The sequence below is a fragment of the Lemur catta genome, chromosome 1 (assembly GCF_020740605.2).
Source record: "Lemur catta isolate mLemCat1 chromosome 1, mLemCat1.pri, whole genome shotgun sequence".
Classification (NCBI taxonomy): Eukaryota; Metazoa; Chordata; class Mammalia; order Primates; family Lemuridae; genus Lemur; species Lemur catta.
In genome coordinates this window covers 272,667,472-272,739,560 of record NC_059128.1, presented here as the reverse complement: position 1 = coordinate 272,739,560, position 72,089 = coordinate 272,667,472, and the positions used below count along the sequence as shown (strand labels likewise).

The following is a 72,089-nucleotide window of genomic DNA, read 5'->3' as shown; positions in this document are numbered from 1 at the left end:
AGCCTTTTCACTCAGAGTAAGAAGCTTCAACGATGTATCAGATAAGACCCATACGCCTGTGTTTATCTAGCAGGGATCAAGTCCTGGCCTGGTGGAAAGTAGTGAGATACGGGGAAAAGATAACACGCTAGAAGATGTGTGTGAGCACATTTCCTTCCCTGCCACTTTAAGAAAGTCAGGCCTCAGCCTGATCCTGGGGTGTTCCCATTCCCTGCCTCATTTCCTTGTTTTCAAAGTCTTTGCTGGGGACTGAAGAAATGACCAATAGCATACAGAGTGCAACTCCATATTTACTCTGCAATTTATTCATCTAACCTCTGGAAAGTGACATAGGATTGGGGGAACTTTCTGTTCATGAGCTCCCCTCATTCCCAAGGGAAGGAAAAAAAACATCATGGGCAAGGAAGGCTTGGATGGAAGAGTAGGGGAAAAAGAGTAACGAGGAGCAGTGCATTGCAAGGTGCTTCTGTATTTTCAGGATGTTAGAAGTAGAGGATAGTTGAGGTTTCTTTGTTTCTTAGGCTTGCACACCCTTATAAGAAGGCAAAACAGCAAAACAAGATTAGGTCAAGAGTCCTAGATAGGAGTAGAGCCTGATTTTCTCTGGAGTGGATCTTATTTAGTGTCGCCCCAGTTGGCTGAGCCCTGTGGTGTGTGGATGATCGTAGGCACAGACATGGCAGAGGTAATGGTGTTCTCGTGTCTGTCGGGGGCAAGTGGTGGGAGATCCAACACCCAGAAAACCTCTAGTGTAAAGTTCTGTTTTGGTTTTCTTCATTATTTAGCGTGGTAAACTGCTTACCCTAGTTTGTTCATTTTCCCAGTGCTCAAATCCTATGATGCTGAGCTTTGCTTGTGGCATCATCCATCTCTGGTGCCCAGACAGTAATTCCTTTGTAAATTCTGTCCCATTCAAAGTAGATTAAGGTTTTCATCACTGGAGTTAAAGGGCTTTAAGAACATAGTTGAGCCTGTTTATTCCTGGGGACATGTTATAAACAGAGTTTCTTCTTCCTTTCTCATTATCTTTCTTCGTATTGGCTTTTCACTCACCCTACTTCCAGGTTTAGATTTATTTTTAAAGACTTGAAATTTAGAACAATGAACAAATAAGGTAATTGCAGGGCATTGTGGAGTATCTTCAATTACTCATGATCTTATCCCTTGGGAATTTAAGAAATGTTGTTTAAAATGTAGATGTCAGAATCCCACCCACACAGTGACAAGTAGGGGAAGAGATCTGCCATTGCGATTGTGGGGCAACATAACATAGAACCTAAGAGTGTGCTTTGCTCTCAGAACTCCAGGGAGCAAACCCTGATGCCCTTTCCAGCACTGGGATCTTGTGCCATTGGCTTTAAATGTTCATGCCTCACTTTTCTCGTCTGTGATATAGGATAATAATGCCTACTTCATTGGGTTATTGTGAGAATTAACTGGGGGTACTATAAATACATAAACGTAATAACCAGAGTACAAATAACCAGAGTACTACCAGGAAATTAGTTAGGAATATTTGCAAACCTTTGCTCAAACAAAAAAAGTAAACACTTCCCAGGTGATTCTGAGGTATCAAATTTGAAGAACCACTGCTGTAAATATTTTAAAGTAAATTTTTGTGTTCCAAGCCATTCTTTGGCACAAGAGCAAAACATTCAGAATTAAATGAGAAATTTAAGATTTCAAACAATATACTTGTTTAAAAATAAGACCATAGCATATGCAATCCTATATAGAAAGCATTGTTTAAAACCTTTATGGAACTAGTCAGCATTTCAAAAATCAATAATCAATGACCTCCCATAATGACTTAATGTATGTTTATATGCTGTGTGTCATCTTCTTTTATTCTTCTCTAATTTCACTTTATTTTTCATTTCCATCCAAGTTTTATTCCATCCCTTTCCATTCCCTATTTCTTTCCTTTCCTTATGCTCATTTTAAGAACTTTTCTTCTTGGTTTAGCTTTCTAGATTGGGAATAATTTCAAATGGAGGAAATATTTCTATTTGCTCCATTGATTGAATAACATTGCTTTTCTGTTTATTTCACTGGTTGAATAAAGTTGACTCTCTTGTACATTTATTTGCCAAAGTAGTTGAGCATTTTTATTCATTTCTCTTAAAATGCTCTAAATTTAATTGGTTTTATTGGTTCTTTATTTAATTTTAGATTAAAAATCATTGAAAGGCTTCCAGATTCTATTTTAAAATTTAAAATCTCAGCATTATAATGACTTTTTAATAGAATATTTTTAAAAGGCAAACGATTCCAAGATGATTTTCAGCCACAGTGCCAATGAGACTTTGTTCACAGCTGTACATATCTGGCTTCCAGGGCTCTTTTTTTTTTTTTTTTTCTTTTTTATTTCAGCTCTTCATGGGGGTACAAAAGCTCTGGTTATACGCATTGTCCATGTCCCGCCCATCCCCCTGAGTCAGAGCCTCAAGCGTGTCCATTCTCCAGACAGTGCGCCTGGCACTCACCATGTAGTCATACCTCCATCCCCTCCCCCCACCCCCACCTCCCCAAGTCAGCACCTTCAAGCAGGACCATTCCCCAGACGGTGCGCAACGCACTTATCATGTAGGCATACACCGCCCCCCTCAGTCTGATATCCAATTGGTATCCTTCCCCGATGTGCATTTAGGTGATGATCAGAGAAACCAATTTTCTGGTGAGTACATGTGATGCTTGTTTTTCCATTCTTTGGATACTTCACTTAATATAATGGGTTCCAACACTCTCCAGGAGAACCAAAGAGATGTCGTATCACTGTTATTTCTTATAGCTGAGTAATACTCCATGGTATACATATACCACAGGGCTCTTAATCAGTTGTTCCTACTGTGCTTTAGGAAACTCTAGATTTGGACAACAGCTCATCTTAATTTACCAGACTGAAAGGACCTAGAAGACGAGGATGATGTCTATTCCTCCGTTACTGACTTGCAATGGACTTTCAGTAATGTTTCTTTAAAAAGATGCATATGGGCTATTTTTTTGTATTGACTTTATTATTTTTACTTGTTGACAACTGAAAGTCTGTGATTATCACTTCATGAACTTTGAGATTTTGCTGCCTGATTCCTTAGGAAGCAGACAAAAAAGTCATGGCATCTTGTCATCAGGAAATGGGAGGTGGCAGGGGGCCTGTTATGTTGCTTGGTGATTACTGGATTATTGGCCATGAAGATAGCCACTTCATCCTTCAAATGAGAAAGGAATGATCTGTGTCTCTTAAGTAAATGAATAAAACATATTCAGCTGTGTCTGCAGGGGAAAATCAATTTCATTTTAATTAGATAACTGATTAGTGACACCCCAAAGGACTCTGAATGCTAGGATGCTTTCTTCATATATCAATGGTAACTATATATAAAGTTCTTTAGAAGAAAATTCATTACAGTTTCTCATTAAATCCAAGGAAAACTGAAATTGGGAAATAATATCTAATTAAAATCATAAAGTAACTCTTTTTTTACTTTTAGTGACTGTTTGTCTCCTGCTATATATGTTGAATTTTGTTCCCCCCAAAATTCATATGTTGAAGCCCTAACCCTCAGTACCTCAGAAGATAACCTTATTTGGAGATAGAGTCTTTACAGAGGTAATCAAGTTGAAGTTTGGTCATTAGGGTGCACCTTAATTCAGCGTGACTAGCGTCCTTATAAAAAGGGAACATATGAATATAGAGACAGGCACACACAGAGGGAGGGTGATGTGAAGAGACACAGGGAGAAGATGGCCATCTACACGCCAAGGAAAGAGGCCTAGACCAGATCCTTCCTTCACAGCCTTCAGAAGGACCAACCCTGCCAACACCTTGATCTCAGATTTCCAGCCTCCAGAACTGTGAGACAATAGATTTCTGTTGTTTAAGTCCTCCAGTGTGTGGTACTTTGTTATGGTAGCCCAAGCAGACTAATATATCTTCCATTGTCAAAGAGAACTGCTCCCATGCTAGAAATTGAGTGGCTGAGTGACTCCCTTTGTATGGTGTCTACCAAGTTTCTCCTGGCCACCAAAGAACTGCCAGCCACCCTGCACCCACTTATGGATACCCTTCTTCATGGCCCTGTCCTTTGAGCATGAGGCTGTGGATTATGTGGTTTGCAGTCTCTGAGATGTAGATCTGTGATGGATTGGGCTTCAGTTATACTCTTATTCCTCCTCTAGAAGAAGTCAGTCCTTCATTCCCAAACAATCTGTGATCACAAGTCTAAGGATCAGCATGTTGCATTTCTAGGATCTCAAGACTTTTTTTCGTAACTTTATTACTAAGGAGATTCTAGGTCTTCTAATTCAGGAGCTGCCTATCAATTTCCAAGAAATGAGGCTTTCAAAAGCCATCTTCAAGCACCTAAATGAAACTTTAATTTGCCAGCAACCTATATTACGACTAGAAATCTGCAAGTTGTTACTTCTGAAATTCTTTCTTTCTTTCTCATTCTCTCTCTCTCACCTCCCTCACTCTTTTTCTCCCTTCTCTCTCCTCTCTCTCCTCTTCTTAGAACACATTTTATGTTCCATATTTTCCAGATCATCTCTTTCCAGTGTGTCCCCCCAAAATAAAAAGATGCCAGCTTATTTAAAATAATTTGCCAATCATAGAAATCAGGTTCTTGTTTCTACTTCTTTACTTCAATGTGTTTTGTGTGTCTTTAGTCAGTTGCTTTTGGCATGAAAATGCATTGGTCCTGCTAAGGAGCATCATCGTGAGGTATAGAGTTTCTGGAGATGATTCAAGCCAGGTGCCTCAGATAGTAAAATCACTACTCTAGTTAGATTCTTAATTAGCTTTCCTATTTATCTTTTCTTCTTCTCTTGGTCTCTATCCAAACTTGGAGTCCCAAGGAAGATATCTTTTAAAAACCCTGAACACTGATTAGCTTATACACATCCCTTGTGAGATAAAGCTAAGAGTACAATGCAAGAAATGTGTTGAGAAAAGATTTTTCTTCATTGCCAGCCATTCCACTTGAGACCTAAGTGTTATCTCAAATAAGCAGAATCCAAATTCAACCTAAGGTAAGAATATACTTCTTATCATCTGGAGATATATTTCAGGCTCCTAAAATAATTAGAAAATTTGGGAGGATTTGAGAATAGATTTGATTCCAATAAATCAGACCGCAGTGAGCCCATAGACTTCATTAATTTGCTCATTCATTTATGCATCTAGCTATGTATCAACACACCTGTTCAGAATGAATAATACCTATTCTGTGTACAATATTCAGGAGAGCAAATGAAATGGATAGAATAAATGAGTGAATGAATGGAATCAGTGAAATTTTCAGTAAAACAAACCTAAACATGAATCATAATTCTTTCGCTTTTGAGAGGTGACCTTTGATAAGTTATTAAATTTTGTTTGCTTCTGTTTTAACAACTGGAAAATGTGAATGATAATTTATGTTATATATTTGTTAGGAGAATTAAATAAGATTGTGTGTGTAAAATTCCTGGTAGGGTTTTTATTTTTTTTTTTTTATTTCAAAAATTTAGAGGGTGTAAGTGTTTTTTGTTACATGGATGATTTATATAATGCTGAAGTCAGGGCTTTCAGTGTAACTGTCACTAGAATAGCATACATTATACCTGATAGGTAGATTTTTATCCCTAACTCCTTCCCGCCTTCCCCTCTTCTTATTAATAGTTTCCAATGTCCATTACACCTCTTTACGACCATATATATCCCACATTTATCTCCCACTTACAAGTGAAAACATGTGGTATCTGGTTTTCCATTCCTAAGATACCTCACTTAGGATAATGGGCTCTAGTTCCATCCAAGTTGCTGCAAAAGCCATTATTTCATTCCTTTTTATGATTGAGTAGTACCCCATGGTGTATACATACCACATTTCATTTATCCACTCCTCAGTTGATGGGCACTTACATTGGGTCCATATCTTTGCAATTGTGAATTGTACTATAAGAAACATTCAGGTGCAGGTGTCTTTTTGATATGATGACTTCTTTTGCTTTGTAGATACCCAATAGTAGGATTGCTGGATCAAATTGCAGGTCAACTTTTAATTCTTTGATGAATCCCTATACTGCTTGCCATAGCAGTTGTACTAGTTACATGTTTACTTTCCCGCCATCAGTATTTAAGTGTTCTCTTTCCACCACATCCTCATCAACATGTGTTTTTATACTTTTTAATCATGGCCATCCTGACAGGGGTAAGGCAGTATCTCACTGTGGTTTCTGGTAGGGTTTTTAAATATTTGCTGATTCTGTTACTTTCTCACCCTCCTATCTAGCTGCTATGTCGCTCCAAATCTCTTTGTTTGGATCTCTTTTTATTCAAGAAATCTCTCTTTACCCAGGAAGCCTTCTTGGACTACACTTGCTCAACTTCTTAGTGTTGCGTCAATGCTTTTTCCTCTATGAGCTTGTTTTTGATTGTCAGTAGTCCTGAACTTGAACTTGTCTTTTTATGCTTTTGTGTGATCATATCTACCTCCCTTTGGCATGCAAACTAGAAAGTAAAATGAAGTAATTTTCAGGGTTGACTTTCAGGGAAGTGTAATGAAATTGATGAACATATTTGAACTAATGGAATTTTGTCAGAGAAAAAACTAGGAAAAGCTTCCTAAAGGAAGCATTTTTTGAGGTGGATTTCCAAGTTTAGATCTTTGGAGTTCAGTTGAATTGAAAGATTCTCAGGGAAGATTTAAGAATTTGTAAAAAGTTAAGGAATTAGGATGAAAGAGTGTTTTTTTTTTCTTTTAGGGAACATAGAACATTTTTGGTATAGTCAAAGTCTAAAGTGGTGGCATGAAGCTGTAGTAGCTCTTACATACTGATTTTTCTGGTTTGGGTTAATCATGCCTAGACAACAATCTAATGAAAATTTATTTTAAACAGAATTGAATAACTGGAACCAAAACAGGTTCTGAGAAGGCTTTAACCCGTATTTAAGCCAATATATCCCACTTTGTTCTCTGAATATTTCTTCATTCTTTACCCTGCCTCCGATCATTCGCTCTCTACCCTCCCAGCCATCCTCATCTATCTTTCATGTTACTAAGACAGTACATGCAAAGGACAGTACATAGTCTCTGATGTTACAGCTCACCTGTGGGAAGGGCATAATAATTATTGCAAAACTACTGTGAGTTAAACAGGATAACTTATGTGCCATGTATAATGTTTAGCTCAATGCTTGGCTAAATGCTTTAAATGCATGTTAAATACTTGTTAAATATTACATACTATTACTATTTAGTAAGATAGAAAAATTAAAATTCCTCATTGTGTTCCAAATTTAAATATTATAACCTCTAATCTATTGCACCTGAAGTTTTTGTTAAAAAACTAGGAATGCTTTTAGGTGCTTTCCTAGTTCCGAAGAACTCTCCAGGGCTTTTGCACTACTAGAATGAGTTAATTATCGTCAGTTCAGTGACAACATAGTTAAGATGTTAATACTTACAAGTAGAGTGAATTAAAACTCACAAGCTATGGCAAACATAGCTGACAACTTTAAGCTAACAAATACATCTTAACAGATGTGGTTTTCTATAACAAAGATTTATAGTCTCATGTTTCAATGTCAAGAGTTCTTGAAACTATTATAATAAACATTTCAAAATTATAGGAAATCAATTTGAACTTTTTGGTAAATAAATTTAGACAGAACCTCACCATTATGATGAGGTATAGAGGACTCAATTCCTTCCCAAGGCAACACCCCTGGACACCATCTAAGGAACCAGCTCCATTGCTTTAAAAAACTCTGTCTGTCTTTAACTGGCTAGCATAGGGCTACTTGTCCTTGTCATATGCCATCCAGAATGAGGCTCAAGTCCAGGATTCTAGAAGCAGGCTGTGCCCTCATGACAAGAGCTCTCTATAAAGTTTGGAAGAGGCTTTCCTCTGCCTGGTAATAGGCAACTACAAAAACCTACAGCTGGCAACATACTTAATAATGAAAGACTAAATCCTCCTCCTCCCCTCCTAAGATCAGGGACACAGAAAGGATGTGTGTTTGACCACCTCCATTCAACATTGTACTGGAGGTTCTACCTGGTATAATAACACCAAAAGAAAAAAGTCATACATAAGGAAGAAAGAATACTGTCTTTATTTGCAGATGATATAATGGCATATATAAAATATATGAAATAATTTACAGGTATCTGGTAGGACTAATAAATGAATTAGAAAAATTGCAGGATGTGACATATAAAAATAGAATTCTATATAAAAGTAATAAATAGAAATTTCAATTTAAAAATTATGTTTAAAATAGCACCCAAAACATAAAACACTTAGCTATAAATCTAAGAAAATATATGTAGGATTGCAGAATTTGTATAGTGAGAACTACAACATATTGCTGACAGGCATTAAAGAATGTTTAAGTAAACAAAAAGATATATCATGCTCATAGAACAGAAGACTCAATACTATTAAGATGCCAATTCTCCCCATAGTGCCCACAGATTTGACATAATCCCAATCAAAATCTTATTGGGGAGTTTTTTTCTTGTAGAAATTGGCAAATTCATTCTAAAATGTATTAACACATGAAAATGCACAAGGAACTAGAATTGGCAAACAATTTTGAAAGTAAAGTACAAATTTTGAGGATTAACAATCTGATTTCAAGGCTTCCTAAAAAGCTATAACAATTAAGATATCATGCATTTTGGCCTAAAGATAGACATATAAATCGATAGAACAGAAGCGTGACTCCAGAAATCTATATAAGTACAATCAATAGACTTTTGACAAATGTGTCATAATTCAATGAGAAAGGGCAGTCTTTTCAACAAATGGTCTTGGTATTCTTGAACACATCCACATACAAAAAAAAAAGGAAAATTAAAAAAATATTAAACTATATGGACTGTCTGCTAACAGATTTTTGGCTAAAATAGTCCTCATCAAAATTAAAAACATCTGTTCTTCAAAGACTTTGATAAGAAAATGAAATTATAAGCCACAAGCTAGAAGAATATGTTTGAAAAACACATATTTTGATAAAGGACTTGAATCATGGGTGTATAGTGGACTCTTCAAGCTCAATTACATGAACGCAACTCAAATAGAAAACTGTCAAAAGATTTGAGCTGACATCACTAAAGGAGAGATAAAAATTCAGTTTAAAAATAAATTTAAAATAACAAATGACTCTATGGAATAATGTATAAAAGATAACAAAAAAGAAGAAATTCATATAGGTCTGCATTATACAGCTATTAAGTGATGGAGTCAGGGTTCAAACAGAGCCATCCTAAATCCAAGAGCCATGATCCTAACTGCCATGCTAAAATTGAAATCACATATACCCAGCATCTATATATATACCTGCCAGAAGCCCTAGACATATTCCTTCCCACATGGTTTGTGATAGTAAAAACTAAAAATAGTAGTGAGATAAATAAAATAGAGTATTTTGATATGGTAGAATTCTATAAAGTAGTAACAAGGAAGAAACTAGATCTTTATATCATAGCAAAGTGAGTATTTGCACAAAGTCTGTCATGTCAGTGTCTGGGTTCAAATCCTATCTTTGCTACTAATTGCATGGGTTACTTTGGGCAGTACCTCAACCTATTTGTGTCTCAGCTTCTTCATCTGTAACATAAGAATAAAAGCAGTGTGTACCATGGAGGGTTATTATGAGGATTAAATGAGCTAATATTTGTAATAAAGTGCTAGGAACAGTGCCTGGCACTTAAAAGCAATATTTAGTAGTGATAAATACAAAAATATGTAAATATTATATAAATATAGATATATTTTAAATATTTTTATTTGAATAATTTGAATGTCAAAAGAAAGCTACAAATGTACGTCCATTAAGATAGCATTATTGTAACTTAAAACAATAATAACAAAACAACAAACGGTATATATCTATAAATATATGTAAAGAAAATTTCCTGGAAGGCTACTCAAAAATGAATGCATTATTGTGGTATTACTGGGAAGATGGGAGGGAGAATCAGACTGAGAGGTTGGCGCACAGGGGCTTGTCTCTATCATGCAGTGAACGGAATGGTGGTTATTAGAGGCTGGGAAGGGTAGTGGAGGAGTGGGGACAGAGATTGGTTGGTTAATGGGTACAGCAATACAGTTAGATAGAAGAAATAAGATCCAGTGCTTGGTAGCATAATAGGGTGACTATGATTAACAATAATTTATCCCATATTTCAAAATAACTAGAAGAGTAGATTTGGAGTGTTCCCAACACAAAGAAATGATATAAATCTTTGAGGTGATGTATATCCCAGCTACCCAGATTTGATCATTACACATTGTGTGCTTGTATTCAAATCCACATGTACCCCATAAATATGTACAACTACTATGTATGCATAGAAACTAAAAATAAAAAAGACAGAGATGAACACAAATCTGACAAAATGGTAAGAATTGCAAATTTAGGCATTCCAGTAAACTACTGTAAAGTTTCCTTTATTACTGTATATAATTTTCTTTATGTTTTCCAGTTTTTCACATTGACTTAGGGAAATACAAGTGTAAGATCTTACAAGGGGTAAAAAGAGCAGAGATCTGTAAGCAGCTGTTTAGAAATCAGCTACACTGGTCTTTTTTATATTACAAGTTATGGATGATGCAGATCTGAAGACGCAAAAAGGTCAATTTGAAGCAGGAAATGCTACAGTCAGGTAAGACGAGTCAGTGTCTGGAGGAATCTCAAAGATCTGGTGGGACAACCTCCAAGACAGCAGCAGCCCAGGGCAGGCTTGCACGGGTGTGTGAGGAAGAAGGCATGAGCAGGGTCCCCATCGAGTCCTATATCCAACAGTGGATCCTTCAGTCCATATTTTGCATTAAAATTTAACAGATAAATCCCTTCTGGGCAAGAGAATTTTGAAAGTAAAATCTAGTGAAGAATGACTGTTATGAGGAAGAACCTTTATAGGCCAGGAAATAAAAGGCTCTAATAGGTCTAGAGAAGGCAGTTTTAAAGATAAAATAGAAAAGTGAACAGGAAGGAAAAAAGATATAGAGTGAAACATATGGATTTCTACTATTTATACCCCTGCCTAATATTTGCCTAATTTGAAAGATGTTCAACAATATCTAGAAATATGGCAATAGAAGATTGTCACCTTGAAGTCTGAGCTGCATTACTATGGTGACCTGGAAAAACAATCCCTTTTCAAGTAATTCAGATCATAAGGTGTTTGTGTACTCTCATGTCAGTTTCATTCTCTGTAGTGTTAGTATTTCTCAACTTCTCAAAAAAAAGAAAAAAGAAAACAAATTGTTTCAGTATTGCATTTTTCTTCTGACATACCCAGATAGTGAAATTTTTTTCTTAAACACTTTGCCTGTGTATATGGAGCCTATAGAGTATTTTATTAGCTCCAGCAATCCACTTCTGAACTATTAAGGCTACTCTAGTTTTGTTTTGCTTTTTCTTCCTTTCAGAGGGACACATTTATTAGCCTTTATGAGTTGTTCATTAGCATTTGTACAAAGTACACATAACTCTAATGAAAAGTGTTAACCTAATTAGGAATGGGCAGAGGGAATGTTAATTGGAATTGACTTATTCCCAAGTTACTTTAATGTTTATTCCCAGACATAGGTAGCTAGCCTAGGAAAGAAGGAACTTCTGGATGTTAGAAAGTCATTTTGTTTTTTTTCTCTTTGAGCAGAATCAACATTTAGCAGGAAGAGATAAATATTTACCATTCTAAAGGAATTAAAAGCTGGCATTATAAGGAATCCCATGTATGAAGGGGTGGCACATCTTTTTTTCCAGTAAATTTAATAGGTGTCCATTCATAAAGCATAGCTTATTTTACTTCAGTGAATCAGAGTGATGGTTTAAGTATTGCACAAGGGCACTTCATGTGATGCATGCGGCACTTTGGATTCTGCATGGGAGAGATAATCATAAAACAAAGTAACTAAGTGCTCTGAAGCAGCGTGCTTTGGAATAAAGCAAGCTAATTTTCAGGTAGTTAAGGGGGTCTCTTTTCAATGACAATTGTGAATGCCATTTCCCTTAGTTAAACCAAATAAAATGTCAGATTCAAAATAAGAAGAATGGGCACAAACCAGATAGGAAGGCTTTTTTTTGTCCTGTTAATCTAAGCATAGATTATCCAGATTGTTTTCTCTTTCTTGAGCTAGAAACTATTTAATAAAATATACTTTATTTTATTTTATTTATTTATTTATTTATTTATTTATTTATTTATTTTTTGAGACAGAATCTCACTTTGTTGCCCAGGCTAGAGTGAGTGCCATGGCATCAGCCTAGCTCACAACAACCTCAAACTCCTGGGCTTAAGCAATCCTCCTGCCTCAGCCTCCTGAGTAGCCGGGACTACAGGCATGCGCCACCATGCCCAGCTAATTTTTTTCTATATGTATTTTTAGGTGTCCATATAATTTCTTTCTATGTTTAGTAGAGACAGGATCTCGCTCTTGCTCATGCTGGTCTCAAACTCCTGAGCTCAAACGATCCGCCCACCTCATCCTCCCAGAGTGCTAGGATTATAGGCGTGAGCCACCGCGACTGGCCTGAAATATACTTTAAATGTATAAAGATCAGTAATGCATGGAATTCCCCTGTTAAATACTATTCAATGCAAATATCGTTAGGAGAGATAAACAAAGCTTTATTAGGCTTTTATATTTTAGTATAAATAAGCTTAATAGATTCTTTTCTGAGACAAGTTAAAGCCAAAATTGCTTTTCTATTTGCAAAGTACTTGAAACTTGACTTTGCATAAAGAAACTGTGGTATACGCCTCAATTTCACTTTTATATTACTGAGAAATTAGAGAGAAGTTATTGAACCTCTCTAAGACATAATTTCTCCATTTGTGGATTGACAAGGGGATATTTAAAGACCCATGCAGCTCTAATATTTCAAGTTAGTAGGTTCAGAAAATGTTAATAATTTCTGACATGTTATTTTAGGTATATATTAATAATTGCAGCTAACAATCTGTTCTTTCATCAAGAAACAATTTTTAAAAAACTAAAACAAAATTTTAAAAGCCCTGTGAGTTGATTTAGAGCATAAGGATAGAATAATGGGTGCTACAACACAGAATCATCACCATCAGAAAATAAATGCAAAACACCTTCTATTTGGAGTCTCACTAAAAGGGTGTGTTTATTATTTCCTAAATGATAATGGTCTAAGAAAGCCTCCATTGTTACGAACACTAATGACAATGTTTCACTCCTTAATTCTGATCCTGAGCTCAAGATAGGAGTCAAAGGCTTAACTGACAGATTGTTGAAGCCACTGAAGATTGTTTGTGTTTGAAGAAATCCATCATAATGTGCTTATTAAAAAAATGACAAGCTATTTTGAATAGTAACCACAGATGCTCCTGCTAACTTAATGGAAGTGCAGAAAGAGTTTATGTAATTCCATTTGGTAGGACAAGAACACACTGTATACATAGATAATAATAGGGAGGATGTTGAGAAATGTGATAGCCTATAACACTGAAGGTCAAAACACAGCTAATTCCAGGGAAAGAAACTGAGTGGCTTCCTCCTAAATGTACCAGAGTTGACTAGAGTACAATTAAGTATATGAAGATATGATAAATTAAACTTCAGCAATAATGTAGACAGGCATTCTTATATAAAAGATGTGCAAAGTGGAGGGAGCATCTGGACGAGGGACACACCCAGGTCTAACAGCATATTTAATGTAGAGTCCAGACCATAACATTAAAATTCAGAGAATCTGCTCAGCATAACTCAGCTGAACTCACATCTCTCGTTAGAATGTCCTACAACTGCTGCTCTGCAAACTTCTCCTCCCACTCCTTTGTGGGCTACCTGCACTACCCAAGCTCCCCCTGTGGCTCTTCCTTCCCCAGCAACCTGGTCTACAGCCCTGACCTCTGCTCTCCCAGCACCTGCCAGCTGGGCTCCTCTCTCTACAGTGACTTTCAGGAGAACTGCCATGAGCCCACCAGCATCCGGACATCCTATGTGGTGTCCAGTCCCTGCCAGACGTCCTGCTACTGCCCCAGGACCTCCTTGCTCTGCAGTCCCTGCCAGACGACTTACTCTGGATCTCTGGGCTTTGGGTCCAGCAGCTGCCGCTCCCTGGGCTATGGATCCAGTGGCTTCAGACCCCTCAGTTATCGAGGCTGTGGCTTTGGGTATGGATTCAGCCGCCCAACCTACTTGGCTTCTAGGAGCTGCCAGTCTTCTTGTTACAGACCAATTTATAGATCAACCTTCTGTAGGTCAACTTGCTGAATTTCGAGACCTTTGAAGCAAAATGTCTTAGTCTCTACTTAGAGCTGCTATCATAGGCTTTTGCAGCAGTGTTAGCTAACTCCTCTCACCTTCAACTCTTCATCTTTTCTCTGGCATCTAGCACTGGCTTGGAAACTAGCTCTTTCAGACTGTGAAATTAATGAATGGTCAAAAAATAGAGTCAAATGTCTGTAATTTCGAAATAAGTAATTCATTATTACATACATTCTTCTTACAAAATGTACAGAAGTTCAGTTTTGTTTGACCTAATAAATTCGTTTTCTCTTGCATCCAATATGTGCTCATTGTTTTTTATTATTTTTCAAAGTTTGATTTTTGATGTCTTTGGGTTTCTAAGACCTCAGAGTACCTTTCCTAGGAAATCCATTTCCCTAGGAAATGTCATTAGACCTGGTGTATGGAGAGATTCTCTGGACACGCCACTGACTAAGAGCCAACAGTGAATATCTTCTACCATGAAAACTGGTTGGATTTTTAAGTGTTATTGAGACTGTACATGAATTGGAGTCAACATTCTCATAGTGTTTTTGGGAAGACCCCTTACATCAACAACCATATCTGGTTTTTTAGTATACATTTTCAAAATGATATTGAGTTAGAGTTTGTTCAGAAGATATTGACAAGGTGATTAAATATTTTAAAAATATGTAAAATATTTTAATATATAAAATATTTGAATAAATCTGATATGTTGGCATGACAAAGAAAATATGAAGTCTCAGGTATTGGAAGGCCTTATGATTGTCTTTAAATATATAAAAAAATGGATTATTCAGTGTGTATATGTATGTGTGCTTAAAAGAAACAGAGAGAGAAAAGAGAGATACAAAGAGGGACTTAAAGATTAAAACTGTGAGATATGGAAAGTGTTATAGGGAGGCAAATTTTGGCTTGTTATAAAGAAATATGTATTACTAAATTATAAATTTATAAAATCATTATGACCTGTGTGCTTTTCCTTGAGGTTACCGAGTTCCTCAATAAATAGAAGATGAATAATCTCTTTTTTAGTGATTTCTGCATCCAATGGGAGTAAAACTTAGATTACTTTCAATGGTCTGGATCTTATAACCTGTCTAGGTATCTTAGGAATCCAATGTTCAGCTGTGATAGTGAGAATAAAAATAAATCCTTGTGGGATGCTGTTCAGACATGAGAAAGAACACCTCTTGTGTTTATTTTAATTTGAGCAAGTGATTGTTTTAGAGGCTAAAGGCAGTGTGAAAATATAGGTAGAACTTTTTCCATAATGTATTTAGTCATAATTCTCCACGAGTGGGAGAATAACTATCAAAGATTATCATCCCCTCCAATCACGTGCCATGAGTATTGACTGTTTTGTCTTCCCTGACTGACACTTTTGTTTTTAAGCTTTTCCTGATTGGATCTGAGTAAAAAGAGTAATTTTTCTCTCATACTTGAGAAAATGGGCTAAGTGTGGAGGTGTGGGCACTATATCCTCTGAGCACAGAAGACCTGCCCAAGAGACAGAAATAGAGAGATAGACACAAGGGACAGAGAAGCTCTTGGTGACACAGGAGCCTCTGACTCCCATTGACCCTAAAACCAGCTTTACTTGTCCTTCATGTGCTTTGATTATATGGGCCAATAAAACCTTCTTTTCATTTAAACTAATTAAAATAAAATACAATTTCTGTCACTCACATCCAAAGATTTACAATTAAAAATGCGTCATCAAGTGCAGAGTTACTCATTGACTTTGGTACAAACAGGCATTAAAATTTTTATTAGTAAGACAAAAAGATCTATGAGTGTAAATATGGCCATTAGCATCGAAGGCCAACTACTAATTCTTTGAATAATGTGGAATGAGTAAAACGTGGGCTAAAGAACCACTTGGGAAAACAAACTCAAAGGGGTCATAGTAGCATGGTCAGTGAGAAAGCCCTGGGCACTAGACGATTCTAGCTTCCAGCAAACAAGGCAACAGGCCCTACAAGGAGTTATGAGCACAGAGAAATGTTTAAAACTGAGAACAATCCCAAGATAGAAGGAAAGGCTGTCCAGTGTTATAGAGGATCTAGCTCTGAAAAGATTTGGAGAATTTGCCCCATTTATTGGAATCTTCAAAGTGGGAAGCCAAAAATTGAAACAGGTAGGCAAAGAGTAGGAATGGAAATTGATACATTAGAATGTTTCCAATATTTAAACTTCTCAAAATATAATGTGAGGATTCAGATTTCAGGGATCAGACAAAATGAATATCCTTTGTATCCTCCATTATCTGCATAGTGATCTTTCCTTAGTATCTCCCTCAGTATCTCATCTCTGTAATCTCCAACTACTTTTGTTTTTCTTCTCTCACTTCCTCTCTTCCCCTTCCTTCTCTCTCTCTTACTCTCTCTCTCTCTCTCTCTGTGATTTTTCATTTTGTTTGTGCACTCTGCATTTCTCTCCTCTCTCTAGGTGCTATTATTGAGTTTGGGCAACAGGTAACTGTGAATCGATGCCTTGGCTGGATGATGGTGACAGAGAATGTAATGAAGGGCTGGCTTCCATAACTGGCTAAGAAAAAGTGAAGAGTGAAAAGGTGCATTTGCCCTCAATCGCATTCTGCTCATTCATAAATATTCCAGTCCTAATGCTTTTATTAGTAATTCACCAAGTGACATCAGCTCTTTGCTCTGAATTCAGCTCACCAGATATGTTTTGACCTTTAACTTTGTACTAGAATTCTTCTGTGAAAAATGCTGGGAGCTTAGAAATGACCAAGACCTTTGTCTTTAAAGAGTTAGCTCATGTCTAGTGAGAGAGATGGATTTTCTCCTATGCGGTGTGAAGGATGGACGTGAAGGATGGGTGTGAAGGACAGGTGTGAAGGATGGGTATGAAGGGGACACCAGGGGAGGTAAGTGATGGCACAGTTGCTTGGAAGAATGCAGTGTGGGTTTGGGAGAGGAAACTACAATTTCTTTTTTATTCCCAGTTTACTGGGAAATATGGACAGTGAGAGGTAAGATATTACATAATAATCAAAAATGTGATTGCCCAACCCTAGCGATCCAGAAATAGAGAAAGAAACAGCACTGATGTCTGAGAAAGCCTGAGCCTTGTATCTGTGGTGAAAAATGTCAACGATAAAACTTTAAAAAAACTTTTCATATCCCATATATGGAAATGGTTCTTTGGGCTTCTGTTATTCTTGGATAGCAAAGTTTACGTGACCAGGGACTTAGTTGCAATTAGCAGTCTAATACAGTGTCAGCACACATAGGGCAGAATTCAGGGGTGCGTTGTATGACTTGAGAGGCACTACAATCTGAATTAAGGAAATGTCAGTTATCTGTTTTGCAAGTTCAAAATACTTTATCTGGCTACACAACAGGAAATCACAGCCCTCACCATGCCTTATATACTGCTGCCCTAGAAATTCCCCTATGGTCCCCTTAGAGATCTGATTTCCTAGTGTCCTTCTATCCCTGTTGTTTTTTTCTCTTCATTCATTTATCCTTCTGTCATTTATTCAGTTAATAAACATAAAGGGGGCATGGACTCTGTGCCAGGAACTGGGATTGGGTTTATCTTTTAGGGTGATCCACCTTGGGGAGGTGTGCTCCAGTACTTCCCTTGATCATTTCCTCCCAGATATTGGTACCTCTCTTTTGGTTTGCATATAAACCATGTAGAAAGGAACTGTGTCTCTGGTTCCCTCTATGTCTGTTTTTATCCCATCAATTTGTTTACTGCATCTCATTCTTAAGGGGACACTCACTCCCAGGGATGTACAAGTGATTGCCTCCTTAAATGTTGTATTCTAGGCTCCCAAACCTAGTTCTGGTGCTGTACTGCATACATATTTACTCTCTATTTCCCCTCTACTTTGACTGTCAAATCCACACCACCTAGGAACTGCTGCCTTCTGCAGTCCTCACCAAACCTCTGATAGGGAGTCTTTGAGCTAGAGACACAATAGTTGCACTTCTGGGTTATGGACCCTGTTTCTCCCACCCAAACTACTGTCATCTGAAAATTGTTTGCATACCTTACCAACCAGGCTGTGTGTGTATATGGATTACTCATTAAGCTAGCTACTACATGATCAAATTTTTAGTGCAAATACTTCATGAGCCTCTAGTGATCTTAAGCTCTCCCTGCACAATCAGTTGTTATCAAATATGAACATTCCCTTTTTGTACAGTTGTCTTTGTCCAGAATGATCATTTGTACTTGCAAGGTAGCTCTTATGGTAGGACAAGCAACCACCTACTTACAAAGAGAAAAGCAGCCTTCATCCATTAACCCTTTCATTTGATTAATCCATTAAAAATTGTGTTAAATCTTAGTAATGCCTCATTTCAAGGTGTATTCTTTGCAATGAAGTAAATCCTTACAAGTAAGTAGAAAACAACAGAGAAAAATTAGATTGTAAGATTAAAGTCACTAGACCAAAATTGTGTACTCTATTATTTTTCATTAGTGTTTGTATTCTCGTGTATGTTTTAGATGCTCTGGATATTAAAGAAATATTTCTTTTCCTGTGAAATACACATAAAATTGTCAACCTAGAGATATGTTACTATAGATAGGATTACTATAGCTAGACTGGAGTTTAGTAATCTCTTATTTTTTTTCCTTTATGGAACCATATAAAGGGAAATAGAGCAAGTCAAAACCATACATGTTTGGAGATAGGTTATATTCTTGGTTATTTGTTAACTGGATTTTGGTCTTACATGTATCAATTAATTTTCTTTGTGTGTTACCTTCCTGCTATGTAAAATGAGATGGAACATCATAATCTGTGGTCTCTAAGGTTCCTCCCAGCATTACAAATGAGTGTATATTAGAATGTACATTAGTATGGGGGGTGGACTATCAATATTCCCATCACAGTTTAAATTCTTCTATGTAGCCTAGGGAAAGAGGAATAGAAAATGTTTTAAATGTGAGAAAATGTTAATATAAAACATAATAGTGTTGAGATAAATTTTTAAAGGTAAAATCACAATTCTTAAATAAATAAAAATAAACACAAATAAAATACTTTAATCAATAAATGTGGGGACCATTAGGTCAAAGGCTAATCCACAGAACACACTTGTATAGGTTGTTAGGAATGCTGAAATGAATTCACAGAGATAGATGCAATGTGATCACTGTTCTCAGAGTACAAATCAATCACATTCCACTGCACAGAAATTATGTCATGTCTATGGGCAAGAATCATTTGCATTATCAACAATTTTCTACAAATTACAAAATTATGCAATAGTTCAAAAGTAATGAGAGGTGGAGATACCCTGAAAAGTGCACTAGACAGGCCACATAGTAATTCATTTCACCCCCATTGCAAAGTCTTCAACATTCTTTCCTGACAATGGTATGTGAAATCACAAATGTTAATTAGAAAACACGGTTATACATGTGTTGCAACAGTGTGAATATAATTTTTTCCTTTCATATTGAAACTATTGAAAGGAGAAAGAGAAATTATGCACATGATTTCATGAAAAGAGCCACTTTACCTTATCAATTTATAGGTTTTTTTCCAGCTTTACTGAAATATAATTGAAAAATAAAAGCTCTACATATTAAGGAGTATAACCTGATGTTTTGATGTGTGAATATATATGTATACACACATTGTAAAATGATCACAGTGGTCAAGCTAATTAACATATTCATCATCCCACATAGTTTCCATCCCATTTATTTATTCATTTATTTATTTTTGTGGTGAAAACATTTAATATCCACCCTTTCAGCAAATTTTAAGTACACACTACAGTATTCAAATTGCTATATATTAGGTCTCCAAAACTTATTCATACTGGATAAATGTAACTTTGTACCCTTTGACCAATATCTCCCCATTTTCGCCTCCTTTCAGCTCAACCAACTCTCTTTATGCTTCTGTGAGTTTGGCTATTTTAGATTCCACATAAGTTTTATCATGCAGTATTTGTCTTTCTGTGTCTGGCTTATTTCACTTAGCTTATCCTCCGGGTACATCCAAAATGTTTGCTTTTCCAATGGCACTGCCTCTACTTGTGACTTGGGGAAAAAAGGACATTATTACATACAGGTGTCATATTTTGACCCAATCTTTCTTCTGGCCCCATCCTACCATTCATCTCAAATGCTACGCTACTGTCTAGTGTTGTCATCTAGACAAAAACAGACGTCACTTTTTTAAATCCACATTTTACTAAATTAAACAACATTTTATAAATAGGAAAGGGCAAAATATGTGGCCCATATTTTTATTCATTACTACTATGTACTGAATGTTTATTCCCATCCAGAATTCATATGTTGGTGAATATAGGGGTTACCCAATGTTATGGTATTTGGAGGAAGAACATTAGGCAGGTAATTAGGTTTACATGAAGTCTTTAGAGTGGTGCCTCCCATGACGGGATTAGGGCCCTTATACGAAGAGGAAGAGACCAGAGCTCTCTTTCTGCCCTGGGAGGATATAGCAAGAAGATAGCCATCTGCTAACCAGGAAGAGGGCCCTCATCAGGAACCATATCAGCCAGCACTTTGATCTAGGACTTCCCAGCCTCCAGAACTGTGAGAAATAAATATCTGGTGTTTAAGCCACCCACTTTGTGGTATTTCGTTATAGCAGCTCAAGCTGACTGAGACAACTACCCTTTTGAAATTATTCTAGCATTAAAAAGTTAATCATTAATGGAAGAATTCTTTTTCTGGACTGCGGTAGTAGTTACACAAATCTATAGGTGGGATAAATGACATGGAACCATACACATGCAAGTATACACAAATGAGTGCAAATATAAACCAGCAAAACTGAATAAGGTCTTTAGCCTAACAATATGGCACCAGTGCCAATTTTCTGGTTTTAATATTATATTTCAGTTAGATAAAATGTCAATATTGGGGGAGGTTGGGTAAAGGGCCCAAGGACTCTACATACTATAATATTTTTGCAACCTCTTGTGAGTCTAATAGTTATTTTTTTTAAAGTTTAATGAAAGGTAATCATGAGTTGAAAACATAATTAGGCAATTGATTGGTAGAATGTGTTATAAGGTTTTTAGTGGGCATTTCTAGAAGATTAGTACAAGAACACAAAAGTCTGTTAATTAAAGAGAGAGTGAGAAGATGTAGTTATTGATGTATGGAAGCTCTTAATCTGCTAAAGGTAGAAAAAGAAGTAGTAAACAAAGTCAAAGGATTAGAAATTGGCCTACATTTTTCTTTTCTTCCATATTTACCACCTGTCTATTTCAATATTTGTGGATTTCCCTGAAATCTCCATTTTGTTTCCTGACGAGACCAGTAATATCACAGTACTCCCATCTCAAATGACTAAAACTCCTCACTTTAATCACTTTAACCACTTTAACCACTTCTCAACTTTAATCACTTGGAACACTTGTCTTAAAGGATATTAATAGATTAGATACAAAGTTTATATTTATATAATTGATATTGGACAGGCCAAATTAATCAGGTTTGTTTTCTTCCTCTTTAAAAGTTTGTTAATATGCTCAAGTAATTATGAATTTCCAAGGGGGGAGGGGAAGATAATAGTTCTCCACCCCGCTCTTCCTGATGGTGGAGTTTAATGAGACACAACACCCGTTTTCCCAAGTTTCTTTGGGCCAGACAGTATTGTAATTTTCAGTCAAAATCAATCACAGTCAAAATCTATATTCAAAGTAATGAGTTATTGCCCTCATTTCAGGGAATTTCTGCAGTGGGACAATATCTAAATTTGTCTCTGTTACACACTATCTTTTTGGCACTTTACCTGCAAAATAGCCCTAGTCATGCAATTGAAGGGGAAGTTGTTATCTCATTCATAATCATAAAATGAAGTGAATAGTGGCTGATTTTGTGTTTTTAACAGCTTACTCATTCTACTGGGCAAATGACCACAGAGGTTAATGTCTTGACTATAAAATTGATTCCAGAGACTTCACTCTCTGTTCTACAGATATTGCAAGGTGAAGAAGTGCTATTGACTGTTCATATTCTCCAGCTTATAAACCAAATTTGCAAAATGCTTTAGCTTTGACAATTTTAGGGTGATTTACCACGGTCTATTATTACCCCAAAAACTGTCTTAGTACATCCACGGGTGCTGCAAACTTCATTCTGGGAGAATGATGTGAAAATGTTCTCTTAATCAATTGTCAATACATGGAGAGGAATGACTTGTACGGCAAGCCTACATTCACTGAAGTTGTGAGATGGAATTTTCTACTCAGTAAGTTTTTCATTTTCAAATTCTAGAGAAGGTAAGAATATGTGTATGAATTCTAAAATGACCTGCGTTTTGCTTTCCCACACCCTACTTTTTGTCACGTGGTCTGGTATTCTGCCTGGGATAGTCTCTTCTATCCCTCCGATTTTGCCCTTCTTCTGAGTAGTTTTAAGTGATAAAGAGCTTAATTATAAAACTTCACCTCATCTGTATCATGCATTTGTTAGCTTTATATTGTGGCTTAACAGGCATAGAAGGTAGGATTGAGTAATAAAATATTTACAGACAGAAAGACTTAGTCTCACTTTCTGGCTTTATAAGTCTTTGTTAAAACAATTTTTAACAAGTTCCTTAGCATGACTCTTTATTATTATCTTAAAAAATTAGGTAATTCATAGGGCTATTATGAGGAAAATATATATGAGAATTACGTTATATAGAGTAGGAACTTTTAGAGTTTGAATTTTTTAAAAGTACTGTACCTCACACATCTTTGTCACATCTTTGTTCTTCAGAGAACATTCCCATTGATATATAATGTGATTGTCATATGTTTGTCAATTAGTGTTCATGTATTAGTTTCCTTTTAGCAAGCAGGAGGAACATAGACTAGACTTTGGTTGGCATTACTAAGATTCCCAGAGGGCATCGTTATCTCAAGCATAAACAAACCCACTGTTGCTTTCTCAACTATGGATAAAAATAAATTTGTGTTCCAAAGTATACTTGTAACGAAATTTATTTTCCTTCTTAAATCTTCACTAATTGTTAGGTTAGGCCTGAGTGAAACATGTAAAAATGCATAAGCCATTCTTAAAAGAATCTTTCAGCTGCTGGAATACTACTATGGACAAATCCCTACTAACGACTGCAGCATATGATAAGAGCCACTGACAAGCTAGAAAAACACTAACATTGAAACAGAGTGCCACCCGACACCCATCAGGCTGTCAGCATAACCAACAGATCCTATTCTTGATGGTAACAGATCAATCATTACTCTACCTTGATTCTGTCGGGAATGCCAAATAGGGCATTGCTTATTAATGGCTTTGAAACTCAAGATGAATGAGCACCAGGAGTTATCATCTTTGCCTGCTGAACTTTAAAGTCTTTCCAGTAGTGCTAGAGAATGAAAGCACATTGCGCTCACACTGATGAAATCAGGCAAAATGGATACCGTCCAAAGGAGTCCTGCCTGTTAATAGGCATATGATTCCTGAATTGCTAGGAGTCTTTGGTAAGCCCTAAATTGATTATTAACAGTAACCCCCTCTTCCTAAAATGCAAGTAGAACTTAGAATAGCTTAGTGGTAGGCACACAGTTTGTAAGGATCAAGCCCTTTAAAAAAGTCAGAGGAGTCCGAGCCGCTGGGCCTATTGACCAAGTGACATCCCAAGCTGTGCCTGGGTTCCTGAGCTGTCCTCCAGGTGACAGGACTGCTTGATCATTAGAATGTCACACTCAGAGTCCCCACTTTGATTTCTCCACCTAGAGGATGTTCTGAGTTTTTGTGCTTTAGAAACATTCCTTAGAAGATTTAAGCATTTAGATAATAACGTATTCTTTTTTACCTATACATTAGTCTGCGTGCTGTGAGCCAATTTAAACTGCCTAAGCATGTGAGAGTCCTGAAGAGCTATGTATACACTATGTATATCTGAGTCCCTGTCTCTATTTCCTTAAGTGTAAAAGGGAGATAATGACAGTATTTATATCACAGGGTTATGATGAGGAGCAAATGATAAGACATGGGAAGCAATATGAACAGTTCCTTGAATACATAAAGCAATATATAAATGTTAACTATTATTATGCTATAAATGTATGCAACTTATTGCCAAAAAATAAATGTACATGGGTGCTTTGACTTAACTCTCTGATTGGATGAGCCATAAAGAAACATCATATTCTTTTATGCATCCTAAAATAAAATATTTATCCTCTCAATTCCTAAACATTTTAAATATCCATTAACGTGCAAAATAGTGTGCTCCATTCCTTCCCAAATATCATAAATATGTCACTAAATATGTTTCAATTTACTTCCTTTATATATATATATATATATTTATGCTGGGTATAACCTAATTCACCATTTCCTTAATACTTTTTCTATCCATTTTTTAAAAGTATTTATTTTATCCTATAATCCCTCTGGGTAGGTCCACTTCTTTGCCATTAAGTCCTGGCCTTTGTCAGTGTCTTCTTTTCACTAGGCCACCACATTGCTCTAGCTACGTTCATCTTTAGATACAATGAATGCCCGCTCTCACATAATATGGAAACATGACTATCTGTAACAAGGCTTTGAAACTTTTTATTTGTTCAGCAATTTTCAATGTGCTTGAAGAAAATAATTTGGCATTTGCTTATAAACACAGTCCCCAGGGGCCATTAAAAATTCACACACTATAAATTTGATAGTAGATTAGTTTTTTAGAGCATTTGGGCTAAAATTGCCATCTTCTTTGCTACTATAATTTAAGTCCACTTCTATAAGGCATTCCGTCCTCAGCCAGCCGGTAAAAAGAGCCAAGCGGAATTATTTTTCCATAAAATTCATTTGATTTTTATGGAGTATCGTGATCACACAATGGTATCTTTGTCTTTTATGCACCATTTATATCAAATATATTAATTGTTAGTGAACATAAGCATATGCTTTATTATACTATGGCAAGACACATTAGGAATGACCTAGAAAAGAATCACAATAAAATATAGTACCATAATTAGGGAGAAAGAACAGAACTATCTCAGCATCCAACGAATGATTCTCTCTATCACAGATCAAGCTGGAAAAGATGGTCAACTGCTTTGAGTATGCAATAATCATCTGAAATCCAAGACAGCAGAGTAAACTGGCTTTGGCTATAAAATACAAGCATGCATATTTATGATAGTATTAATCTATTTAGTTAAAATTAAACAACACACTAAGGAGATATTCTTACGCAAATTGTAGTGCAGAAAGGTATTGAAGTTGGCTATCAAAAAACCTCACACCCACAGGTCAGAGCACATAAGCCTCTAGGCCAAGAAGTGACATTCAGACACCCTCTGACTGAAAAAAGCCATAAATTAGGCTTATTTCCAGAGGATGGTCTCTGGGCTATGAGTTCAACGAATTCCAATCTCTAAGTTATAGATTCAGTGGTTCCCAAAGCTTGAATTACAGTCCCAGCTTCTTGCTACTCAAACTACTTCTCTACTCATTGACTATATTAAGTTGACTCCACTGTCAATATAGACCAGTCTACAGGCCCGACTTCTATAAGTCAGCTTAATGCCTCCTCATTCTCCTCTCAGAAATGCTGCTTTCTCTCATAGTCGTCTAATACAAACCCTGTTTCAGGAATGAGCTAGCCACAAGCTACTTAGTTTCTCTGAGAGAGACACGTTCCTGTTATTACACAATCAAAAAAAATGATCAAAGTTGAGAAATTAACTTAAAATTTTATATTTCAGGTAATAAAAGAAGCTACATATAAGAAAAATTATGGGGTTATTTCTTGTTCTCTTATTCTACAATTTGACAGAAATGTTGCTATTTAATAAACTAACCTTTTAGGGAATACAAATGTAAATATTTTTCCTTGATTTGTTAGAGTTGTTAGCTTACTGGGGTTGCATTCTTTTTAATATGACAAATTACTATTTGGATAGCTTTGGCTGTTGATTTTGCAAGAGGCAATCTGTAAAATCAGAGCAAGGACAGCACAAAAAATTCTACAGTCTAAAATAACTTCCAATCAAAGAATTATTATTTCCTACATAAAATACTAACAAGATTCAACATAACTCAGAGTATGTAAATTTCAAGGACCTGTGACTTTATTCAGCTTTGCACAGGAGCTTAAAGGTCCTACAGAATAGAAAAAGTGATTGAATTTAATGGACTATGACACACTTTCTCTAAAGTCACTTATCTTCTCTTAGGATACTTTCATTCATTTTCCAGAAGACGTTGATAGATATAAATACAGAGATAATGGAATCAAATTTTCTTCCAAGAAATCGACTCTGTTTGCAGTGTGAACAATGGATTGGAGGGTCACGTAGAAGAGTGGGCCCTGGGGTTCAAACCTGGGCAGTATGATGCAGTGGCCTATATTCTTAACTGCAAGGCTCAACTTCCTCCCATAAAATGGCTATTAAAGCCAAGGAAAATATGTAGAATGACATGAGAAGGGGACTTAGAATGACACTCTGAGGCAGATTAAGGTTTGTCTCCTTTAGGGATAGGACCTCTCTTGGGCTCACCTCCATATCCTCGCTTCTCACCACAGAGCCTATACTTCAATCCATGCTTGCTGAAGTCTCTTGAAATGGATCTCTCTAGCTTTCAAATTCCACATGAATATATTGAAAAATTTGGACAGGAAGTTTCAGTTTAACAAGTGTTTATTTAGCATTCACTATGTTCTAGGCACTGTTGAAACTGGGGCCATTTCCATGTTTAAATACACACACACACACACACACACACACACGCCCACCAACAACCCCCCTGTAACGCCCCTCCACACACACACACATACAGTCTCTGGTAGTAGTTGAACAACGAGTTACTTAAAAGCCAAGGAAAACATTTAACTTGACTTCCCTCTAACAATGAATAGCTTTGACCATTTTCCTTTGTTCATAACACATATTTAACTTGACTTCGGTACTTCATTGGCTATTCCTCCCCAGTCTTTTGTGGGCTCCTCTTCCTTTTCCAATTCCTTAAATGTAAAGTTTTTTTAAGGGTGTCATCCTAGGCCCCCTTCTTATGTCATTCTACATATTTTCCTTGGCTTTAATAACCACTTTTATGGGAGGAAGTTGAGCATTGAAGTTAAGAATACAGAACCCCGAGGCCCACTCTTACTTCTTTGTGACCCTACAATCCATTGTTCACACTGCAACCAGAGTCAATGTCTTGGAGGAAAATTTAATATCATTATCTCTATATTTATGCCTATCAATGCCTTCTCATTGCTACATATTCACATTCTCTTATCTAAACTCATCTTCAGATGAGTTTTAGAATCCAGAGATTTTGGGCTCTTAGAGAGATATTAGAGTAGATAAACTGTGCATTGTATTATATACCCCAAGTAGTATCTGGGACAACACCCTGCAATCAAAAATACTAATTTATTTCTGAGGCACAATGCAAAGATATCCACACTAAGCAGAAACAAAAAAAGAATATGCATAATGTCCATTATTCTGAGCTACCTGATTCCATCTAAAGAGACTAGCTCATGTCATCTTTAACCACCACGCCTGGCTAATTTTTCTATTTTTTGTAGAAATAGAGTTTTGCTCTTGCTCAGGCTAATTTTGACTATTTGCTTGAGGATTCAGAATTGAATAAGAAAGAACACAGCTACTTCTTCTCCCCCACCTCCATTTTAAAGATTACAATGCAGAAGGGTGCCACTCAAAGAGGGAATCATAGACCAGGCTAAATCAATGACGTTACCAAACATACAATTTTGTTAAGCTGAAATTTTTAATCATGCAAGACTTCTTAATGAAGGCAGTCATGCATTCATTTACATGTTGATATACACTACTTATCTCCTGGCTAATTGGTGAACTTTCAAAGCCTGGCTTTGTTTGAGTAACACTGCTCTAGTCTAGAGGACAGTCTAAAAAATAAATATTTAAAATGTTAGAGTTAAGTACAGAGAAGACAAGAATCATAACAGGGAACCTAATTTGTCCTGAAATATGGTGGTCAGAAAGTGAGAAAAGGCTTAATTATTTTAATCCAGCTGAAGAAAGAACATTCAAGACAAAGAGAATAGTATGTCCTTGTAGCAGGAACAAATTTGAGATATTTCTGTGAGGAACAAAGGCCAGTGTATTTGTGGGAAAGGAAAAGATCGCTGCATGAAGATGAAGTTAGGGACATTGGCAGGGATGTGATTATGCACCCTTGCAGATCATGTAGAGATTTGTGTTTTATCCTCGTGTACGAGAAGGCAATCAGGAAGCTGTAATCAGGAGCGTGACATGACCAGCATTTTGTTTTAAGAAGGCCAATCAGGCAGCAATATAGAGAAATGATCGGAGGACACATTTTTTTTAAAGAGGCAGGTGATTTGGCACCTTTTCAGTGGTTCCACCAAGGAAGGAGAAACTTTGGATAAGAGCAATTGTTTTCCTCCAGAGCTGACTCCCTCCCCCCAGGCAATTTTTGGAGACATTTTTAATTCCTGTAATTAAAAGGAGGAGGTATGCTACTGGCATCTAGTGGGTAGAGTCCAGGGATATTGCCAAATATCTTACAATGCACACGATAGTGTTGTAACAAAGAAGTATCCAGGCCCAAATGCCTATGGTCCAAGGCTGGAATATTTTGGACTAGAGGGAAGGCAATAAGAGGACTGGATAGAAGTAAGATGGATCTGGAAAACAGAATTGGTGATGTTTAGGATAGACTGCATATGCTAGGAGGATTCCAAGGTTTCCATGTTAAACAGGTAGGTGGAAATGCTGCTTATTAAAGATGAAAAAATATTTTTTATTTTCCTATGGAAGAGCTAAAGTTTAATATACATAAAAGTTTGTTAACCTTACGAAATCTCCAAATGGAAATGGCAAGAAGTAATTGGATGTCTAGCTTTAAAATTAAAAAAGAAGTGTAGACTGAAAATATAAACTTGAGTATTTGAATGTCACAGAAAATGGATATTTTAAGCCATGGAAGGGAGGTGCCTCCTCTAAAGAGAGAATATGTGCAGAGACCGGCATCAAATCTTAAGGAACATTATGAACAGGAGCCTAACTAAGGGTAATAAGGAATTAGGTGAAAGTTAAATAGAAGGCCAGGACTGTGATGTCATGGAAGTGCCTGAATGAACATGTTTCAAGATTACAGACACAGACAGCCTGTGTTGCATGAGGTTAAACATTTTCACGGGATCATCCTAAAAATGTACACTGTATCTGGCAAAATCAAGGCCACTGCCGAACCAGGTTAGAGCAATTTCAGAAGAGCGTTAAATCAGATAGAAGCAAGATGGTTGTTGAAAAGAAGTGAGACAGTTGACAAGCTGCACAACTCCAAAGAATTCTTACTCACAAAATAAGAAGAGCTATATATTCATAACAATGGAGGAAATGGTTCTATTTAAAATTTTTGGATTGAGGAGGAGATTGAGCATATTGATAAGGCTGAGAAAAAAGAACCATTAGAGTGGACAAGAATGAAGCAATTGAAAAGAAAAAGAGACAATAATTGAGGAAGGCCCCAAAAATAAGTTTGCTTGGGGTGGGGATGAGGGACAGAGATTAAGGATCACCCCAAACACTAAAATTTTTTGTGAGAGATTTTATTTTTTAAAATGAACATATTGATATAGTCTGAGTGAGGAAGTGATAGCATTTCAAATGAGACATTCAAAATAGGAAATCAGGGAAATCTACTTGCAAGAATATGTACGGTAAGATTCATGAGACAGGGCTGTGTTTATGGAAATACGAAGTGAAGAGAGTATAAGCCGTTCTCTGAAGGTTTACGTAAAAGAGAGCCTTAGACGAGAGAGCCAGAGACCTGCATTCCAATCCCAAGGTCACAGCTTTTTGGTTGCATAACATAGTTTCCTCAAAGGACAAATTATTGTACTATGCTTATAACTCCTTCAACCAGGTCATAAACATGTGGTGAAGCATTAGTGTGGAATCCAAGAAAGCACTTCCAGACCAATACAGCTTAACAAAAAGGTGACATGATGTGATGCAAAGTATTTTGGCAAAATTTCCTAATTTCTTAGGTATGTAAACATAGCATTTGAACTATCTTAAAGTTTGTGGACATATGTATGTATATGTTCACACCCATAATAAACATATTTCAATGTGTTCAAATTCTCAGATGGATGTTTTCTAATTTATTTAATAAAGAAATGGCTCTTCATATGTAAACATACTGTATTGCCTTAAATAAATTATAGGGCAAATTTTAATTTTTTAAGTTGTAGTAATATCTATTTTTAGAATAGCATTCAATGTTTCAGAAGGAATATATGGAAATTTTTAATTTTAAAAAGTTGTAGTTATTTTTATTTTTTTAAAGTATGTAGAGTTATAGAAATTGTAAACTAACTGAGATTAATAGTGGCTACAGTACACAGTTTGACATCTCCTAAATAAAATAACACTGATTTGCCTACAGGAATGGAAGAAAACTAATTAAAACACTCTGATGCCACAGTAATTCAGGAAATTGGTATATGGCTGATCATGATGGAGACTTAGAGCTAAGAGAAATGTCTGGTTAGTGTATGTGGATTTAGTATCCACAATATAACAGGGAAAAGCCATAATTAAGATACTACTGCAATGTCAAGTTGTACCCAGACTTCCGGCTAAGCTAATTGACCACCTCTTTCTAGTTACGATTTCTTTGATCCCATTGCTTTGTGTAACGGGAAGACAACAAGCACACATTCACATACAAGGACTATAAAATTGTTTAGGAAATGCCCATACTAAAACCGTAATTTCTAACCTCCTCTCCACGTTGTAGGTGGCTCACTAGTTTAACACAAACCGGCTTCCTGGTTATGATTAACTTGGGGACTAGATTTAATTATGAAAAAGATATTTATACTCATTTAACATTTCATTAAAGTTAACTTAAAAAAATTATGCCCACATGCATAAATTTAAGATGTAAGTAAAAATAAAGAAGTTAATGATTTGTTATATTTATTCATTTTATAAATAATTGATGAGCACCCACTATGATGTACCAAACACTGGGTCAAAGAAGACTAAACACTGTCTCTTACCCTGCAGAACTTCTGGGTACTGCACTCTTCTCACACCTGTGACTGTCCGGGAGGCTGATTTCCTACTCACCCTGCATGACCCACTTCAAAAGACATCACTTGCAATTCTTCCACTCTGTGTGTGCATGCATGTATGGGTGGGAGGGTGGGAGGGTGGGTGTGTACTCACTCAAATGGACCAGCTTATAAAATACTGAGATCCTTGTCTCTGAATAAACCCTAGTTGAAGTGAACACCTGTCAGAAATGAGGAGTTTGATTTTGGCCTTGAGGGATGAGAAGTGTCAACCTAAAAAGAAACTCAGAGAGGCAGGCATTCCAGAACAAATGACTTTATTTGGCAATAGCAGAAAGTCACAGTCCAGCATATTGTGCTGTGATGGATCATAGGCATATGGGGGGCTCGGGAAAAGCAGAAGCTTATGAAGACAAGGAGAAGTCCATGTAGGCTGCTTAGGAACAGGATTCATAGGTCACAAGCACATTGCAGGAGACAGTTGCATGCTAGGAAGCGTCCTGCAAGCTGCTGATCAAAAGTACTGCAACTTTGAGGAAGTTCTCGCGAAAAGTCCTGTTACAAGCATATGTGTGTGAGGGTTCCTTGTTCACTGCCTCCCCAACTCCATTTCATTAGAGTTTGACAGAGATGACTCTATTTTGGTATTACCAACTTTCACAGAAGGATTTGGAGCAATGGGGGGGAAAAAAAGGAGGAACGATACATTTAGTAGAAATTTGTAAGCAAAAAAATGGGCAGAATATTCCATTGGTGCCAGATAAGCAAATCTACAGGAGATGAGAAAAAACAATCAGCTACAAAAAACAATTTGAAAAGATCAAATTACATAAATAGCTTTTTGGTTTTCAATTTCTAAAAGATGCTTTAAGGCAGAAGTAGGATATGCTAATAAGTGAAAAAGAAGATATTTCTAATTCCAGGACTTTATGCCATTGATTTTTTTATAGTGTTAATGATAATTTTAACTACTTAATATGTAGGTAAGTGTTATGCTGCTTTGTCTTTCTAGAAGAATGAGCAAAATAGAAGCTCAGCGGGAAGTGAATTGAATCACTCTCAAAGGTGTCAAATTTCTCACTCCCAACTGAGTTGGCAAAGGTTAGCACTTTATTAAAATTCAAGTTTTTGCAAATGTATTTCATTGGTAGTCAACTCACTGAAGGTATACCAGTTTTTAGCAAGTATTCCCATTGATAGTCTAAGTGTTTGCCAAAGAATTTTCTGCCTCACACTGAAGAAGAATCCGATAACTCCATGGTGGATAAAACATGAGTTGCTTAACAATGGTAAGCTGAATGAAAGGGCAAATAGAAGATATGTGATGAACATCTCCATGGTAACTTTGAATGCTAAAAAAATAAATAACCAAAAATGATTAAGAAGCTGTCCCGTCAGTGGCTATCTTTGGGGACTTCATAAAAAGGATAAGAATACTCAGGTAGATATATCAGATGAAATGCAAATATTATCACCTCAAAATGTTATTTTTTTCACCTGCATACTCAATTATTCATGTTGTTCTGGGAGCAGAAATAACCAGCTTCTCGATTTGACTATATAGTATTGTGATCCCTGCTAGCTTTAGGGACAGACATACTTGGGTTATGACATGGGGTCCATAACTTGTTTGATCAGTTACCTAAAGGGTACATAACTTCTCCAAGCCTCCACAGCCTCATTCCTAAATTGTTTATAACAATTCTTATCTCATAAGATTGTTGAAGTGTAAATCATACCACATTTTAAAATGTTTTACACATAATTAATGCTCAATAAAACATATGTAAATAGTTGGGGATGGGTGGGTACTGATGACTATTAGGAGTACGTTGCTGGTCAGAATTTACACACTCATGCTCAACATACCCATAGTCAAGCTCAATGAAAAGGCGGGGGCACTACATGCATCATGACAAACGTTTCTGAAAGGAAACCACACCTTACGTCTGACAAAAGAGAGAGAAAGAGAGAAAGAAAGAAGCTGAATGGCTTCTATAAACCAGAATGATTAAACTGGTGTTAAGAACAAATGAATGTGTTCAATTATAATTATAGCCTGGGTTAATTAGTCATTTCATGAACAATAGGCAGGGTCTCTGTTATTGCATCACACCCACCAGAGTGAGGGTATATAAACATCACTGGGCACAGGCAGGGATATCAGAGCATCTTCTCAGTGTAACTCATCTCTCCCATCAACATGTCCTACAACTGCTGCTCTGGAAACTTCTCCTCCCGCTCCTTTGGGGGCTACCTGCGCCACCCAAGCTCCTCCTGTGGCTCTTCCTTCCCCAGCAACCTGGTCTACAGCACTAACCTCTGCTCCCCCAGAACCTGCCAGCTGGGCTCCTCTCTCTACAGTGGCTGTCAGAAGACTTGCTGTGAGCCCACCACCAGGATCCGGACATCCTATGTGGTGTCCAGTCCCTGCCAGACGTCCTGCTACCGCCCGAGGACCTCCTTGCTCTGCAGACCCTGCCAAGCAACTTATTCTCCATCTCTAGGCTTTGGGTCCAGCAGTTGCCGCTCCCTGGGCTATGGATCAAGGAGCTGCCACTCCCTGGGCTGTAGATCCAGTGGCTTCAGACCCCTGAGTTATAGAGGCTGTGGCTTCTCTTCCTTAGGTTGCAGATATGGATTCAGTCGCCCAACCTACTTGGCATCTAGGAGCTGCCAGTCTTCTTGTTACAGACCAACTTGTGGATCTGGCTTCTACAGATCAACTTATTAAGAGCTCCTGACCTCAACTTTACAATTACTTCTCTCAAAGTCAATCTTAGCTATCATATGGCTACAGTCTATATTCTACTACCTAGGAGAGTTATCATTTTTTAAAAATCACGTTAATAATAATTTGTCTCATAGAATATCCATCTCTTTTTCTTTCTGTTTTCTTGTGCTTTTCCAATTATTTCTCTAGAAAATGGAGCAAGAGGTGATTTTTGTCTTCAAATAAACTCATTTAATCTGATGTCAGATCACAAGTCTTAATTTTCTTTTTAAGTTGTCCGTGGGGATTTCCAAATCTACTATTCTTTGTCTAACAATGAAATATTTAATTTGAGGAGTAGGAGTAGTTTCTCTGAGAGGCAAAGTTTTCTGACAACACAGAGTTAGTGCCTGGGGATTCCAGCCAAGCAGAATCAGAGCTTGGATAAGAGATTACCCTCGACTCTTGTATCCACAGTCATTTCAGCCTAATCAAGGCACTTCGCTTTGATTAATCTACTGATGGTTCTGGTCCAAGAAGGATAGTTGGAGAGACAGCAGTGATGCTTTAGCAAGCACTACCCTGACTGTTTTTGATGAGAGAATTGTCAAAATCCTTCTTGTGATCTTTCCTCCCAGACATATATCATCTACAGTGGAATTCTAAGGTCATGATTTCAACTGATTGCAGTAGCTGGTGTAATGAAATAAACATTATAGGTATGGATGCAATTAAATATGTATGCATTCTATTGTTATAAATGGAATATAATTTCTTTCTAAAAGTTATTTCTTACATTGATGCTTAACTCTCTCCTCCTTCACTTTGGTCACTATAAGGTCATCTTTTTTCATGGTGGAAGTCACCTGAGAGCTACTTAAAACATGACAGTATCATGAGTAGGTGATCTGGACTGAGAGGGAAGACTTTACATCTCAGTATTGTGGGCTTAGATCTAGACATAATAACTAGACAGTCCATTACATTCTCCTATTAAAAATAATGTAATCACCTGCATTTTCAGATATGTAAGTGGGAATAAGAAAATATACATGGATGTGGGTAACTGATTGTTCATTGCCCTCACAGTTGTTTTTCTCCTCTCTCTTCTTCCTATGGTAATCAGATTATGTCTGTGTATCCCTCTTCATCTACATGTAGTCTTGTAAATGAACATGACTATGGCCCAGTTTCAGAATTGAATCTGTCTAGTTTATAGCACCCCATTTACTACTACAAGGGATTGGTTCAGGAATGAGCATGTGATCTCACAAAAACCCATGAGAAACAAGGTGTGATGTGGAGCGGTTCTTCTGGGAAAGCTCTTCATGTGGAATTTCTTGAAGCAATTCTCTCTACCTCTGGGCTGTGTCACTATGGAATCCTGCATCCATCTTGCATATGGCCTGAAAATTAAAACTTCAAATGGAAGAGGCCAGAACCCTGAGAAATGCAGGTGAACAAAGCCTGGACCATCTCACTCTTCTGGGCTTTGGTTTACATAAGGCAATAAAATTTCTTACTGGTTAATCCATTTTGAATTATAATTTCTATTACTTGTAGCTGACATGTTCATAAATGAGATACTCATTTAAAATCTTAAACAATCCCCCTTCCCACTGAAGTCCCCTTCATATAATTTTAAAGACCATTTATAGCCCAAGTCTGCCCCCCTCCAGCCCCCTTCCCTCCACTCCCCTACACACACGCTCTGCCACATACACTCCATCCATGCTACCTTCTCCCACTTCCTTGAACACATTGTGCATATCTGAGCTCCCAAACAGCCTGGAACCTCTGGAAGAAATGTCATATATCTGCTACCCTTCAAAGTTCACAATGATTTGATTTCTCCTCTCACCCCTTTGAAATAGACTCCACCGTCAATAGAGTTGATTGTTCCGTACACAGTGCTAGCATTATACATACTTATATTCTTTTAATTACAAACTCTGTTTTTAATAAAGTAATATTTTATTAAGTACTATTTTTTATTTGTTTGTTTATCATCATTGTACCCTCAATGGACAAAACAGAATCTTGACTAACAGAATCTTGCAGGTAGAAAACACAGGCATACCTCAGAGAGATTGTAGTTTCCAGACCACTGCAAAGACTGGAAAGTTATAATTACTCCTTGATTCATGGGCTACAAAATGGATGTTGTGTTAGCAGGCATGCAAATATTAATCCCCTTGTACACCTGCATCAAAGCTCTTGCGTAACTAGGTGCATTGTCAAGGAGCAGTAATACTTTGAAAGGAATCCTTTTTTCTGAGCAGTAGGTATCAACAGTGGGCTTAAAATATTCAGCAAACCATGCTGTAAACAGATGAGCTGTCACCTAATCTTTGTTGTTCCATTTATAGAGCATGGGCAGAGTGGACTTAGCATAAATCTTAAGGGCCCTCAGATTTTCAGAATGGTAAATGAGCATTGGCTTCAACCTAAAGTTCCCAGCTGCATTAACCTCTAACAAGAGAGTCAGCCTGTACTTTGAAGCTTTGAAGCCAGCCATTGACTTCTCTTCGCTAGCTATTGGAAGTCCTAGATGACATCTTCTTCCAATAGAAGGCTGTTTCATCTACACTGAAAATCTGTTGTTCAGTGTAGCCACCTTCATCAATGATCTTAGCTAGATCTTCTGTATAACTTGTTTCAGATTCTATACCAGCACATGCTGCTTCATCTTGCACTTTTATGTTATGGCAGGTGGCTTCTTTCCTCAAACCTCATGAACCAACCTCTGCTAGCTTTAAACATTTCTTCTGCAGTTTCTTCACCTCTCTCAGCTTTCATAGAATTGAAGAGAGTAAAGGCTTTGCTTTGAATTAGGCTTTGGCATAAAGAAATGTTGTGGCTGGTTTGATCTTCTATCCAGACCATTAAAACTTTCTCCATATCAACAATTAGGCTGTTTTGCTTTCTTAGCATTCGTGTGCTCACTAGAAGTAGCACTTTTAATTTCCTTTATGAACTTTTCTTCTGAATTCACAACTTGGCTGACTAGTGCAAGAGGTCTAGGTCTTGGCCTTTCTCAGCTTTCAACATGCTTGGCCTAATTTTAATATTGCATCTCAACGATTAAGGAGGCCCAAGGAGAGGGAGAATGACAGGGAATGGCCATGAGAACACACACAACATTTATTAAGTTTGCTCCCATAGGGGCACTGTTTGTGATGCTCCCAAACAATTACAATAATAATATCAAAGATCACTGGCGACAGACCACCATAACAGATATAATGATAATGATTATAATAAAATTGAAATATTGAGATAATTACCAAAATGTGATACAGAAACACAAAGTAAGCACATACTGTTGAAAAAGTAAGTATATACTATTAAAAAGTAGTTTTACAAACTCAATTTGTAAAAAACTCATCTGTGAAGCACAAGAGAAAAGTACAATAAAATGAGGTATGCTTGTATGAAATAAAAGATAATTGAATAAATAAATGAATGAAATGGAGCTGGGGTGACAGTACCCAGGATATATTATGTCAATGACATCAAACATCCGTTCATTTTTTCTGGTGGAACTCTTTTTAGATAAACTAATTGTCATCAATCGTCTGATCATCATCAAAATTGATTTGGCACAATCTCAGTCACATGTTATCACAACTGCAGTGCCCACTGAAGTGAGAGAACTCAAAAACAAATTTATATTTCTGGACCATACAAAAACAGAAAAATAACTTCAAAAACAGAAAAATAGCTCTACTCAAAGCTAATCACCGAGGCAGGCAAGCGCAAATATATGGGGTGAAAGGAGCAAAAACAAGTGTATAAATACTATAATAAACCATGACACTTTCACATACAATATATAATGGAACAAGAGGTTGGACAATATGGACTGTAATGTTCAGATGGTTAAGATACCATGGTTCATTCTTTTCTACAATTATTCATCATCAACAGCTACATACACACTGTAATCCTCCAACTTTTCTCTTTTTTTCTTTTTTCTTTTTTGACTATTTGAATCAAAGTCTAGTATAATTGAATTGTAAATGATGAAGGACTATCCCAGGAACCAAAATTAGAGATTAGTCTCAGAGAAGAAATGATGTCACATAAAATTCCTGATATAATATTCTAAAAGAATGTATCATTAGAAACAGAGAAAGTTGGCAAAGGACCATTTCCATATTCTACAAGAAGATCATTATTATTGTCATAGTGCTATAATTTTGAAGTATTCTAAAGCCTAAATCTTTTTTCTGTATGCATTGCATTATCTCAGAAGGGCTATATGGTACTTGACATATTTCACAAAATGTTATATCTAACAAAATTTAGTTATTCCCCTCAGCAAACTTTTATTTATTTATTCATTCATTCATTCATTCATTTATTTACTTTTTATTTATTCTCAGGAGTTGCTCTCAAATACTATAAGATTACTCCCTATACAGTTGTGAATATCTACTAGCATGCATGGCAACTAACAGTTTACCAACTTCAGTCCTTGGTCTATCCTATTAAAATTTCATAAGTAATCTTAATAAAGATTAGATGGCCTTAAATGAAAGCAAGGATATCATTCAGTGGGTAGATTTGACAAGATGTCATTTAATGTCCTTTTCAACTCTAAGATATTAAGATTGTGATAGAACATTATAGGATGTGACAGCTGGAAAGGACCTTAGAGAGCTTCTCATCTAAACTCATTATTTTATAAGATATCCAGAGTGGCAGAGTGACATCCAAATTCATGCAGTGAATTAATAGAACCAACAAGGCTAGAACCCAAGTCTCTTCACTTGTGATCTGGTGTTCCTCCATTGCTGTGCAATGATTCTCTGTGAAACTTCTTGACTGGGGAAAAGGAATGCGTTTAAATTAACTTAGGTTATCTGGCATAAGTTTGGTTGATGAGATAAAATTAAGGCAAAGATAAAGTAAATAAATTGTGGGAGCAATGGGATGAATTATGTTATTTGAGAGTGACTTATTTTATTTTATGTGGTTAAACAAGTCATTAGAAGTTCAGTGTAGGCACATAATCAAGTATAAAAGCAATATAAACTCTTCAACCTTACAATCATCAAGTGCTGAGCTCTTGAGAAATGGAGACAAGCTAAATCTCCCTCTCTAATGGGAATAAGTACAACTCAACCTTTAAAAGAATGGAATGTAAAAAAATAACACACAATTATAAATTAACAAAAAAACAAAAAAGGTACAGTGCTTATTTTCTCTTATAATTTTATATCAATTCTAGATTGACATTATTATGAGAAGTGTCTGCATGAAGATCTTTAACTTGATCAGAAATAATAGCTACTTCTATTTATCACTCAACATGTGACAGGCAACCTGGTACCATATATCTCATTTAATCAATAAAAGATCCTTACAAGATTGGTATTCTTATAATTTTAATTTTAAAAATGAAGAAGCCAAGGCATAGAAAGCTTAAGGGAATTGTTCAAAGTTACAGTTTGAGCTTATAGATTTTGGCTTAGAATCCTGGCATGCTGACTCTAGAATCCTTATATTTAACTGTTTTCCCTGCACCAAATGTTGATATTCCACTCTCTGGTGGTTAGAAGGTGTCACTGCAGCTGTAATCATTCATGTACTTCAAGACCAGGATAGACCAGGGTATCCTTCAACCATTTAGTAGCAGACTATCCAGTCACCATATGCAATCAGGTAACTGGGTCTATTTCTCAAGAATACTAACAGATAGACTACTTAATTATCATTATTCGAGTACCTACAAAACTAAGTTTTTCCAGGGTGACCAGTTGCTCTAGCCTATATCATTCCATAATAATAAAGCAGGTAAATCCAGCGATGATCAAAATCCATATTTATTCATTGAATCAGAATTATATACTGAAGCACCTATTCATTCAGCATTCAATTAAATAGAATGTGCAAGTTAATACCTCATCCCAAGGAGAAAAGAACACATGAAGTGACCTTATTCACAAATGACAGACCTAACATCGCCAGCTGACATTTGGGAAGCTGGAGCTGCACAAGTACTCACTGATTTACTGCACATTGTGAGGCTAATAAGAAGGCTGTTGGCTGGAGACAATTGTGCAAATTCAAGCCAATACGATTTCCTTTCTTTGCCCAGACAATTTGGCAACAGGACTCTGTGCTGGCAGTGAAAAGTCATGCCAGGTTTCATGGTAAAGCTTTTAAAACATGCCTACATCAAACATGATTTTAAAATAATTAATTCAGTTAGTTCCATGCTAATAAGTGGCTTTCCTAATGACTTTGTTCTGATTTCACAAAGGGGTAGTTGAAAGGTTGGCATAGTTTTTCTTTCTTTCTTTCTTTGAACTCAGTACCCTTGTCAATTCTTGGAAATCTTGAGTATGTCAAGGTTTCAAACCATTTTTTTATCAGACATTTAGTTATAATTTGAACACATTTTTACTTAGCACCTTCTATTCATCAATTTTTTGAGATACATTTATAGAGATCTTATGTGGCAGCCAGGCACCATGCTCAGTGTTGGGGATGCGGTAGTGAGAAAGATGCACTTGCTTCTTGCCTTCATGGAACTCACAGTGGAAAAGGCACAGTGAAGAAATAAATGAAATCATCAGAAGTTAAGATAAGGTCTTGAAGGAAAAAAAAATAGACCCTGGAAATGGAATTCTTTTTTCAGATAGGGTGATGGAGAGTCACTGTGAGAGGTAACTTTTAAGCTGAGACACAAAAGGTGAGAAGAACTGTGTACAGAATGGGAGAAGGCAATGGAGGGGTGAAGCAGGCAGGCAGCTGCATGTGCATGCAAAATACTCAAGCAAGGAAAGGTTTGATGTGCCAAGGAGCTGAGTAAAGCCTGTGGGGATGAAGCATGTTGAGCGAGGGAGAGGGCAAGAGTTAGAGTTAGAAAAATAGGCTGCAGCCAGATCTTGCAAGGGATTGTAGGGCAGGCTAAGGGGAAAGGATCTTATTCTGAGGACTATGAGAATCCATGTGACAACTTTAAACAGGAAAGTCACAAGCTGTAGTGGAAGCCTCTGCGCAATAATAAATACAAACACGCATAAGAATTAAATAAGTCACTATAGGGTTCATGTGGAGGGCATAATGAGATCCTTAAACAAGAGTGGCCATTCAAAATTATAATTAACTTGCACATATTACAAAGGTATTGTATACGAGTTGATTGTGCAATATGTAAAGCTGAATGCATTCAAATGTTTCCTTTTAAATATATGATATCCTTAGTCTTTTACATGTCAAGGAAGGGTTTGTTTAAGAGTTATTGAGACTTCCTGAAATGTTCTTGGATTTCTTCAGACCTGAGAAAAGGAGACTAAAATGCTATTTTGAGAATATACTTCTATTCTGCTTTGTTATCATTAGCTGAGTTAAGTAAATGATACAATGTGTTGTAGAAACTGTACTGGGAGGTTCCCTGCTATGAGTGTGAAAGTATGCAAAGTACAACATACTAACTAATGCAATAAAGATAGTAGTTCATCATCTGTCTGCAGTCAAAAAACAATACACAAAATAAACAAAAATGAAAAACATAACTGAAGCAAATTGGTTACAAAAGAAATTGTCAACCTTTGAGAAGCAAGTAAACAAAAGTAAACATGCTACTTGGTGTAAAGTGCACTCGTAGTAAAAAAGAAGGTTAAATTCATTGGTAATTCAGAGGAAGAAGTAATAACTTATAAATGGGAATATGGGAAACAGCTTCATGAAGAGGAAGCTTTTAAATTTGGCCCTCAAATAGATGAGGGGAACAATAAGACAAAAAGAGAGGTATTTAAGGTACAATGACCACCTTCAGTACTTTGGCTGAACAGTACGAAGGAATGCTATTGAAGAGTCCTCTCACACCCTGATCCACTGGAGGGACCACTATCTTAGTGGAATGAGAGTGAGATCAATTGGATTTGCTTCTGATTAAGAATGTCTTGAACATCATACTACCACATTCTGCCAAGATGGCATCTCTCAAAGCTCCAGTGCTAAATGTTGATCAGTATTCAATTTGATGTCTTCATCTACATCTTGTAGTTCACTTGCCAATATGGAGGGTCATGGTAGCTAAATGAGAAAAAAATGTTAGCTTGGGTGACATGTTGGGACTCACATTTGACAAAGTCCACCCTGAGTGAGTCATCTTTGGAGCTATCATAAAAGCCATTTTGAAGATTCAAAATGGACTTGCATCCTTGTTAATAAGATGTCACCTTCATATATAACTAAACAAAGTGCTAATGAGATGGTATCCTTCAAATTAACTTAAGCAATAAGATGCAAAGACGAAGAAGCCAACACCCAGTTTTCTGAGTATATAATCTCCCCAGCAAAGAATTTAATTTTCCGACTCAGCATATTGGGTCCTTATGACCAACTTCGATTAAGGGTTTTAGCAATATGCCTTATAGCCACTGCTGCTCACTCAGGAGCTTCCAAAATGCCCCACCACTCTCTGCCATCATACATGGCTCTGATCCTATAAGCTATGAAGATGGATTTTGTTTGCCTAGCAGCTACCATAGCAGAACCTGGCTCCTGGACAACTTTCAAGAAATCTGCAATGAAACCACCAGTTGCCAACTGACTGATTGTGAACAGAACCTGTCCACAGAAGACAGCTGTGTGCAAAGTACCTGCCTCCCTGGAATTGTGCAAACAACTTATTCAAATTCCAAGCCCTCTGAAAGGACAACATGCCACCCAGAAAGTTCCTCAGCAGTGTTGGAGTGTGTTTCTCAGCCTTGCCAGTCAGAAAAGAGTCATCAAATGGGTTTTGTAGTCCAGAGCTGCCAACCTGAGAGCCACATGGAAAAGTGCTGTTCACCCAAGACTTCTGCATCTAAGAGGTGCCAAACTCAGGAATGTGAATCCAGCCAATGTCAGTCTCAGAACTCTGAATCCAGTTCCTGTAGACCTTTGGTCAATGTTGCACCTGAGCCTCAACTCCTGGAATCTTCTTCTGGCACCTATAAACCAACTTGCTGTGTTACTGGTGGTTTGCAATTGCCTAGTAAGTGAAGAATCTGTAGGGGAGTGGGTATATTTTCACTCGGATGAATTGATTTTTGAGATATTTAGTAACTCCTATTCCTCTAACTACAAAATATTGTGTGTGTGTTTGTAAGTACACGAACATGTCTTCTATTACTGTCTCCAAAGACAAATTTTTTTTTTCATTTTTGGACACTTTTGGTGGAAGCTGGAGCTGGGAATCATGTTAATTATTTTAGATTACTAGGACATTATTTGTTATAGAACAGTAAGAGTTGCAGCTGGGGAATAACATGAATACTTAAAAAGTTACACTTTGGCTACTAGTTATTTTCTATGGAAATCTTTAGCATTGAATCTGGCTTATTAGCTAATGTGCCACCATTATCAGAAATCCATAATATGTTGGAGCTAAAACAGACCTACAAGCCCACCTAGTCCTATGGATTATGATAATAGTGGCCATCCACTATTTTAGCCACTGAATCACAACTCTCTTAAGTTAAACATGAGATTGAATCTATTACTTGAAATATGCAAGAGAATTTTGAATTTTACTTCCATGGACTTTATAAGCATGAACGCTTTGAACTGAATGAGCTTAAGTTTAGCATCTTTAATTCACTCTATGCCTGTTACTCTTATTCCTGTGTTCACCATTCCTCAAGTAATTTTTAAGTTGGGAAAATGTCCTTTGTATTAAATAAATTTACTTCATTTGGAATTATAAACTTAATTGTCACACTATTATTTTTATTCAACACTTTTGTGGGTTCTGTGTTATGAAGTTTTTTTAACCTGATGAAAATGGTAAAAATATTTGAAAAAAGAAAACATGCCCCTTACCATAGTTTTCATAGTATAAACCAGAAGAAAATAACTCATTTGTGGCAGTCAACAGAAGACGGGAAACATAGTCAATATGAGGGTCATAAGACCATGGAGTCAGAATGTGTGAAATTCACTAATTTTGTTTAGGTAGTTTAGATATTCTGAAGCTTTAGGTGTGCTCTGAAATTGAATCTTTCATTTTTCAGGGGAACATAAGGTGGTAGTTAAGAGCACAGCCTCTGAAGACAAATTCCCATGAATCGGAATCTTAGTTTTGCTGAGTGAAGGCTGTTTACATTCAAATGTGTTGCTATGTGCAAATTATTTAACCACTCTAGACCTCAGTTTCCTCAGCTTCAAAATTGAGATGTTAATTATAGGGCCACTGTGAGGCTTAATGAGTTAATAAATTGAAAGTGTGAAATTTAATGAGTTACTTTGTGTATAGTAGATGCTCATGCTTGGTAAGATTGAGCAATACAACTAACTCAGAGGCTCAGTATAGAGGAGGTAGCAGGAATTTAAATACACCCAGAAATCTATGACAGATAAGGAAAGCTACTCATGCAACAAAAGAGAGATTAGTTGTTTTGTATTTTGGAAAATGCAAGCAGCATCATCTATTAAGGGATGATTAAGAAGCACATGCCCTAGTTGAAGTGGATTGGCAAGTATCTCTGAAACTATGACAAAGCTAAAGCTATTGATAATTTTTACCAGCCTGTTCTGTGGATGGGTGTGGTGGTAATTCTGTGTGTCAACTGGACTGAGCCAGGGGGTGCCCAGATTAAACATTATTTCTGGGCAGGTCTGTGAGGGTTTTCTGGATAAGATTAGTATTCAAATCAGTGGGCTCAGTGGATTGCCCTCCCCTATGTAAGTGGGCATCATTCAATCCATTGAGGGCCTGAATAAAACAAAAGGCAGAGGAAAGATAAATCTGCTCCTTTTTGCTTCCTGCCTGCCTGCTTGAGCTGGGACATCCATCTTCTCTTGCCTTTGGGCAGAGATTTACACCATCCGCTCCACTGGTTCTCAAGTCTTCACAATTGGACTGGAATCATATCACTGGCTTTCCTGGGTCTCCAGGTTGAAGCCTGCAGAGGCAGATCATGGGACTTCTTAGCCTCCATAATTGTGTGAGCCAATTCCTCATAATAAACCTCTTCATTCATTCATAGACACACACACACACACACACACACACACACGCACACGCACGCGCACGCTCACACACACACACACAGACCCCTTGTTGGTTCTGTTCCTCAACCCTGACTAATTCAGTGGGCTAGACACAGGTCAACCCAAAGAGGAAGGTTTAAACCTAAAATCTATAAAGAACCACCTATTCAGGTGCTCTGCAGAGGGGTAGAATTGAAGGAGAGCTGGGAGAGACCAAACGCTATTGGATCCCATCAATAGTAGCAGAGCCTGTGACAGCCACAACAGCAGAGCATCCCTGCAGCAAGAGACATTGACAGAAAGCTCTGGCCATAGCACTGATGGCAGGAAGACAGCATTGACAGTAATAAAGAGAGACTCCACCTCGTGGCAGCTTCACAGGATTCCAGTTACAGCCAATCATGCAAACATGGATGAAATTCATTCATAGTGAGAATTGTTATTAACGTAACTTAAATTGGATTATCTGGAAAGAGCTCGGTTCATCTGAGCCACTGTTTCTGAAGAAAATAGCAAAAACACAGACACTTCATGTGCCTTTCAAGTATATGTTCCTATACTGGGTGTAGCTTGTTGGGAAAACAGGATTTTGGTGAAAAGTGTCTATGTGTGGTGTGTGTTTTGGGAGCAGGAGTGTGCCAAGAGAGAGGCACCAGTGTTAAACAAGTTTCACTTTCTAGACCTTAAATCATTCTTTCCAGGTGGAGCTTGGCCATTCCTTTAAGGAGATGTTAGCTGTAGAAGGAGCTAGATTTAATATAACCCAACATGGAACACACTTGAACTCTTCAAAGGGAAAAATTGATGCAAAAGAGTTTTGATATTGAAACAGGAAATGGTATGATTATGTAAAGAGACCTTGGTAGGAAATTCAGTGTAAGGGGAAGAACATGAGCCTTAGATTATGACTAGACCTTGCTCAATTTCAAATTCTCTCAATTAATAATTGTGTGCCCTGAGACAAATTAACATTTGTGAGACTCATTTCCTTCATTGCAGATAATGAGTGGAGATAATAATACCTAATTCATTGGGTGATTGTGACAACTAAATGACATCATTCCAATTAAATGCTTACTGGAGTGTTTGGCACATAATAATGCAATATATGGTAGGTGTCATTTTGTACTTCATCTAATATTTGTCTCTTTGACCTCAACTTGAGCTCATTTTTATGATTGTCTATAATGCATTTTAACTCCAGAGCAGAGACCAAGAAAATCACTATTTCATGTAAAGAGGATGTAAACAGTATGGGATAAAACCTGGATATTCTATGCAGTACTCACTTTCAAACAATGTAGAAACAACCCAGTGGCTACATGCTACAGAGAATTCTTCATAGATCAAGGACTTCTTCCTGACAGAGCAGAAAGACTCTGCTAGGATTTCTGCATTGGTATCCTAGACTCTTCAAGACTTGGGTAGTTTAACCACATGCTTCTTCTCCTAGAAGTCAAGCATAATGACTATCAAGAACATCTTCTTGCCCATGCAATACTGTGTAAAGAGTTATAGAATCTCTCTTATTAATTGAATGCTTATTATTTACCAGACATTTTGTACATATCTTATCATTATCATTTTAAACTCAAATAATTCAATAGGATAAGTACAATTTTTAATCCTCCTTTTTCCAGTGAGTACAAAGGCACAGATAAGTAAGTTTCCCAGTACAGGTAGTAAATGGTGGAACTAGGATTTTAACCTGTGAGTTGGAATTTAAGGCTTGAGCCATAACCCCTGGCTATCTTAATTGTATTACCCTTCTAGTCGTTAGAGTAGCTTCAGATGTGGGGGAAATATCTGTGCTATATGGAGGGTCTGCACAAATAATTTGACTGAAAATGACTGGTCTGATTATACTGTATTGTTGTGATACTAAAGAGAAGACGACCAGAGAACTAAGTAGAGTAGACTGGATGGCTCATTTATAACTCAGGAATAAATATAAAAAAGGAAATAGGAATGTTTTCATTAGATTTGTAAAATATTATGCACTTGAAATATCCTGTAAAAGAACAAATATTAACTTCAAATCCTGTGAAATTGACAGAGTTTAGGTTCCAGAAAAAGGGTCTAGGTAGTATGGACTCAGACAATACAAGCTTTATTATCTTAATGTTAGTAATTTCATTTTCTACACCCTTTTGTCCCTATTCTTTTTTTAGTTAAATAATATTTCTTTTTGAAATTTTGAGTTCATTGTAGATACTAATGGGACATGAGGACAGAACTTTGTTCCACTTTGGGTGAGAATCACTCACACCTTTCATTAAGCCAAAATATCCTTCCCTAATTCTGCTTCCTGTTTCTACTTTTAAGAGTCCAACTTATTCCCTCAACTTGAAATTCTTTCACCTAGAGAGTTGGTCTAGATTCTTCCATGAGAACTCAAATGATAATTGATCAAAAAAATAGTTTAGAAAGGAAAAGCCAGAACACAACAAGAGCATTATACTTCTTTATACAATTAATAACTCATTATTTCTGGTTATATCAGAGCTATGACCTGGATGAGGTGTAAAATACACTATAGGCATAGGTACAAATTCTGTAAACATCTAAAGCTCAACTTTAAAAAAATACACAAAACTTTTTGTAATTGCATAGTAGCAAGTTATTTACCTGAATTTTTGTATAGTTTTCTCCAGCTTTATGGAGATGAACTCACTAATGGAATTCAAAGAGAGTTGTTCCTTGAGGCCCAAAGGCAAAACCAATGTAGTTGCATCGAGACACAAGAACAAAGAAATCTCAAGGGTAAATGTCTGAAAATGGTTAAGTCAATTTTTATTCTTCCATTACTCAATATGGTATTGTTTCAAGTACAGGGTCAATGCCTCTGCAGGAATTCAGTAACTACTAATTGACAAAGATAATGAGAAAAGAAGACTGAAAATCAAAGAGAAGGCTAAGAATAGCACCTCCCTTAGAAGTGTACTGCCTTGTCACCATTACTTCATGGGCTGTTTCATGCTCCTTACTTAAATTGGCTGTGCAAAGTAAAATACCTGGAATAAAAAGCCCTCTTCCACTATAAACTGTCAAAATTTACAGTAAGGTTGTTACCTGTTGTTCTTCTCTCCCCCTTGTCAGTAGCTACCCTCACTTTGATGCTCTATATGTAAGGAAATCAATCTAATAATGCATGTTGAGATTCTCCCTCTAGACCTCATATTTTATTAAATTAAACCGAGAGTGAAATAAATTCTAAATTTTAGCTCTATTGGTATTCACAAATGCTACCATGTTTTTATTTAACAATCAGATTTACCGTAAGCAAAGTAAAACACCAATGCCACTGAAAGAAATACATCTTTCTGAGAAAATAGAAACAGGTGTCAGCGTTCTTTCATTTTTCAAGTCTCTATTTGTTCAGCAGTTTGCTTAAAGGGGTCCTGCTCCCAGTTTCCCTTATCCCTGAGGCTATAGCTGATGGTGGCCTGGTCCCCAGGAGTCTGGTTTAATTTCCTGCAGTGAATGACTTCAGATCAAAGCATTGATCTTGAGAAGGTCCTAGAGGGGCTCCTAATCTAAGGCCAGTGCTCTGGTGCCCTGAGGCTGCAAACAGAATGCTAGGCAATCAAAAAACAATATTCTACACTCTGCCATTGAGCTTGCCTCAGAGGACGAATATCAGCCCCAGTTGTGTTTTGCTCTGAAAGATGTCTAATCAGAGTTAAGTCTTCCCCATACTTCCATCAGGTATCTGAGTGAAATGCTAACGGCCTATGTATTTGTGGCAAAGACCAATTGATCATTTTTCCGTGTTGTCTTCTTATGCTGCTTCATTTCTATTACAGTTGTGTTTTCACAGAATTCTAAGTATATCTAAGTGTGTGAGAGATCTTTAGTGAGCCTCACTCATATGCAATTGAGCAAATACACCAGCTGAGGCTAAGTGATTTATTCAAGTTCATATAGTTCATTAGCAGCAGAGTCAAGGCTAGAACTCAAAGCTTCTGGTTCTCATTCCAGTGACCCATTGACTGTGCCTCGAAGTATCCCTCATGATAAGTTTATTAAAAGTATTTAAATGTACTAAGCACAATAGTTTTTAGTGAGCCCCGTATGTACATTAAAGGGCACATACAATACATATAAAAACCTTTATTAAGTCATAAACAAGGCCTATCCTAAGTTAATATGCCAGGTATAATAAACTTTTATTTATCCATAGAATTCTAAGGAACTTTTAATAAAGATTGGAATATTGTTTCTCTAAATGCATGGTTTGGTGAATGGTAAATAAGACCATAGTTTCCTTGCGTTAGAGATTCAATAGGTACTTTTTCATGGCAGTAAGTAGCTATCTTCCCTAATATCTAAATAATTGAGTTATGTTCATAACCATTTTTGAAACAATGAGTCAGCATACAGCCTGCATTGGATGCCAAAAACCATTACTAAAAAAAAAAAAAAAAAAAAAATTTAGAAGCCACAGCTCCTAGAAGGGGAAAAAGCACTAAGTAAGGGTGGGTGCTTTACCTAGAATCTAAACTAAGGTCATCTTGTCTTTCAATAATTGCTCAGCTGAAAACTACAGCTGTCATTCCCTCAGGGGTTATTGCCTTGGTTCTGTCATCTCCTCTCATAACTCTTTTTTCCCTGTGACCCTCAACGATGTCCTTTCTTAAGACTATAGCAACCATGGCAGCACCTGGCTCCTGAACAACTGCCAAGAAACCTAAGAGGAGCCACCAGCTGCCAACCAGCATGCGGTGTACCCAGCTCCTGAGAAACCACTGCCGTCACCCCCTCTGCTTGTGATGTGTCCAGAGCTTCCCCTACAATTATCCTCTGCCTTTTTCTTCCTGTGTCTTTAGTTCCTTCCACCCAACAATCTTCACTCAAAACTTTGGGCTACATGGACAGCAAAGGCAGCCGCAGGATACACGGGTCTCATGGCTGGCTCTTGTGGCTCTTTCATGGTTAGGCTTTTGTGACTGCTGACCCCTAGTGGAATGCCTTTGCTTAGTAACAAAGGAGCTATATATTCAAAAGCTTTTGCCCCTGCCTTACATACCTTATACCCTGAGCTGTTTTGAGTAATCCCTCATAGTAACTAATTTCTAAATAAAGTATCCAAACATTTCTACCTAGCATAGTGGAAGGGGGTGAGTAGTTTCATGGAAGATCATGTTATATGGCTGGATTGCTTTCAAGAAAAATCTTGTAGACTCATTTATTGCTCTGCCAGTCAGCCTTAAGACTGTTTATTAATTAAACCACCTTTCATATTTGTTTCTTTTCTTTGTCAGCTTTTTCTTTTAATGCCTTGTGAGCTTTTAAGATGTGTTTTCAATACGACATCAAGTTGTTTTCTTTATCTTCTAATAGCTTCAATTAATCTCTACTACTTACTGCTGCATAAATTACCACCAATATTTAAATATTTTTATGACTATTGTATTTCTAGTAAAATTTCTGTGTCTTATTAAATCATTGTCAAAGCAATAGAGTTGGTGGTGATGACACCCCAGTGCCACAATTTCAACTAGAAAACAGAAATCTATGAAAAGGGCATTGAGAACCATCAAAAGTCAGGTATTTTACCCTATTTGTATGCCAACAAGTTAGCTTATCATAGTTTCATGAATGCTGGCAGAAGACATGAGAAACCTAGGTCACAGACAAAGACCTTTATTATTCATGGCAATAGCAGAGGCCAGTGTTAGCATTTGCACCAGTTCCCTGAGCTCCAGTTCCCCCAGGGCCAGGTGACACCTGCATAAGGTGCTAAGGTGTAAGCTGCTTTACAGTAGAGGAACTCTGAGCTGAGGACACATGGATCTTAGATATGATAGTAGACAGTAAGTATGCCCAGCATTTGCCCCAGAAATACTTTATCTGTTTTCCAAGGCTGTTTACTATACAAACATGCTTAAAACAACAATTCAGAACAAAAGGAACCAGTGAGTCTGCTCTCAAGACACGCAGAAATGCAAGAGACTCATGGGGATTTTTTTTTTCCCCAAAAAACACCCAATCCTTGTCTTCATACTGCAGTTTCTGGGGAATCTTCCTATGAGTATGGTATTGTGCTGACCACTCTGATTAGTCTGACCTCCAGAGATTGCAACCACATCTATTTAATATGTCTCAGACAGCATTCAGGTAAAGACACTACTAACAGGACTCTAAGCAGCATTCAGGTGGAGATGTCTCCCTGCCACCAGGGCTCCAATCAGCAAAATCATCAATCACAGTGACTTGTAGCTCACAGAGGCCACGAAGGTACTAGCACTTCTGCACATACTTCTTGTCAATCAAGAGAATCCCCTTTGGAATTTATGGAATCGGGAACTATAGGCATATAACACGTACAACAGCAAAAGTACAGTCAGCCCTCTACATCTGTGCTTTCAGCATCTGTGAATTCAATCAACCAAAACATTTTTCATTTTTTCCATATTCAGGGAAAAAAGTGGATAGCTGCATATGTATTGAACATATACAGACTTCTTTCCTCTTCATTATTCACTTAAAAAATGCAGTATAACAACTATTTACAGAGCATTCACATTGTGTTAGGTATTATAAGTAATCTATAGATGATTTAAAGTATATGGGAGGATGTACCCAGGTTATATGCAAGTACTACATCATTTTTTACAAGCGACTTGAGCATCCATGGACTTGGCATCTGTGGGGATCCTCAGACCAATCCCCCAGGGCTACTGGGGGATGACTGTACACTAAATTGGCTCAAAGGTCCTCACCCACTGTGATCTCTTCCAAAACCCCATTAGCTAAATCTAAGCAGTCTCCCTTGCAGAAATATAGACATTGGTCTTACGCTGAATCATCTTTTTCTGCAAAGTGACTGATGTCAGGGTAGAGAGGCAGGAAGAGAATAGTGGGTGTGGAGAGAGAGAGAGGGGGAGAGAGAGAGAGGAGAGTGCCACCAGAAAGCCAATGGTGTCTTTACTTTCAGTTTGGGGCAGCAAGACATCTGCTTGGGGCTCAACAAAACAAAATTCTAATTTTTTAGTCGACCCAGTGTCCTATGTTAGGCAGTAACATCATCCTTATTAGCACCGTTTATTTAAGCCCTGGAACTACTTGGACTCAACAGTCACAGCCACGTTGCTTTGTGGCCACAAAGTTTGCACCTTTTGGCTATGTGAGACTCAAGACACATTTTTTAATGTGGAGCATCTACTGCTCCATTGTGAAGGTAGCACCTCATTTTCAGTCACCCAGTTTCAACATAAGGCCTAGAAAAGTTTTCCAGTGTGGTGGGGCTGACTGTAAGAATTTATCTAGAAGTCTTAGAATCAGTTTCTCATTCTCATTCTACAAACGGTTCATTTTCTCTGGCACGGTACCCCCAATCCAAGGCACTCAGTGCCTCGTCTGTGGTGTCCCACAGGAGTTTGGCGATGTCAGGGTAATTTCCCTAAGAGAACAGGAGCTCCCTTGTAGCAGCCAGAACCCACTGTAAAAACTGGCTTTTTATCATCATCTCCAAATGGATCTAAAGTTGTCAGGCTGCAGGAGGGGCCGAGCCCAGAGTTGGACCAACTGTTCCCATTCTTCCTTCACAGGAAAGACCACCCCACTTCCTTCTCCCCCAGGAGAACCAGCCAAACTTCTAACCATTTAACTAGTTCTGTTCATAGCAATAGTGGATTTTCCCCATTTTAAGCTCAATATAGGTGGACATTTCTATATTATGTGAAAAAGGATGGAAGCTCTGCCCACCCAGATGATTTTTTGTGTTAATTATTACATTGGCCAAAACTTGAGGCTGACTGCCAGATTAGAGTTCCCTTGCTCAAATCAAGGCACTGTTGACCCAACTTTGAACCCATTTCAAATCAGCTTTCCATCACTTCCACAATTCCACTTTATCAACAGAAAATAAGGTGGAAGATTATATATAACCCCTTTAAGCATATAATTTGGTCATCATTTTCACTACTGATTCCAATGAACTTCCCTCAAATTCCATTAATTAGTCTGTGAGGTTCTCTTTTTCCTTCTTCTAAAAAAAGCTGTGTCACTGTCAGCCTTGTGTTTTTGTCACCCAGAGGGAAGATGGGAAGGTTTGTGAGTGTGTGTGGAAAGGGAGCAGATGGATGCATAATTGATCCAGAGTCATCACAGCAGAGTGCAGCATTCTTGTGACTACTTAGGATGTCTAACCCATTCTCTCTCCCTCTTTTTTTTTTTTTTGGCTGAAAATTCATTAAATTTTCCATAGAAGAAAACCAGCTACTTATTTCTGGTTTGAACATTAAGCCTGGCAACAATTTATTTATTTTTCTAGTGTATTGATTTCCAAGCCAGTACATCAAAAGAAAGCCAGCACTGGACAAGCAGGGTAGTTGACCAATGCTCTGTAATACCCATGGCCCTCTAGTTTGAGACTTTGTTTTTCATTTCTTTGATTTTATGCACAACCATTAAATAAAACCTGAACTCAGTTCATTCATGTGAAACCTAATGTTAAAATGACAGACATTGGATGATTATTATGAAATTTACTACTTTATTTATCATAAAATGAGTTCCGCAGTAGTCTAAGTGATGTTTCATATCACATGCAAGGTTCCTATTGATTCAGGATTTTATTTTTTAGGTTAAAGGGTCATTTGCTACATAATCCAATCCATAGGCAGGATTTTCAGAGAGGAAAGTGTCCTCCATTATTTTCAAAATGGCCCTGCATTCCTCTGGAGAAGGACTCTAGGTGAGATAAAGTAGGTGAGAGTTGAACAGATCTCCTTTTCCTACTTCTAACATGACGAAAGGCAGCTACTTATAATAACCAACTCCCAGGTTTTTGGAGAATTCCATCACAAATTAATTTCCTATATCTGGAGGTATATTAGTCAAGAGAGAGATGAGAAGTTTTTAAACATAAGAAAACTTGCAGAAAAAACTATTTTACCAGAACATGGGAATTGTCTGTGATAGAAATCAGGATAAAGATTTGAATCACGTAAATGTCAGTCTCTGAATTGAAGAAGAGTGATTCTCTATCTTTTATAAAATGTTATAAAGTAATGCTTCAGTGTAAACAAATGTTTTAGCCAATTCAGAGTTTTCATTTGTTCTGAGTGCTATTCTATCTGGCAGGATAAAAGTTTGTTAGGACCAAACATCCAGAGATCACCTACTGATTTTAGTGGAACTGTTGAGTTGTCAACAAGTCATAGTATTGCTATTTTGATCTCATGTGCTATTAAAAAAAACTAGAAAACTTCTATACTTTAAAATGATATTTCATATTGTAAAGTGTCTTCTCAGAGTACCTGTGTGTCTAGAGAGTCTGGAGTATAAAGAGTCCAGGAGAGGTGCTTTAATGTGTAGGGAAATAACTAAGCCAAGCATCCTCTGTGACCTGCAAAGTGAACTGCATTCTCTTCCTGACTGTGAAGTGTGCTAAGTGGGAAAATCCAAGACTTTGGTGACAAGCAATATAATACGCCTATGGCCCACTCTTTTTAGGTTTATAGTAAATCTTTGCTTTCACTATAAAAAGGTCTCATTGTCCCAAAGACAATGATAGGTTCTAATAAATAGAACTAAGGGCCAAAAGAGCTGAACATATACATCTACATCTACATGAATAGATTTGAGACAAACAGAAAATATTAACAAAATTAAGACAAACTTGGCAAAGTTCTAATCAATTTTCCTCAATAGTCATTTCCCATCATATACTTTGGTCTATATGCAAGTCTTCATTCTGATGTGAAGAATACTTGAGATAAAGAGAAAATAAAATGCATAAACTTAATAGAGGAAAATGATGACTAAGGCCTTTTTTATTTATCATTGGAATAAATGTTTATAAAACTAGTTAGCATGTTGGGGATTATTAGTAATACAAACACAAATCAGGCTATAATGTCTTCAATGCAATTATTACTCAGAACCAAAAATAAGATGCAAATTGAATAAAATATAAGGCATAAAATAATATGCTAGGAGACATGTAAAGTAGAAAAGAGTTCAAAAGGAAGATATATTACTTCTGGTTAGGCAGAAATGATGGCTTCCTGGTAGTGATTATGTTTGACCTGAACTGTAAGAATAAGTAGAATATAGGTATGCATAGACAAAGTGGAAGAACATTCAAAACAACAAAGAGGAAACCAGAAATGTACATGATACATTTATTGAGAATGGCAAATAGGGTCATCTGGAGTTTCATATAAAGAAGACCTGAAGGAATTATGTTTGGAAATGTATATTGCAACCATACTGTAAATAGCCTTGAATGATAAAGTACTTTGGTTTTATTCTGTAGGCAATGCAGAAGTATTCAAGATAACTGTAACCAAAGGGGAGGTATTACCTGAACTATATTATACTACTAATCTTACCTCAGGGAATATGATATAGACAGTGGTATTCATGAGTGACAAAGAGAATCTGGTGCCGTAAGTAGAAATAAAGTTCATGGGAGAAGGAATCAACTTTGGAGAAAGCATTATGTGTGTATAAATGTTTAAACTTAAAATGTAAGTTGCTCCCAGTGGAAGAGTCTAGCAGACAATTACAAATGAAGGAACAGCGATCAGGAACAAGCCTGTGATTCCGAATTTAGAATTCATGTAGAATTATTAATTGAACACTTTAGGTAAGTGAAATGTAGATTGATAAAATAGAAGAGGAAGATTAAGATATATCTATATTTGGAGGAATATGATGAGAAAAGAGACAAAACAAGTATGACAACAAAAGGGGTATTAATTGCAATGTAAATAAAATAGAACCATGAGTTTAGAGCACTACTGAAATTGAAGTAGGACAAGGTTCATGATAGAAAGTATGGAAAGCAGTATCAAATGTGCCATGGAGTTAGGATTGAGGCAAAAATTTACATTTCATGTAGAGAAACCATTATTGATAATCTTAAAGATAACAGATTAAAATATTGGTGAAGATAGATGCTAGGTTTTTGGAAATGAATAAAAAAGGAGAAAACCTTTAAGATATTAGGTTAGGTAAAAATGTCTGAGATACAACATCCAAAACACAATCCCTAAAGTAAACATTGATAAAGTACACTTCATCAAAATTAAAAATACTGCTCTTCAAAACTCACTATCACATGTATAAGAAGACATAGATGCAGCCTGGTAGAAGATATTTAAAATCATATCTAATAAAGGAGTTGTATTTAAAATATTTAAAGACTTCTCCACACTCAACAATAAGAAAGCAAACAACAAAATAAAAACATGGGCAAAACCTTGAATAGGTCCTTCCCTAAAAAAGATATTAAGAAAACAAAAATAAATAAATAGGACTTAGACTAAAAAGTTTCTGCTCAGCAAAAGAAATAGTAAACAGAGAAAATAGACAACTTACAGAATGGGAGAAAATATTTGCAAACTATACATTTGACAAAGAACTAATATTGAGAATCAACAAGGAACTCAAACAAACAGCAACGACAAAAACCAAATAACCCCATTAAAGAGTGAGCAAAAGACATGAACAGATATTTCTCAAAGAAGATATACAAACTGCCAACAAACATATGCAAAAATGTTCAACATCACTAATCATCAGGGAAATGCAAATTAAAACTACAATGAGATATCACATTTCTCCTGTCAGAATGTCCATTATTAAAAAGTCAAAAAACAATATATCTCAGCACAGTGAAAAGGAAACACTTATACACGGTTAGTGGGAATGTAAATTAGTACAACTTCTATGGAAAACAGTATGGAGGTTCCTCAAAGAACTGAAAATAGACATATCATTCAATCCAGCCATCCCACTACTGGGTATCTACCCAAAGGAAAAGAAGTCATTATATCAAAAAGACATTTATACATGTATATTTATTGCTGCACAATTCACAATTGCAAAGAAATGGAATCGACCTAAGTGCCCATCAACTGATGAGTAGATAAAAGAAAATGTGTTTTATATATACCATAGAATATTACACAGCCATAAAAAAGAATGAAATAATGCCTTTTGTAGCAACTTGGATGAAACTAGAGGCCATTAGCCTAAGTAACGTATCTCAGGAATGGAAAAGCAAATACTACATGTACTCACTTATAAATGGGAGCTAAATGATGGGTACATATAATCATACATAATGGTATAATGGACTTTGGAGACTCCAAAGTGGAGACATGGAAGTGAGTTGCCAGATTAAAAAATCACCTATAATGTGCAATGTACCCTATTTGGGTGATGGGTACACTAAAAGCCCTGACTTTCCCACTGTACAATTAATCAATTTAATAAAAAGACAAAGATAAGTGTTGGCAAGGATGTGGTGAAAAGGGAACAACTGTGCACTGTTAGTGGGAATGTATACAATTTTTATTTGTCATATTTATCTCAAAAATCTCAAGGAAATTAAAAATAAAAGTCTTTCACATAAAAAATAAGTATATAGGCAAAGGAAGGAAATTTAAAAAGATCTCATAAAGATGAAAGTGACACAATTCAAGGGCTTAACTATAAATAGTGGAAGGAATACCTCCAACTTCAGTATCTTTCATATGGGCATGAAAGGATGTGTTCATTAACATAAAACAGTTTTCTAACATCATCTGGGGAAAGTTTTGCATATGAATGAAGAGAAAATGAGGGAGCAAATATTGTTCAAATCGTGTATAAACTATAGTTTCCACAGTAAAAGATGCCATAATATCGTGAAAATTCATTTGAAAGTAGATTATTACCTGACACCCTGTATTTACCCAGAACTCTACATTGTTGATCAGAGAATTACTCAATTCTTTGAATTAACTACAGTTCAATGATTTTACACATGGCACCAAACAGGGGGTGCTATGCTTTAGTCACTTCATTATATTATAGTAGGCTACAATAAACTAACTCCAGATAATTGATTATCTTCTTTAAGCCAAGCTAAAATGAATATTAATCTGAAATATTAGAAAGGACAAGATTAAAAACTTGACAGAGGATTTGAAGTCCCCCTGAACTTCCTTCTGCCCTCATGTTATTTTACATTTCTTGGAAGTTGACTTTCCCAGATGAAAATAAATAGATAGTGAAAAAACTGCATCAAGAGATTATTGACTTAACAAAGTGGAGGTAAATTTTTATTTGATAAAGAAAAACAAAGTTATATTTTGTGATTGCCTTGATATTGGTCAGCACATTATTTATTAAGAATAGACTAGGTTTCCTCACAGGTCTTGAGAATAATGATCATACTGATTCAAATAGATATGTTGTGAGGATTAAGTAATCTAAATCATGTAAGACAAATACAACAGTATCTGGTACATAACAAGGGCTCGGTAAATAGCAGATAATAAGAGTTCTGTAATAGTTGGGAAATAAGACACATAAAGAATATTTTGCTTGCAAAGAAAATGTGTGTGTGTGTGTGTGTGTATGAGAGAGAACAAGAGTGTAAAGCAGAGAGCCCTGAAGTCCATGAGAAAGAATTAGGTGGTGATAATTGTACAAATCTAAAAGCTGGATAGATTTAGGTTGGCAGAGATGGTCTGGAAAGTATTTACAAAGAAGGAGCTAATTTACCTGAGGTCTGAATGATAGATAAAATTTAAAAATTATTCCAAATGAAAGAAAGGATAGATAAGTGAGGAGACGATGGTGATAAGTGAGAAAAGAATGGATCAGGTGTAACTGGAAACATGAACAGGCAACCCAAAAAGGTGGAAGAGAATCTTTATCGGCAAGCAGAGGAGGACCAGCCAAGTGTTTGAACAATTCTCTGTGGACAAAGTTCCAGTTTTTTAGTAAAAGAGTCATATGATGAAATTAATTTCAGGAGTATTATTCTAAATATAGTGTTCAGACAAAAGAGAAGACAATAGAGATGGGCAAAGATCTCCATGTATACATAGAACATATACAGTGCATATCCATCCATCCATCTACACAAGTATGTTGATGTACTAATGATACAGGTATTAGACTCTTGCTTATTTCAGAGGAGAGCAGACACAAAGAGCATCAACACATAATTTGATAAGCGTTCAGCTAAACATGGCTGTACCTATTACCAACACCATTCAGCTGATGCAGCCAGGATTGCACAAGAAGACTCTAGCAGCTGTGTACAAAGAGCATCAGATGATGAGGGCCTAGGGCTGAGAGTTGGGGTAAGTGCTGGAGTTACACACATCAGTTAAAAATCATCAAAGAGTAATAGCCTCTGGCCTAAAATACTTAGTACAGAACCTCAGAGACTATATCATTTTATTTTTACATTTCTACCCCTGGTAGTAAAATAGTCCTGCATTGCCTCATAGAGAAACCGATCTTCTATTGCAGAGATCCTATTCCTCCTGGACAGAGGGAAGCTTGATAAGTGTGGGCATGTCCATCCAACATTAAAATAGAAGTGTTGTGATTTAAATTGACATTTTAGCCAAAAGGAATTGGAACTTAGAACCAGCAGATAATTTAAATTCCCCTTAAAATAGACACTGGAAATATTGAATATGTGAATATGCAAAAAAATACAGTGGGATAGTTAGAACTAACCACAATCATATATTTTCAAACAATTTTTATCAGAAATATGTATCCACAAATGGCCTTTAAGGTACTCAAATGTAGGAAAACTATATATTTATCCTGATACTATGGTATATGTGAAGCAGTTTAGAAGCTCTTTTTTGGAAATTGACTTCAGAGTCAAATTAGAAAGCAAAATAAATTCATGTCTTAATCACTGTATCTTATTTTTTTGTAACCAAGAATTATATTTCTCAGTTGGAATATTAGTAACCATGCAATACACATGCTTGTAATATTCATGAAAAATGTCATGTTGTCCAACTTTCTTTAAAGGGTCTGTTTATTTGTTTTTGTTCACAGTAAGATGCACAGTTTTAACTGAGTCTAACTTCATTATCTATATTAAGAATACCTTAAATATAAACCAAGTTTTCAGCTTGACTCAGCTTATTTATTTATTTAAATGAATAAAGTAAACACATTTTTTAATGAAAATATTTTGGTAGGAAGTGCAATTCCACTAGGATTCTGAAAGAAAGCAAAGCTAAAGTTTGGGAAATAAATTCTGAAATAAAGCAAAACATACTGAAATTTTCCATTTGACAGTGGCTTAAACTCTTTCTTCCATACAGTTTATAAAGATTTTCCCTTTCTTTTACAACACACTTGCCTCCAAGTTGCTTACTATGAGCAGTTTCCAAAAAGAATAGAATTTCCCTTCAAAGAGAGACGATTTGCCATTGTTACAAAGAAGTCTGCTACAACTTTTAAAGACAATTCCAAGAGAGGAATTTTAAGAATCTATGGGCAATGGTGGTTATAATTGGAATAAGTACATGGTCTTCAAAAGTGTCTGTTTTGGTTGGATAATTTAAGAAGGGGAGTTCCTATTAAAATTCAGTCACACTGGTTTATAGATATACTTAATCAATGGAAAGCACTACAATGAAAATACAGTTTTATGGGAGGTGGGAACACCGCTTCCTGGGCTATAATAAAGTTCTGATGCAGCTTCATACAAGAAGGAGGAAGAGTCTGTATACACAACCACCACCCTGTAGGGATATATAAAGGGTGCAGCCCAGTGAGGGGCAGAGTGAAGCTCGAGGCACTCGCTTCTTCCCCTCAACCACAGCCTGCTCTCAAAACCTCACTATGTCTTGCCCCAACTACTGCTCGGGAAACTGCAGCTCAGGAGCCCTCAGAAACTCCTGCCATATTCCTCCCACCTCCTCCGTCGCCATCTACTCTACCAATGTGAGCTGTGGAGATGCCGTCTGCTTACCCAGTAGCTGTCAAGACAGTACCTGGCTCACAGACAACTGCCAAGAGACCTGCGGTGAACCAACCAGCTGCCAGCCAGCCAACCTTGAAACCTCTTGCTGTTCTTCCTCTGCTTACTACGTGCCCAGACCCTGTCAAGGAGCCAGTTTTCTTCCTGCTTCTTCCTTCATCTCCAGTTCCTACCTCCCAGGATCCTGTAGACCTCTGACCTTTGCATCCAGCAGCTGCCGTCCACTGATCCCTCTGCTCAGTAGCGGCCAGCTCATAGGAGGCTACGTGTCCAGTGGCTACCGCCCCCTAACCTGCCTGACCAACAGCTGGCGACCCCAGAGCCTTGCCACATATGGATACCCACCCTTGGGTTGCTTGGCCTACGGTCCTCAAACACTTCAGGTTGTGTCCAGCAGCCTCAGACCCCTGGGGCCTCTGTCCACTGGTTGCCAGCCTCTGACCCCTGTGTTCAGCACTTGTCGTCCATCTTGCTTTGCACAGGGAGGCCAGTAGCTTCCTTGTTCCAGTGAAGAATCACACTGAGGATCCAGGAAAAAAATTCCAATTCCACGGTCTTTTGCTTCTTTCCTAGTAGCTTTCCTTTTGCTTTTTCTTGTTTTTGTTGTCTCTGATCTAACGCAAACTCCTCCTTTTGCATTTTGTGACTTGTTTTCATCTTTCCTTGACATAAAAAACCAGTTTCCAATGCTATTCAATGTTGTTCTGGTGCGGGAAGAATGTATTTGACTCGTACAATAAAAAATGAGATTAAGTAAGAATTGAGAATCTGGTTCATTACAGTTTTTATTTCATTACTCCATTTTAACACAGAAATGACCAACCTCAACTGCTTGCAAAATAAGTGAGTAGAACAGGTGATAACTCAACTGTATGTTCTCACCTGGCAGTAGGGGGATTGCTTGGTAGTTTATTCCTCAAGCTGCTTTTTAAACTTCTCATCCTGTGTACTTAAAAGACCCCAAAAGTCCTTTACGGAAGTTACTTTGAAAAGACAAGATTAGGAATGATCTCTTGTACCTCTGTCTTCCAGTGAACATACTTCCACTGGAATGTTCTTTCTAATTACAAACCTAACCAAGCTTCTGCTTAAGCCCTTCATGGCTTCCTATGATCAAAGCCCATCAGATAAAAATCCAATCCCCTTAGCGTGATATCTGTTTTCCTTCATTGTTTTTCTCCCTCCTACTACTTTGGCTTCATCTCTTTCTGCTCAATATTGTAAACGCTAAGCTCCTGCAATCCTCACTTACATGTAGATCCCCAAACATGTGGTTTTTACAAACATCCACCCTATTGGATACGTTGTTATCAAGACCAGGATGTCCTTTGGCTCTGTCCTAAAAACTGATACACATTTTTTAAAACACAGTCCAAGTTCATTTATCAACCTGTTGATTTACTCAGCAAAAAATTTACTGCTTGCTAGCTATGTGCTAAGCCACCACGTGCCGGGCACAAGAGATACTCAGGTGAACAAGACAGTCCTGAACTATTACAGAGTTTACCAGAAGTCATGTGTTATGGAACGTGTCTCAGTTAAAGGTACTTTTTTTTCCCCCCTCTGCTCAACATAAAGTGTTTGGGGGTTATATATTTCACAAATTAAAATAAAACTAAGCTGTAAAGACATGAATATTTACCCTTTTGGGGAACTGGGGTATCTAGAATCTATGTTGGTGAGCAGGAAAGGCAGGCTTGCCAGGAGTTAACGAGCAGCTATTCCCTTTGGAAGAGGTATTTGCCTCTAGTTCTGTCCCCATCTTGCCCTGTGGACTTCCTGACACTGAAGCAGAGTAGAAGCTCCTCTTGTCATTATGATCATGCTGCTGTTCCAAAATTCATTCTGGTTCATTCTTTTGCCTTATTTGCCTGACTCTCCTGGATATTTCGAGTTTGTAACATCTGTATCCCTCATTCTCTGAAAACTTTCCCAGGCCCTCTCCTTGCCTTTTACCCTAATCACACCTTGGCTCACACTGCCTTTTATCTCAGACATGCATCTGTTGGTAATCTTGTCAGACTGTTCATTTTTAACATCATTTAAAAATGAGATTTTAGTTGAAATATAACACACATACCAATTTCTGCCTTAACCAGTAGTCCACAGATATAGTCATTGCTTTGATTTCTAACCCATATATTAGTTTTGCCTGTTCTAGAAATTTAAAATGGAATTTATAATGGAGGTACTCATTTTTTTCTGTCTTCTTTCACTAAATATTATGCTTGTGACATTTTTCCATCTTGTTTTGTATACCAGTAGTCTGTTTATTTTCCTTAATGTATAATATTCAAAATTCATTTACACATTCTTTTTTTTGAGACAGAGTCTCACTCTGTTGCCCGGGCTAGAGTGAGTGCCGTAGTGTCAGCCTAGCTCACAGCAACCTCAAACTCCTGGGCTTAAGCAATCCTACTGCCTCGGCCTCCCGAGTAGCTGGGACTATAGGCATGTGCCACCATGCCTGGCTAATTTTTTCTATATATATTTTTAGTTGGCCAGATAATTTTTATTTCTATATTTAGTAGAGACGGGGTCTCCCTCAGGCTGGTCTCGAACTCCTGACCTCGAGTGATCCACCCACCTCGGCCTCCCAGAGGGCTAGGATTATAGGAATGAGCCACCGAGCCTGGCCCATTTACACATTCTTTTGTGGATGTACATTTGGGTTGTTTCAAGTTTAATCTATCAAAAATAATATATAGAGTATTATTTTATTCTTATACTAGATTTTTATACACATATGGAAATAGTTCTATTGTGCAACATATTTAGAAGTGGAATTAAGTTATATGGAATATGCTATTCCCCTCTATTTTATATCATGACAAATTTATACGCTGCAGTTATGCCAATATTGACTTCTACTCTCAGGGTATGAGAATATCAGTTGTTCTACATACTAAACAAAACCTAAAATTGTCAGTATTTTTAGGTAAAGCTGTTATATTGAGTATGTAATTATAACAAATATTGGATTTATTTTTAATTTACCTGATGACTCATTGAATTGGGCACTTTTTTCATGTTTCTTGGCCATTTAGATACCCTTCTTTGTGAAGTAACATTTATGTCCTTTTTCCATGTTTTTGGTTGGTTTGTCTATCTTTAGGATTGAAAGAGTTCTTTATGTAGTCTAGATATTAACTTCTTGTTGGTGATACATATTTTGAATAACTTCTTCCATACCATTCCTTGCTTTTTTGCTCCTTTAATGGTGTATTTAGATAAATAGAAATTAGTTCAATTTATTGATCTTTTATTTATGCTTAATACTTTTTCTTGTCCTTTTAAAGTAATCTGTGTTTATCCCGAATTAGCAAAGATGTTAACTTCAGAAATTTTTTGTTTTACTTTCAACATTTAAATATAGCATCGATGTAAAATTAACGTGTGTATGTGCGTGCGTGTGTGTGTGTGTGTGTGTGTGTGTGTGTGTGTGTGGTGTGAGGTAGGGATGAAAATTCCAGTTGAACCAGCACCATCTCCTAAAAAGACTCTCCTTTCATATTCCTCTGAAGCTCAGCACCATCTCTGTATTGTGTATCTATTTCTAGGTTCTATTCTCTTTGGTTGATTATTTGTCTATCCTTATGTCACCATCATGCTTTATTTTTCATTATTTTATTTGCAATTTGATCCCTTTGTAGCACTATATGACTAGGATCTCTGTAAATATTTATTAATTTGGATCACAGTAAATTGTTTTTGATTGGATGATTGTGGAATCTAGAAAAAGTGGTGTTAAGATGTATAGGATAGTGCTCATGAGAAATTATATATATATATTTTTTTCTTTAGCATTTATTATATGCTATCATTCTTGTGGCTAGGTGGACAAAAGGGTTCACTTCTCATCTCCTCCCAGTTCAGAAGTCTAAAAGCTGTAATTTAAGGGAAATTATATATCTATTATGCTAGACCATGACTAGATAGGATCTGCTAATATTTATACCTTAATCCACATGTGATAACTTTCTGTTGCCAGCTATGTTAGTTTTATTATTTTATTAATTTAATTATCTTAATATCTGGCAAGATAGTTATAATTGGTCCTAATTTAGCCAAGACCATACAGATTGTAAATTACTAGTCTGGGATTTACTTTCAAGTTTTCTCAAAGGCTGTGTTTCTCCAGTAAACTCTATTATGATTATAATGTGAAGATTTATTTGAGGCAATTAATTACAGGGCAATATATTAGATAATATTTATTGCTTTCTAGCTTTATAGATATATTTCCTATCACTAAAATAAGTGAGGATTAGTTCTTTAAACTGCTCTTTTTATAATAAATTAAATATTCTTTATTAATATTCAAGTACCATTGTGTTCCTTGTGATTAACCTCCTAGATATAGTCATCTTCAAACTGGATTTTATAAAACCAACTTCCTTTTGCCAAACCATGAGCTCAAATAACACATTGTCTCTCCCAAGTGAACCCTAATCAAGAAAGCATGTTAGGTCTCCATCAGAACTAATTATAAAGCATCTCTATTTTCCCGTAACTTCAAAATCAGACCCCACATACCGAGTGCACATAAGAGACATACAGAATCGTCTTCTTCCTTATCTTGCTTGAAATAGATTGAAGAAAAATAAACATTTAACCCTGAATGCCGATCAGAGTCTGTAAATGAGTCATATATAAAAAATGCAGGGTTAGTCTAACAGATTATTCATATATTTTGAGAGTAGAATTTGGAATCTGAGTCTTTTCTCTAAGCATAATTCTGAATAGTGACTTGCCAATGTAAACAGAACTTTCTTCATTTTCCACTGAAGCTTTATTTTTGCTTAGGGAAATTTTCCTTTTTGGGTTTTATTTTTATTTCAGAATATTATGGGGGTACAAAAGTTTTCTTTACATAAATGGTTTTTACACCATTTGAGTCAAAGTTATAAGTGTGCCCATCCCCCAGATAGTGTGCATTGTACCTCATAGGTGTGAATTTACTCATCCCCTCCTCGCCCCTCCAACCTGCTTGATTTCTGATGAATGCCATTTCCACTTAGAAAAATTTTCTAGAAACTGGGGAAGGTGATTCCATTGGGGATGACTTAGGGAATGTATGGCCTTCTGGTTTCCACTTTAAAGTGCTTAAAAGTCATCACTCCTGTCTTACAATAAGAAAAAAAATGGGCAACTTGAAAATCCATGACTTTCTCTGTACTCATCAGAGAACTGAATGTGTAGGGCAACTTTGCCCCCCAAATTTGGAGAGATAGGTGAACCTCTTGGAGTCACAGCTGAAGTATACTTACCTGGAACAGAAACTGCTGAAGCCATGATCAGGTAGGAACACTTAAATCATAAACTTGGAGAAATTTCTGGAGGCTGAGTATGTACTAGCATGGATATGAAAACCCCTTGGGGGCCACAGTCTTAGGGATACCTCACACTTCGTGTATTTTGCCTCTAGGGATCCCACCAGTTTCTCATGGTGAAAAGGCAGGAAACAGCCCCTAATGGCTCTGTCAAGGGAAGGGGAAAAACTCTCCTAAAACACCATGCCCAGAATCTCCTCCATAACAAATTCTCACTCTTTAGGAGAACAGACTTACCAGAATTTTGTTTAACCTTAGCAAAGGACATTTCTCCCTCTCCAGCCCCCAGTAGCTTTCCTGCCTCACCTAAACTGGGGAAATGAAGAAGCATTTGTGAAAGTCACAGCTCACAGACACAGGCCCACTAAAAGACTGAGACTTAATTATAAGAACATGAAATGCTTCCCTCTCCCCTACCCTTCTGTCACACCAACAAGGCTCCTGTAGAATAACCGTGGATTACAGCTTAAAAAGCCAATTGACACAGATACTTTCTGAGGAGGAATACTTAGGACAGCTGAAAGCCAAGAGGGTAGACAAAATTAAGGGATACTAGAGAAATCTGAAGCCTCTGCCACTTCTAGCTACAGCAAACGTTAAGCACAGCCCAACTCCTAGCCAGATTAACTTCAAATCTCACACTTAGTGCCCATTCATCTCAGTTCCTACTACTCAATACAACACAGCTGACTTTGAACAAAAAAGTTAAAAGACACACCAAAAGGCAATAAAAATATAGTCTCCAGAGAAGAAGTAAGCACCAAAATCGGACTCAAATACAGATGTTGGAATTATCAGACAGGAAATTTAAAAAAACTCTGATTAATATATTCAGAGCTCTAATGTGAACAGTAGATAACATACAAAAACAAATGGGCAATGTTAAGTAGAGAGATAGAAATTCAAAGAAAGAATTTAAAAATGCTGGAAATAAAAATACTGCAAAAGGACTGAAAATTTTTTTTGATGGTTTCATTAGTAGACTAGACAGGTCAAGGACAGAAGTGAGCTTAAAAATACAACAATAGAAACTTTCCAAACTGAAATGCAAAGAGACTAAAACAACAACAAAAACAACAACAAAACAGAAGAGACTATCCAAAAACTATGGAACAGTTTCAAAAGCTGTAATGTACTCTTAATTGGAATATCAAAAGAAGAAGAAAGAAATTTTTGAAGTAATAGTGACTGACAGCTTTCGAATTTTACTGATAAACACCAAACCACAGATTCAGGAAGCTCATAGAACACCAAGTGGGATTTAAAAACAAAACAAAACAAAAAGAGCAATACACCTAAGTGTATCGTATTCATACTTCAGAAAAACAAAAATGAAGAGAAATCTTGAAAAAAAAGAAAACACCTTACTTATAAAGGAACAAGAACAAGAATTTCAATGGACTTCTTGTCAGAAGCCATGCATGCAAGAAGAGAGTCGAATGAAATATTTAAAATGTATACAGTGGCCCTGACTACTTAGTCATTGTTCCATTCATCATTTAATTCATTAAACCAGTCATTTGCTTTGTTTTGCTTTTTGGACCACGTTCCCTGAAATGGTTGAGAGAATCTACTTAAACTAAGGACTATTTCGGATTGATAATTCAATCAATATTTCATTGTATTATTTGATAAATACATTTATATTCCTTGAAGTAATTTTAGCATGCACAATCACTCAGTCAGTAGTAAGGAATTCCTATTATAGGCCAAGCTCTCTTCTAGGTTCTGGGGACACATTAATAACTCAATCTGGGGAACCAGCAACAAAATAAATCATAAATATGGATAAAGAAATATAATAATATAAGAGTATACAAAGTGGTATAAAGGGGATACAAGTATTATTATAAAAAGGGGGAAGAAGGCTAATTTAAACAAAGTTGGGGCATTCTGTCTTTAACAAAAATGGCATTTGAATCATGCCTAGAAAGATAAAAAGGAGTGTGACCTACGATCAGCTGGGGGAGGCATGTTTTAGGCACAGAGTACAAGGTCAAGGTCAGAACTTGGGAAGCATGCGGAGCAAAAGGAGGCTAGTGTACCTTTCAGGTAGTAAGTGAGGAGAGAGCAGTATCAGAGAATTTGCCAGTTGAGGTCTGTTGGAAAGTATCCAGCCACTGTTAATATAATTTTTCATATTACATGACTGGGTACTTTCCAGACAGACCTCGTATATTCAATGTACTAAACTGTCTTGCCAACGACTGGGTCAACTCCATCAGGTATGTCTGAAATGTGATTAGTAAGCAGTGGTTTTCCAAAAGCAGAGTCAACTCAACCAGATGGGCCTCCAATTAGAGATGGATATTTCACCTCTGTTTGCTATGAATCATGGTATCTTGCTGAGACAGTAAGGCTCAAAGTCGTCCCTATTCTATAAAAAAGATGATTTCTCTCACAGGACAATCTTACAAAGCTTGCAATTATAATTTTTAGAATTTGTTAATCATTCATTCATCTGGTGTCTTATTACAGTCACTCTAAGTTTTGACTGAAGATTTTGTAAGGCAAATAGCTCTGAGAAAGAGGAGCAGGAGGCTAGTTGTTTTAGTCCATTTTCTCCTGCTACAACAGAATACCACAGATAGGGCAAACGATAAACAATAGAAGTTTATTCAACTTCCGGTTCTGGAGACTGTAAAGTCCATGAAAGAGGGGCCACTTCTGGTGAGGGCACTCGTGTTATGTCGTAATATGGCAGAAGGCATCACGTGATGACAGAAGGTAAGAGGGTAAGAGGGTACAAGAGCACAGGAGACAGACAGAGGATAGACCAGGGAGCACATTGTTTTATCAGGAGCCCCTTCCTGTGATAACTAACCCACTCCTGAGATAACAGCATTAATCTAATCAACTACGAAAGTCCTCATCTCTCAGTAGCATCACAATGGCAATTTAAAATTTTAAAATTTCTACTTGAGTTTTGGAAGAAATATTCAAACCACAGAACTGACTAAGGATCTTTTTTTTTCTTCTTCTGTATGAAATGTGTCAGCAGCTGTGCAGGGATGAGCAACAATATTCTCCTCTAAATGTTTTAACACAATCTGTTATTCCTATGCATGCATATATGTCATTAGCTGAATAAAAACATAAACAGTAGATTTTTTGAATTTTCAGACAAATCCTCCTAAGTTATTATGTGATAGAAGAATATATAGTTTGTGTAATTCTTAAATCAACAGAAGTGAGAAACAGTCTGTGGTCACAGAAATGACACACAGAAGCACTCTTCCTAGCCAAGTGAGAAAGTGTAGCTACTTCTCCTTTGCAATAATTAAAATCTTCCAAATTTGACTATGATGTTTATGAACTTTTGACACAAAACTACTCAACTAATGCCTTGTAAACATTTTGCTCACTTTCTGAAGGTTAGAAAATTACCAAAATAGATATCAGGATGTTGGAGTAACTCCGATTGTAAGCTATAAAAGAAATACGTAAAATAAAATATTCTTAATTCTGTAACTTTTCTGATGTATTTATCATGGCAGTACTTAAATATTTGAGCTTGCTCAAACACCAAGCACTTTTCTTAAATTATTTGGACATTTCTGCTCCTTTTTACCAGTTTCATTACTTTTCTGTAAAAGAAATTGTTTTAAAAAAGAATACAAAATGTATTCTTTTGATCAAATAAGCATATGTCATTAATGGATACTAATTATTGCTGACATGTTCATCATGGTCACTTTTCCATATTTTTTTTTTTGAGAATGCAGAAGTTCAAAGTTTGACTTGTGCATTGAAACAAAAGCAGATTGTTCTCATCTCTTGCTAATCTAATTTGTGCTGAGAGATGTCCCACAACGAAACTAAATATCTACTTAAAAAATACAGCATGAGGTTATTTGTACTCTGAGATGTCTAACAATCGTCTTGATTAATTAGCATTAATTAGAAAAAAATCCTGCATATTAATGAAAGCTTCCATGTCCTATGCATACTCCAGTACTTCTATAATGTGAAAGGCAGTGTGACCTTCCCCAAGTAGGTGAGTGCCCTTAACATGACATCTGGGCCTCCAGGATGTCATAGCAGGCAATTTACTGCACCCAAGGCGCCTATATAATGTGCCATACGTACAAAATATTGCTAGTGAGAGGCTATAGGATAAACTAACAGGAAATCTTTGAAGTTCATAGCCCAACAAGGGTGGCCTGAGGAACAGCCAGCCCTTTTGTACACACAGTGTAGTGTCAAGCACATCATCCTGGTAAAAAGGTCCTTAATCCGGAGAAACAGTGCTAGAAATTGAACATTTGATATATAGACCTTTTAATCAAATGCTGGAACTTTTCAGTATCAGAAGACTAATTTTAACCTACTTTTAAAGTAATTGAATCCAATTACACATTAGATTATGGTCCCAGAAAAAAATATAATTAACCCTTAAAGCCCCATGCTAAATTCATCTGAATATGAAGTTAATAAAAGTTGCCATATCATTATTTAGTGCCTCACTGAAGAATACACAATAAAGTGTCAAGCTTTTTAAATTGTGCCTAGGAATTAATGCAATACTGAATACACTCTTCTGCTTTCTTAATTACAGCTGTACTGACCAGCTCTATCACAATATGTAAATAAAATTATTTAGCAAGGACTAAAAAAAAAAATATTTAGCAAAATGTAACATGTCCCTTTTTAAACAGAAATGTTCAAATTCAAATGATCCTAGAAAATAGGCCCATATGAAGATTTAGAGCAATAGAAAATTCAATTATGGGAGCTCATAATTCCTTATGCACAAGTACCCCTCAGCATTTTTAATACACAAGCTTGACTCTAATCAGCTGACTATGGACATTCACTTGTAGTTTTCTAACTCACAGTGAGTGCTGGATCACTGTTTTAACATTGTATTTCCTCTGCCGTTATCTTATCTTCTCATCCAAATCAAAAGACATTACTATTCTCTGCAAAAATATAACAAAATAATAAATTTTATTCCATGACTATTTTCATCTCTTGGCAATTATTCAAAAATTAAAGGAAGGGTGTAGGGTTTGCAATATAGGTCACACTCCAGTGAATAGAATCCACTATAGGCTAGATTTTCTTCTAAACTCAAACCAGAACTTTATTGAAAATGTTGAAATCATTTTAATTCCAGGACCTGAAGAAATGCAGCTTACTTAATAAGGACTTTTTCATAGAATCTTCAGAGGAGTAATATAGCCTTGCCTAGGCACTTAAGGGCAATGATATCAGGGGCAAATTAAGAGGACACATAAAAACAATATTTTGCTGCCTCTCCAATTTTATATTCCTCTTAATTCCACACACAAGTACAAACTACCTCTGGCTCCCAATATAAATAGGCCCTGTCAGATCTAACTATACAAAGGAAAAGAAAGAGCACATAAGGAAATGTTATGCGGCCCACACATAACACATTTTCTGTTCCTGTTTTCTCTAATGGCAGTTGTATTGATGAGTCTTCATTCTCCATTAAAATAGAACAGCATTTTCCATTTTCTTTATGAAATTCTTATTGGTTGATAAATATCTGATACTGTCAAGTCAGCAGGAGCTGCATTTCTGGAGGTGATGATGGCCTGCAAGATCTATCTGTAATACAAATTTATGAATTGATTACAGCACTTTCTCATCTGCCATGTAAAAAGACTGCTATGATTTAAAGCATACTTTGTGTCTTGTTTTCTTATAGAGAAATCTACTCTCCATTACTCTATTTATTATTAGGATGAAACAGTGCAGTAAAACACAATGCTTTCTATTTCCTTCTTAGCAGTGTCGAGAGAGGGTGAATAAAAGAAGAAAAAGAAAGACGGGGAAAAGCAAGTCTTAAAAAGAAAAAGATAATTTTTTCAGGGGCAGAATCTAAAATCACATTGGTGAAAAACAACAATACCTTTGATTAAAACTGTATCTCAAAACACATTTATTCAGCATCACTTATTCAACAAATATTTTTGACGTGCTGTTATGTACTGAGCAGTACTCTAGGTGCTAATCACAGTTCATATGCATGGACACCCATTCTATGGAATC

The 72,089-nt window shown here is 36.7% G+C and overlaps 4 protein-coding genes across 4 annotated transcripts; all 4 read left to right on the top strand.

Moving 5' to 3' along the window:
* The first annotated feature begins 13,722 nt into the window (after nucleotides 1-13,722).
* Nucleotides 13,723-14,451, top strand: LOC123642659 (keratin-associated protein 13-2-like). The gene has a single exon (XM_045557965.1). It carries the CDS (start codon nucleotides 13,762-13,764, stop codon nucleotides 14,242-14,244), a length of 483 nt encoding a protein of 160 aa, XP_045413921.1. The 5' UTR covers nucleotides 13,723-13,761; the 3' UTR covers nucleotides 14,245-14,451.
* Nucleotides 14,452-33,444: 18,993 nt separating this feature from the next.
* Nucleotides 33,445-34,010, top strand: LOC123650608 (keratin-associated protein 13-1-like). The gene has a single exon (XM_045569536.1). The coding sequence runs from the start codon at nucleotides 33,480-33,482 to the stop codon at nucleotides 34,008-34,010; it is 531 nt and encodes a 176-aa protein (XP_045425492.1). The 5' UTR covers nucleotides 33,445-33,479.
* An 8,364-nt stretch (nucleotides 34,011-42,374) lies between these two features.
* Nucleotides 42,375-42,995, top strand: LOC123642655 (keratin-associated protein 27-1). The gene has a single exon (XM_045557951.1). It carries the CDS (start codon nucleotides 42,375-42,377, stop codon nucleotides 42,993-42,995), a length of 621 nt encoding a protein of 206 aa, XP_045413907.1.
* A 17,601-nt stretch (nucleotides 42,996-60,596) lies between these two features.
* Nucleotides 60,597-61,229, top strand: LOC123650525 (keratin-associated protein 26-1). Its single transcript, XM_045569423.1, has one exon. It carries the CDS (start codon nucleotides 60,597-60,599, stop codon nucleotides 61,227-61,229), a length of 633 nt encoding a protein of 210 aa, XP_045425379.1.
* Nucleotides 61,230-72,089: the final 10,860 nt, after the last annotated feature.

What these genes read in the sequence shown, in the direction of transcription:
- LOC123642659 (XM_045557965.1), top strand. Translation starts at nt 13,762, where the DNA reads ATGTCCTACAACTGCTGCTCTGCAAACTTCTCCTCCCACTCCTTTGTG.
- LOC123650608 (XM_045569536.1), top strand. Translation starts at nt 33,480, where the DNA reads ATGTCCTACAACTGCTGCTCTGGAAACTTCTCCTCCCGCTCCTTTGGG.
- LOC123642655 (XM_045557951.1), top strand. Translation starts at nt 42,375, where the DNA reads ATGCCTTATAGCCACTGCTGCTCACTCAGGAGCTTCCAAAATGCCCCA.
- LOC123650525 (XM_045569423.1), top strand. Translation starts at nt 60,597, where the DNA reads ATGTCTTGCCCCAACTACTGCTCGGGAAACTGCAGCTCAGGAGCCCTC.